General features: G+C 40.6%; 1 protein-coding gene across 2 annotated transcripts; it reads right to left on the minus strand.

Annotated features, from left to right (window-relative positions):
* Positions 1 to 895: 895 nt before the first annotated feature.
* LOC122825261 (prospero homeobox protein 1-like) lies at positions 896 to 36,020 on the minus strand. Of its 2 annotated transcripts, none has more exons than XM_044106527.1 (5): positions 34,212 to 36,020; positions 29,978 to 32,011; positions 26,374 to 26,481; positions 20,422 to 20,616; positions 896 to 5,727 (listed from the first exon to the last, which is right to left on the minus strand). In XM_044106527.1, exons 2-5 carry the CDS (start codon positions 31,943 to 31,945, stop codon positions 5,542 to 5,544), a joined length of 2,457 nt encoding a protein of 818 aa, XP_043962462.1. In that variant the 5' UTR covers positions 31,946 to 32,011; positions 34,212 to 36,020; the 3' UTR covers positions 896 to 5,541. The 2 variants fall into 2 exon arrangements, with proteins under 2 accessions (XP_043962462.1, XP_043962461.1); XM_044106526.1 differs by having other exon boundaries at positions 34,467 to 36,019.
* Between the last annotated feature and the right edge of the window lie 36,069 nt (positions 36,021 to 72,089).

Raw genomic sequence — 72,089 nt, forward strand, 5'->3', positions numbered from 1 at the left:
GGGCAGACAGTGTACAAAGTGTATGCTAAGTTGAAGCTCATTATGAGCATTATGCTGCTATGACAACATAAAAAAATTAAGCACTTATTTATGTTTATGTTTGTCCTGTCTGTCTCTGTGTTGCTCTGCGATAGACTGGCGTCCTGTTCAGGGTGTACCCCGCCTCTTGCCCGGAACGTTAGCTGGAGATAGACACCAGCAGCCCTCCTGACTCCTCTAAAGGACAAGGGTGTTCAGAAAATGGATGGATGAATATATATTATATAACTGATACGATTGTTTAAGAATGTTAAAAACCATAGCAACATAAGCATAAAATGTGGGTTCTTTTACTTTGTGAAACAAAATTGAAAACAAGTAACTCTGATAAAATAATAGGTTTAAGCAGCTCACTGAAGACAAACAGGCTCATATTGTAACACTGAGTTTCTGTGTGCTCCGTCTGGGAACAGTATGACAGTGTCTGGTTGCACTTACTTTTTGTCTTTTTTTTTTTTTTGCTGTAAATATTTGATACTGTCATTAAACTAATTAGGTAGATTATTATGAATGATTTTTAAAAAAAAAATCATTATTATGACAGATTTTTTTTAAATCAGTCATAATAATTAGGATAAAGGTTACAGATCATTAAACACAACACTTGTATGTTGAAAGTGAATGTATTAAAATTAAATTATTTCTAAGTGATCTGGATATATGATTAAAGCATATTCCCCCCACCCCCCAACCAGAAATTAGATTTAGACCTTTTAAATATTAAGTTAGAGAACTCCTGGTGTAAAATATTGTTTTATAATTGAAATGAAGAATTATTTTTCAGTGTCAGTCTCTATAATCTTGCAGATGCTTTCAAAAATAATAAACGAGCCACATGCCGTTGTTATTTTCCACTCTCATTTTTTATTTTTATTTATCTTTTTCTGCATTTAGCACAAGCTTGCATATATACTGCACATACATTCAGTTCATAGAGGGTGAAGGCACAAAAGGCAATTTGACTACTGGTTCTTTGTTGGGCTGGGCCAAAACAACACAGGGCGAAAAATAATAAAATATCGCAAGAGAAGGAAAAAGTCTTTAAACTAGTTTCAAGCTTTCTGACTCCACCCTCTACCCAGTCAAACCCTTTATCTACCCAGTTCCATTAAGCTGCCTGATCTTCATTCAGCATTTCTGTCAATTACATAAAAAAATTTTGAAATTCACTTTTAAATAAAAAAGGCTGAAATCTTTTAAATTGATTCAGCTTGTTTCACTGCAGTGCAGCTTTCGCTGGATGGAAGGAAATCAAAAATGAACAACATGAAATAAATTAGGATAAATTAAACCAATAAATTACACAAAATTTGCAGACACAAATAGACACCAGTAACAGGAGAAAGAAGTACAGCAGCCACGTTATGAGTTTTATTTTACAACCTGTGTCAGTATTCAGGCTGCAGAAAAACATGGCTGTTCCAGTTGGAATCACTGCACTAATAATGTCATAGAAAAACCATGAACAAAACACTATTTACATAAACATATTGCTAAGTTATACAAAGGCCGTGTTTATCAATGTAAGTCCACGTCATTATTATTTACAATAAAAGAGGAGCAGTGTAATAATAATAATAATAATAATAATAATAATAATAATAATAATAATAATAATAATAATAATAATAATGATTTAAAGAAAGGATTTACCACCAAAAGCCTTAAATCAAAATCCTCTTTCAAACAGGTCAGAAAACAGATCAGAAGAAATTACCACAACACACACACACACACACACACACACACACGCCCACGCCCACGCCCACACACCAAAACACATGTTGCCAATAGTTAATGAGAATCATTTACATGTCAGGATGGTACTCCCAGGGGTGGGGGAGGGCACACAGTGTTGAGAATTGTGTCACTCAGTGGTTCACAGGTTCTCATAATCGGTCTTTTCTTTCACACAGACACAAACACTTGTATAAAGTATAGGTCGCAAACAAACGTACGGATGAGCACACAGAAAATCCACATATATTTACCAAAAAAAATGAAAAAAATGGCCCTATATGAATTTTGCCTCCAGCCTCTTTAATCAAAGCATATATGTACAAATTTCCCTTCCATAGCAAATCTGACTGTAAGGTCCTGTCTATTTCCTGGATTCGGTCTAAGTCAGTGTTGGCGACCACCTGTGTCATGATGGCCCCACCGCTCGGTAAAAGAAACCACAATGCTGGTGCAACTTCAAGAGTACTGCCGATGGGAGATGGGAGATGGACTCCCGCTAAAGGCCTGGCAGGGGTGTGCGTGGGTGGGGGACTCAAAGGGGCTGGCTGTTTTTGTATTTTTTTTTTGAGATTTATCCCCCCCTCTGCCCCTCCCTCAACTTTGTCTTTTAATCACTCATTCCTCTCTAGCACTCTTACCGATCATATAAAACATCTGTACAAGTATTTTGTTTCATCCTGACATATTGACATTTGCCACAATAGTTCATATTCTTGAAATGTGCCTAAAATTTCTAAACACATTTCTTTCTCAACAAGATATTCATTCAACTTGTAGCAAGAAAAATAAAGACACATACAAAATAAAACTGGCCAAAAAAGGTGTAAAAACCTACCCCTATTCCTCCTAGTTGAGAAATTTCCAAGAATTAAATTTAATAACATTGCCACCTAAATACCCTCAATAGTTGCTTTATTAAACCTTTTTATAAAGCAGCTCTTTTTTTAAAATCTTTTCTTTCTTTTCTTTCATAAATTACCAGAAAATGCTAGAACTGAACTTCAATATTTTTTTCTATCATAAATATCAAATGACAATTGAAAATGAAAACTTGACAAAAATATTTTTGTTTCACAATCGTTAGGCATAGAAACAATATTACATCAGGGTGGAGTTTCAGAAAGGGCAGGGCGGGGAGCGATAATAATCTGCGCATCAGATAAAAGTCTTTCCTTTCTCCCTTTTGTTTGTGACGCTTTAGAGCCCTTGGCTGGTGCTTTGAGACTCAGGCATCCTTCAGTGCGAAAAGTGTCCGGGTCGTTTTCTCAGGGCTCCCAATCTTAAGAAGAAACACTGTCCAGGGAGGAGAAGGAGAGGGGGACATAATGAAGGGAGTAGCTCTAAGTCTTTTGCTGCTGCCTTTTGTCAGGTGCTTTGTCTCGCTTAGACAAGTCAGCAGGTCAAGCAACCTGGTCCTTTTGATCTTTTGTGAAACACAAAGACATCCTATAAGATAATGACTCCAAGGTGAGATCAACAGCTAGCTTGCACGCACTCTCAAGTCAAATTTTTCCTTCACTTTTATTAAGCCTGAGAGAGGGTGGATGAAAGCACACCGTCACACACTCATGAATAACTCTAAAAATATGTGCAATTAAGGAGGGGGAAAAAAAATCTGGGTTATATTATCACAGGTAAAATTCTGTGGACCGCCATTTAGCAATCTGTGGCACTGTGGTTTTCAAGCAAATTACACTTTGGGTCTGAAAACGAAGACGCTTTGAGACAGCGGGGCAGAGCGGAGAGCTCCAGGTGTGCATTGTACAACTCTCCGCTCCTTTGTCCCTGATCTTTGTAGTGCTGAGAACTTCTCCATCTACCCTCAGGGTGAATGCTCACCTCCGACCTTGAACTGTTGCTTTGTAGGAAAAAGCTAGATCACTCACAGGAAGATGAACATGGAAGAAAGATGCCACTGCCGCATGTGTCCATGTGTCAGAAATAATGAATGGGTTGGTTTTCGCCTGTTGGATAATTTGTACCCCTGGCAGTTTTTGGTTTAAAGTAAGTATCATTCAACCAAAACGTTTTTTACGGCAGACAGAGTCTCACTCAAAAGAGAACAGAATGATTTAAAAGAAGCACCTAATTAAAATAAACAGGAAGAGGCAACTTTATTTGTATTACATCACACAAACCCTTGTTATAATTGCTGACCAGTTTTCATAGGATTCCATTGGTATGTGATAATATATCTTTGGTGGTGATCAACTCTGTGTCTCTAGGAGAGGAAGGCCTTTTAGTTATCACCCTAATTTTTAGATTTCTTCACAGGTTCTCAATGGAATTCATGTTTTGCCTAAATCTAATTGGTTAACATCACTTCCAGTCATAAGAAACATGTAGGTAAAAGATTATTTGAAACCAGGAATATGGATAATTTTGACTGTATACACCACTAAACAGTTGGTCAAATTGTTATAGTTGATTTGTGTGTGGACATGTGTGTGTGTTGCTTCAAGCTAAGTTTATCTACAATATTCTGAAATGTTCAAGTATCATCTGCAAATAAAGCAACTTTAGCATGTCATTTTCACTTCGCATAGGATTATTAGAGCAGAAGCCTAAATAGTAATCAGGCTGTCTTCATCTTCTAAGAGCTGGATATAAATAGTATACAGATAAAGATGAGCAGTTGTACACCTTCAGGTGGAGCACCATCTAAAACGCTGCGGATTTAACGAGGAGTATGAAGAAAAAACCACAAATATATTGTGTTCAATTTGTATTTCTGTACTCTTTTTATGTGAAGTGTTATGGCAACATTTTTTTAGACACAGTGTTACTAATTAGGGGCATTTTTTTACTCCGATCAAACAGAAACCCTGACATTATTGCTTTTATAAAGAAACTTGAGCAAAGGAAAGGATGGAGGGAAATATGGTGGAGAAAGTATTTAGGAATCTAAATGCGCTTGGAGTAATATTAATAATAATTTATTTTTCTTCTGCAACGGCATCAAGGGACAAACAAATCTTGAAGTGCCAATCTTCAGCAAGCAAAAAATGACAAATAATCATAAACAACAATAAGAATATTAATCAAAAATAATGTACACCCAATAAACACAATGCCCTGCTTTTAAGGGAAAATACACTTCAAAAGGTGGTAGACTTCAGTAGCCTCTTAAAACCAGTCCAAGTTCTGCAGACCAGTGCTGACCAGTAACACGAGTCCAGTTTTAGTCCAGTCAATAACCATAGTAGGCCTCAATTTTGTGTGCATGTGTGTCTTCTTCGTGACATCTTATAAAGCAGAGTCTATTGGGCAGCCAAGCAGGAAACGGTTCGTCAGGATGCCCCTAGAACTGGAGGGATACAGTTTTACAGTTTTTTAGTAAACCCTGCCTGTGTTTGTAGTGGTGTAAATGCAAAGTCCCTCTGCACACTCAGGTAGTATTGTTCATAAAACAGGCCATACAGGTGAGGGCTCACACAGTCCAAAAACACCCAGTAATAAAAGTCTCTTCACTTCAGAATGTTAGAAAAACAAAACATATAATAACCATAATAATATATGAACAACAACACAATAGCTAGATCATTTAGGAAATGCCACAGAGGCTTTAGTTTGGGAATGCTACTCCATAACTTTTATACATTCAAAAATAATAATAAAAGAACAAAAAAATCAAACGTTTAGTTAAAAATAATAATAAAAAAAAAAAACTAAGGGGAAATTTTTGAAAAATTCAATTAAATCAAAAACGACAAACAAAATAAGCGCAAAGAGATGATCAGAGATGGAGGTGTAGGAGGAATTTTACTCATGTAGAAGCTCCTGAAGGCAATTTGGGGACTTGAAGATCTCAGGGACCTCGCTGTCCAGTTTGCAGATGACCTTGTAGATGGCCTTCTTCCAGGATGGGTCCACGTCTTTGCCGGCCACAATGGCATTAAAGAACTCCCGCAATGTAATCTCAGCCACTTCCAGGAAGCGATCAGGGACCTTAGTGGAAAAAAAGAAGAAGGGAACATTTGCATATAGTTTTTGGGGAGATTTTTTCAAGTTGCCTGCAGCATCTATCAGGTTTTCTTCTGGCTTGCCCAGCATTTAGCTCGATCCATCTTTCCATGAACTTCAACCAACATTTTTATCTTTGTCAACAAAAAGCATTCTCATAGTAATATGCTGCCACCACCATTTAGGACAAATAGTTCAGTTTTAGTCTAATCTGACTAGAGCACCTTCTTTAGAAAGTTTACATGTTGTGGAAGGTTTAAATGGGATTGGAAAACATACTTTTCATTAAGGCCAAGTGATGTTTCTGGTTGTAATACAACAGAATGTGAAAACATTAAAGAGTTGTAAATACTTTTGCATGCCACTGTGAATTGAATATCTTCTAGGGTAGTGTATCTTGATATCTTCACTGTGGATGTAAAACCATAAATCTCCTCTGTGTACTTCCTTAAAATGCGATTGAGGTGGCAGCCTGAGAAAAAAGTAACTTCTTGTGTATACTCAGGTTCATCACGCTTCTCACTCCCCCCCCCCCCTACTCTGCAGCAACATGGCACATGTGACATGTTTATGGCTCTCGCTGCAAATCTGTGACCAACTGAGAGAGCGGAGTCGACTTGAAGAGCGACAGAGAGGTGCTGGCGAAAGAGGAAGTACTAAATGCTCTGGGAACGGGGAGACACGCCGCCTCTTTAGTGTCCCTGACAGCAGCGCTCACCGACACCGCGGAGATGATTAGTCTGGCAAAGATCTGTGACACCTTCCCCCAAGCCAACACTCTGTCACACATACACACACACACCCCCACGCACCCCTGCACATGCACTTATGCAGGCGTGAGCACACACACCAGCGCACACACCTTCTTGTGCCAAGGAGATGACACATCCTGTATGGTGACACGCACACTTTAGCTACCCTGGTGTATTTGGCTCTTTCCTCGACTCAGAGCTCAGGGCGATGCAGCCTTCAGGGGTCACCTGCTTGGATAGTGCTGACTGTCTCCCTGCCCGCTTCTCTTGATACACACAGACACATACTGTCCCACACACACACACACACATATAGATACAGCAGCAGCTAGTCTAAACGCCTGACAGTGCGCGCTCCTCTCCTAGTGTCCTGCAGATACTCATCAGGAGTGTCAGGACACAGCAAGGTTAGTGGACACACACGATAAATACACACATGCAGGGTTTATTCACACTCTTAGACACACATGGGACAGCCCACCCACCCCCTCTAGGGGTGATGAATGGCGTGTGGTGTGTATGTTATTCTGTGGAAGTGAAAAGGTGAGTCATGAATAAGGAGCTTGGATGCTATAACCCAGTTCCCCAAATATTGAATCCCCCTGTCCAGAGGAGTGGAAGAGGATATAATTCATTGTTTGGGCTGTTTGTAGCTTCCGAAATACTGGCACAATAACCCTGGCACGAGGGCAAGGTAATGCGTGTGCCACGGCATGTTTGTGCAATTGCCTGCGCACGCTGTTCCCCATAGACTCCGCTGACTGGCCAAAGAAGCGCAGCACCCTGGCCGCTGGATGCAGGCAGTGCTGCATTACTAAGAATATTCCTGCATGGAATTTCTCCTGACGTTTTGACTATAAAAGGACAGCAAAACGCTGACTGCAAGGAGAAAGCAATGTCAAGGAGAAAAGGGTATTGGTATTTCAGATCCTCTTGACTGCGAGAGGGGGAGGGAGGGAGCGATGGTGAGGGAAGGAGGGGCTGAGAAGAGTCTAAGGAGAGAGTGTGGAACAACAGAACAGAGGGAGTTATTCCTGTCCCACAAGCCTTTGTTTTGCCACTACATGTGAGGCGCATATGAGTGAACTGCCCCCTGACCACCAGTGAGCCCTAACTGCTTGCACCCCCCATCCTTTTGCCAGACTCTCCCCTTGTCTCCATCCTTCTCTGTAGGGTCAGCTGTTGGGCCTTTGTTCCACAGGCATTGTGGGGGATTATCCAGTGTGGCTGTTCATTTGCTCTGCTGTCCGGTAAATGGGGCCAATCGCGTGGCTCACAATCCTTCATACATATTTCATAGGGCTTTTTAACAACTTCTCAGCAGAGCCCAAAATTAAAACACAGATGCATGAGGAGGGGAGGCGATAAAGGACGGAGAGTTTTTTGTGGGGTTTGCAGCAGCACTTGGAAAAGGCAAACAAGGTGACTGAGGCCTAGTCCTCTAAAAAAAAAAAATTATAATAATAAAAAAAATTCTGGTGGATTTACAGCCTCATATGTGGATATAAACTGCATCTTAGATGACAAAACTCCAAAAAGACAAAAAAACAAAACAAAACAGAATATAATATGACTTTTTATGACTTTCTAATACTGAGCTGACACTGTTTGAAGTAAGCTTCAAATCAGGAAATTATATTAGAGAAAATAAAGGGTCAAATTAGACAAAAGTGGCACTGCTTCATTTTCAAAGCTGTTAACTTCGGTGTAAATATCAACTGTCGCCAATTGCAGCATTTTCTGATGACAAATACAACATAGTTTTTTCAAAACCAGGAAGGAGCGTTAAAAAACTATCTAGTGAGGTGTGGACTGGTCATCCAGATGTTATTAAATTCATGTGCATAAAGGCCGACTACCACAACAACTTTCTTTTCAGAAAGCTTCCAATGTGAGCTCAAATAGTGACTTGAACCAAAAAAAAATGTCAGACAAGACAAAAAAAAGCTATATTTGGTTTTGGAAGAAACTTAAATTGTTAGTCAAGTCAATTAAAAACAAAAACAACAACAACAATAAAAAACCCAGCAAACATTGACCAATGAAACACTATAAAAAACAGAGGAAAGTTCAAATAAAACTCTCAGTGAGGAAACCCCATATGCATCATAAAAAAACAAACCCAGCACTGCTTTAGCCATGCTCAGGATCTTCTGCTATTGGATTTGAACTGCTACTGTCAATGTAGTTGCCACACACTGGTTCATTATTTTTTTTACAACCTTTTTGATTAAAATAAAAAAATTGTAGAATTGTAAAAAAAAAAAATTGTAAAAAAAAAAATTGTAAAATTTTCTTTTTTAAATAAAAAGTTTAAGAAATATATGGCGCAGTGTTTGGCCTTGTTGTCCATTTTTGCATGAAGATCAAGTACTCCCTCTATAGCTATTATTAGACATCCACTTTTCCAGATATGTTCAGTGTCTGATGAAGTAGATATATGGATAATGTTCAAGATAACTTGATAGTATTCTGGTTTTGTTATGAAAAACACAGCAATATAAAAAAATAACTTGCCATGTAATGCTTGAGAAATTACAAGATTCATATTTTCTTGATGGCGAGAGCTAACACAAAAACCATTTGAAAGATTCCAGGCAACTTGTAGCAATTAGCTGAAACTGATTGTCTCCCCCTCTGTGCTGCAAGAATGACTTCATTTTTCATTAAGTGTAAAATTGACAATGAATACAGGAAAAATTTATTTTCAGTCCCTGAGGACTGGTGCCCAGCAGGTTTTAAATCTTCTTCTGGTTTAGTTAATTGAGGTCTTTGAATTAGCTGTACTGAAACACACCTAGCATCCATCTGAAACCTCAAGGATTGGAATGAACCATTGCTGTTTGAGACCATCATATGGACTTCTGTCCCTCTGTCCTGCTTCTAAAATAAAAGCAGTAATTTTTATATGAAAGTAGCCAGATCATGTCCAGAACATAGAACTATATGTTGAAAATTACCAGATGAATATAGACTCAATATTTATGTAAAAAAATACAAAAGACACAAGTGACAGGATGTTCAAAAAAAACAGCTCTCTTGAAAGCTGATATTTATGCAGCTATTACCTTGTGTAACTTTATATGAAAAAAGAAGACAAGGACGAAAGGCTGATGAAAAAATCCACAAAGGTGATAAATCTGTGCCTTCCTAACCCCTCACATTGTCCTCTGTGTTGGATAAATACCAATCAAGAGGGACAGACCAAAGGAAGACATAAAAAAGAAAAGAGAGTCTGATAGCAACGAGGCAGTTAATCACTCCTTTACACTGTCTCCCCGTCGCCCCAACAACTCTCCCCCATTCTCTCCATCTTTCCCTCTTGTGACAGGTTGCTTTGAGACAGAGGGATAAGCTCTTTTTCAGAGAGAGGGAATCGGATTTCCTGCTTTTTGATGAGATAATAAAATATGACGGAGGACAAAGGGAGCCTGTGGATGGCTTGCTGGGAGCCATTCACTCCAGGAGCAGCAGCTCCTGTCTTAAGACTGCTTAGACAAACGTTTAAAAAGGTAGCCAGAGGCCCCAAAGCCTTCAAATTCAGGCTACTGTTACACACCAAGTGTGGAGATATATGTGTGTGTGTATCTGTTTCGTTAAAGCCTGAGAAATCTCTTCTCTCTGGGTGACTCAGGGTTGGCTGTTTGTTTGACCAGCGTGTTTCTCCCCTTTGCTTTTGGGAACTGTCAGGAGATGTATTGCACCTTCTATTTGCACAGTGTTAGCCAAACAAGACAAGACCCTGGAAGATAAGGCCGTGTGTATGTGGGCGTGCACAAGAGAGGGTGTTTGCTAGCAAGCTGTTGCCTTGAAGGATGAAATGCAGGGACACAACATAAGCCCCATGCTACAGCCAGGTTAATTCCTAACTCCAACCAAGCCTGGGAATATCAGCACTTCCCATGTTTTCCATACCCTGTGTTTAAATCTGTGTGGCAGGAACATTTTTGAATGATGGTATCCAAGGTTGCCGTGTTGCAAGAAGATGCAATCGTTCATAAAAGAAGCATAGTTGAACATCTTTGCATCTTTTTTGAGTCAAGCCAGAGTTTTCCAAACTTCCAACGCACTCTGGTACGTACAGGCTCATGTACCTCACGTATCTGCTCAAATCAATAATCTACAAAGGCCTTGATAAGCCCTTGGCCCACACTGTCACTTTATGCAAACACAACCCATGTCCCCTCTCTTGCTACCCCTCACCATGCTTGTCCCCTGGCCCCTTAGCACTGATAACACTGTGCCATGGCTGAAATGTCAAACAGCCACAAAAGCAAAGCAAGTGGCAAGTAGGAACGGTTCCTGAAATTAATTCACTCTTAAAATATTGATTTACATTCTTCATCTTCACATAATACTTCTGTATTATGGCAATACAGAAGTATTGCCATAATACAATTCAGCTCCTCAGGTCTATTTCTTGTGAGGTCTGTGCTTCAGAGACTGTTGGGACGGGAAAAGGGCCTCAAAGCTGAGCAAACATCAGCCACCCTCACTCCACTGATAGCCTTGAGAATGTAGAGCCTTGAGGGGCTGCCGTTGTGTATATATGTGTATGTGGATTTGTATCTAGTGGAAAGCTTGGTGTGTTTTTTTGTGCAGAAGCATTAGCGTCACATGGTAGTCTTCTCAAGGTGCACCTCCAAGAGAGAGTCAAGGACAGGACAGGGTCAAAGACACTGAAGTTGTTCTCCTTTGTGCCTGGACTTCCATCCTTAGACACATAGTAGTTGAACATGTATTTGGTATCTCTTTGACATCCATTTTCTTTTCTGCTTCACCCTGAATTTGGCAAAACTAAGTCAGAAATTTAATGTAATCCTTTGAGAATTTCCATACTACAAAGCTAAAATTAGCACATAAATTGTACTGTTGCCCATTCTTCTTTATAATATATCAAACTCAGTTGGATTGGGCAGACATTGCCTGTGGACCTCAATTTTTAAGTCTTGAAAAGTTCTGGACTTTGACTGGGCCAATTCTTTTTCTTCCACTTCCCAATTACAAGTCCTTTGGTTTGATGTAACACCTAAAATCCCAATAAAACAAACTGAAAATGTGGTTTTATCATGTGAAAAAGTTTATGTGTACATACATTTGGACAGGAACTACATCAAAATCTCCAAATCTACAGTTTTCTTATGAATCTATGATTTCAGAAAAAAACTGAAATCATAGATTCAAACCTTGCTTGGAGATTTAGAAATTCACTGCCTGATATTTTACGGTGTCCCCAGCTGAGAGGAAACAATCTAAATGATGGAGGGGACACGGGGGTCACTGAGTGCTGGGCCTCTGAGGTCAGGAAGTCAACCGAGCTTTGAGAGACTGAGAGCGCAGGAGGCAGCAGGGAAAGAAAGAAGCGAGGGAGTCTGGAAGATAGGAGCAGGACATCTGGAGAGGAGGAGAACAGGGGGAGGGAGGAAGAGGAGGAAAGAGGGTGGGTGGGTTTGGGAACAACAAAAGATGGAAGATAAGGAGCTGGACTGCAGGAAAGAGGTTGGAAGATGGCTGGATTGATGGATGGATAGAAGGAGGGAGAGAGAATGTGAGGGTGAGTGAAAGATGGAAGTGGCAGGGGAAGAAAGGAGAAATAATAAACTGCAGATTGGATTGAAGGAAAGGGAGTTTGGCATCAGCAGGGGGAGGAAAAAGGGAGTATGAAGGGGCCATGGGGGGAGGGAGGTGTCTTGACACATCTGCAGCTCTGATGCACGCCCTGGTCATTTTTGGCATGCGTCCCTTTGCCACGCTTCATTAGTCTGACACACACACGGACGGAGACCAAAATGGTCCAGAAATAATGACATAATCAGCAGCTGTGCCACAGAGAGCAGGCTGCCCCTCACAAGGTGACCAGGGACAGAAGGAGGAGGGGAAGACGAACAGAGGAAGAGGAGGAGGTGGGCTGAAATCTAGCAATAGCAAAGTGCCGTGAGATAAGGTGTGCGTGAGCAGGTGTGGAAAAGGAGTGAAAACATCATCTGAGTCTTAATGTTTACGTGTCTCTTTGCTACTCATTTTGCCCCAGGTGCTACACACACCACTCTGGTCATTGGTGAGAATCAACAGTTCACAATGAGGAAAGGATTTGTCAGAATTCCTAATCAGGGGGTTTAATAGCAATGAGACGAGAAGCGGATGATCTTTTTTTAATTTCTCAAAAAAAATAACAGAAATGAAACAAGAAAAACATCTTGGAAATTTACTGTGGAGGTTCATTTAAGATTGATTGGTTAATTGTTGATCCATTTTATTCTATTTCCAACTTTATATAGATTTGTCCCAAAAGATAAATAAGGCTGTTTTTGTGATTACTTTCATCCATTGAGATTTGGAGGTACAGCATATTATAGGACTTTTTTATTAGTTTGATAAGTCAACTAATATTTTAGGTGCTTTTGTTCTAACGTTTATTATTATCACTTTTTTGCAGTAATGGTGCATTGGGTGTCAAGGCTTCAAACGTGTCAAATTTCCCTTTGACAAATCTGGGAATGCTCTCGTTCAGGATTGACCAGATTTTGATTTTGATTTTGAACAAGACATGTTAAAATGGAGTTCAGATTCCTTAAAAAATATCAAAAAACTTCTTCAATTTAATCTTAAATAAGAACAATATCAATAACAGAAAAGTCATTCAATGCAATAGATATCTTTCATTCCTTTTTTTTTTGCTTTCAAATCCTCAGGCATCCCTTACTGAATGGGGCTCATTGAAGATGTTTCATCCTTCAGCTCATCATTTTTGTAATATCTACAAACATTAATGTTTGTTGCTTAGCTATATCTTACATACAAAACTCCAGACTTCCAAATTTTCCAAAACTGTGTAGAAACACAGGTTACAGGTATTGTTTAAATCCTCTAACTACTTGCAACCTGTGCAAACATGCTTTCATTGTTAATGCATGTTCTGCTTAACTTAGAGCTAAATGAGAGGGAAATAAAAGAGAGTGAGATCGTAGTCAAGAGGAGGCAGAAGAAGGTGAGAGGAGAGGTGTTTTTGCTTGCTGTGGAAATAAACCCACTGGCAAGGCGTACTGTATTTGTTCGTATTTTTGGCAGCTCTGAACCTAAATCTATACCGCCAGCTTTATTTTTTTTATCTTTCCACTTCTTTTGTCTACCTTTTTGTCTTCAATCGCTCTTCAAAGAGAACCCTAAAGCTGTTCGGTGGAGGAGCCACACCTGTGTAAGAGTGCGTGTTTGTAGGTACTTATGTATCTTTCAAGATGTTTGAATCTGCGTCTTTTGCTTTTGCATCAGAGTGAAACGCCTGTGACCTTTTCACCTCAAACTCCCTGAGGTCAAATGCTGGTCAAAGACACACACCACACACATGAACACACACGCCAACACGCGCACACACACACACGCCCGCACATGCATGCACACGCACATATGTTATGGTCTATGTGGTGTGAAAATCACAAAAAAAAAGCCTAGGAATGAAGGAGTGGAACAGCAGGAGGAGGAGGAGGAGAAAACAGACATTAGTTTCTCTGGGTGGAGAACAAATGGAGCCCCGAGAGGGACGTGAAGAGGAGGAACGAGGGGAAAGAAGGGGGAAGGAGAGGTGAAGCACACAATGCTATGGGGCAAGGCGGTTGGACAGACAGCATCTGCTCTCAGCTCTCTCTGGCTCTGGGAAAGGCTGGAGAGACAAGGAGAGCAAAAGGAAGGCGGGAGGAAAAGTGGGAAGACAGGAAGGGAAGACACAGGACAGAGGAAGTGACAGTGTAAAATCTTGCTTTTTCTTTCTTGTTTTTTTTTTCAGGGATTGTCCAGGGTGCCTACAAAATCAGGAATTTGATTTCACTATTTTTAAGCACTAGACATCTTTTCTTTCCCATCTTTTTCTACTTTTGTCCTTCCTTTTCCCATCCTTCTTTGTTCCTTGTCATACCTGACTTCCATCTTTTTTTCCTTCCTTGTGTCCACCTCCATTTCTTTCTTGTCCTGCCTTTATTTCTTTTTCTTGAACAACCTCCCCTCTGTCCTTCCCTTTCCCCTCTTCTTTTATTCATTTCATTCTCGTACATAAAACGACCATAAATGACAGAAAACTCTGTGAACCTGAATTGAGGAAAGTTTAGCAATTTTACATGAAAAATGTTAAGAAACCCTACAAATGTCCAGAGAAAGTACACTTCAAAATACAGCAATGACAGACGGAAGGATGCACAAAAGACAACGGGAGACAAAAAGAGTGACACGTCTTTGCAGCAATAGAAAGAACAGCTGATAAGAGAGGACACATGATCCCAGTGCGCAGAAGAAGGCTTCTCACCACTTTTCACGGTGCCTCCCTTTCGCATAGAGATCATATGGACTTCCTCTTTAAATGCCAAGATGTGTGTGTGTCTGGTGTGGGAGGAGCAGCAGCTGACAGAGAAAACTTGGCCTGGTCTGTCTTATGGAAATCTGAGAGTTTCCCAGAGACATCATAAAGAGACCTCACCTCTCTTCTGTGTCTCTAACCCATTACCGGGTCACACACATTCCAGTTTTATGAAAGGCAATGTGTCTGTTGTCATTGAGTTGGGGTGGGGGTGTTCAAAGACAAGGACGGCAAAGAAAAGGACACTAAGTGAGAATTTTCACTTGAGTCCTTACATGAAAGCAGCGCTTGCTCAAAGTCAAGGCTTTGGGAGGCCGGGCGTGTTGTCGGAGGACTTTGATGACAACTGACGGAGTGAATGTGAAGCGAAGAAGAAAGAGAAGAAGAGAGAGGATCAGGGGAGAAAGAGGGGGTCGCTGAGAAAAGAGGAAAGTGGAGCCGGGGTCTAGGTAATTAACAGCAAGCTCTTTAATTACTGCTGGTGTTCATTGTGCCAGAAGGAATGTGACAATTATGCCATTAAAACTTCCTAATGGAGGGGAGAAAAGTGAGGGAGGCAACAACAGAAGACATGCAAAGAAAAAGGAGGATGAAAGGAGGAAGGGAACAGAAGGAAGAGAGGAGGGATATGAAAAGGGGGGGACAGGGGAAACAATCGCGACTAAAGAGAAGCTGGGAGGGAGATGGGGAGCGTATTAGGCCAGCACAGTGACAGAGCAGATTAGCATCAAACAAGAAAGGCCACGGACGTGTGTGTGTGTTTGCGATCAGAGAAACAGAGGACATATTCATTCCAAAGACGCCACCAAGGTGGATGGAACTTTGATGATGCAGAGTCTGGCAAAGGGAAAACTCTGCGTGTGTGTGTGTGTGTTTGCTTGCTGAATCTGCGTAGGCTCCTGTTTCAAGTGGTGGTGCAGGCAGGTAGGGGAGGAAGAAGAGCAGCAGGAGGAGGAGGTGGAGGAGGAGAAAGGGGAGAGATCCACGGAAAAGGGCCTCGAAGGCATCCTGATACACATGCAGTACATTTCCATCTCCACATTACCTCTATGACTCACACACACACACACACACACCCATAAGACGGGAAACATAACAAGTGTGTCCGCGCACATGTGTAGCACACGCAAAGACTCTGCTCCCCACACAAACATCAAAAAAGCACACACACAACCCACGCACTCGCAAACACACACGCAAACAACACCCCCCACACACACACGCACACACCAAAAAGCCAAACACTTACACAAAGAGTCTTAGCGCTCACCAAGGCGGTCGGTTCATCAGGGGGGTTAGAAATTTGCATGGCTGGGCAAATTTTCCTTGTGCTAAACTCTAATCAGCTCCTGTATCTCTCAGACACCTGCCCGGCGTGCAAAAAAAAAAAAAAACCTTAATATGCAAAACACCTTCCCACCCTCCTCCACTGAGGCAGCTCCTCGGCCAACAGAAGACTTATTCACCTGGCCTCACTAACTCTTTCCCACCGTGCCTGTCTTCTTGCAAATTTTTACATTTATGTATGCAAATCAGCTGTTCCCCTTAAGCCTGTTTCAACAGTAACTTCCTGGTGCCCAGCGAAGAATGAGAGACTTGTTTGAAGGTATCGCAGGAAAATTAGTAAGGGGGAACAAGATGTCTCCTCTATTTGAGCGGATGTGTTGCAAACTTGATCCCTACAGGTGGAAACATCCACATTTTCTATGGCCGGCAACAAAGGTGATTTCATTTTAAGGAGAAATTGAAATGCAATCATTAGTTCCTCTGGGATCAACATTTTTAAACTTAATTTCGCATTTTCATGTTAAAGCTCATGTGCAGGTTTGTATGGCTGCAATGTGCGAATGCAAAAAATATAATGTCATAACAGTTTGTGTCTTGATTCTCATTGAAATGTTTTCAATTGTTTTAAAAGTCGTCTTGAAAGATATTAAACCGCAACTGGCCAAAAATATAAATATACAATAAGATGTTTGGATAATTAATGATCATTAATTCATTGGTTCAGTTTGTAACTTAGTGCAATTCACTTTCAGAAAGTCAACTAATCCATCCATTGCCTTTACATTCATTTCACTCTCTATATTTATTAGTAGCTACTTATAATAAAGATGTATGTTTTATTATAGAAGCCTAATCTCACACTGAAAAACTTTTTGTGGCAATCTCAAAATTAACTTTGTGTTTCTTTTTGCCTTCCTTGCTTTCATCCTCCCCAGACATGGTGGCAAAATAGCTTTCGGCCAGCATCCAGCTTTGTTCCAGTTGTTTTAAACTTTTAAATGATTTTTCTGACTGTAGATGTGTCAGTTTCTTGACTTAAAAACCTCAACACACACATCTGCCTTAAATGAAAGGACTTTCTCATTTGTGTCTAAAAGAAATGGGAGTGTCACATAATATTTATGACCCAGTAAAAGTTGTGGGTGTCACAAATTAACGCAGATTATTTTTCGAAAAGCTATTTTTAATATGTTTTGCCAGGGTAATAAATGTGGAAGCTGTTGCATTCTGATGTTGGTTGTTGTAGGAAGAAAAGACTAAAACTTGTTTCCCTGTTGATGTGAAACTATTTTAACAGCCAGGTTGAAACATCAACAATTAAACAAGTAAACTTGATGTTTGTGAGCCATTGGAGTCTCATAATGCTTTGAGAATAATTTGAAAGTGAATCCTATAAACACTGGATATCCGATTATAGATATCTGAGCTAAAACAGTCCTTATTTTGAAAAAATAATTTTTTGAAAATGTGTCTTTTTGTCCCAGCCAATCAAAGCTCTTGAATGTCGGGCTTACTTAGCTATTTTTATCAACCTCAACCACTTTTTAACTGCGTCCTTTTCCTTTTTTTTGTTTTTCATTTTTCAACCACAGTTTCACATCATTTAGAGGGAAAACATATTTCTCTATGTCTATTCATAAAATTTTTTATAGGAACAGGCTGTGACAAAAATGAGCTTAGAATGGGACAAGAATGGGGCAAGTGTGACAATCAGTTATGTCACACTTGAACTAAGTCCTTGTGATGGGTTTTTATTTTGTTAAAAACTTCAAAAAAGCAGATATCTGTCCTGTTTTCTATGTCACATGAAATAGTATGAAATATTTTATATTTTAGTGGTTTAATTTTAGTCAAACTCAGAGGTTAGAGACTCTAACTTACTGTCTGTTTAATTTATTTCCCTATCTCACTGATTTCTGCACTTATTAGGGCCCTGCCTAAAGAGAAGAAATCTTGCTTTGCCCTGATGTGCTTCCAGTTGATTGAGACCTCATATATACAAGTGCTTCTGTCTGCCAGAGTCTTTCAAAGCCTCTCTTAAGAGGTTTGAAGATGGATGTGGGGGAGAGTGCGTGTGTGCGTGTGTGTGTGAGTGTGAGTGTGAGTGTTTGGGTGCACGCAGAGCAGCCCCAGTGGACAAATAATGATGGAGAGAGACAGAAGGAAACACAGGGAAAGAAAGCGAAGCCCTTTAAATGTGAGAGCTTGCAAAACTCCCACTGCTCGCAAGGGCACTTCGCTCCTGCACGTCATCTCTTTTCCCTCTTCTCTCCTTCCATTCCCCCCATCGGTTTCCCCCCTTTCCCCTTCTCCCTTCATCGGTCTCTCTTTTGTCTCCGAGCTCTCACCCTCCGTCCCCTATCTATCCATCTCCCTTGTCCCCCACTCCCCCTCTTTCTTTCCCCTTCCTCTAGCTAAAACAGTAGGACGCTTAACCTTGATAACAGTGAGATTTTTTCCCCCCTCAAAGTGACACACACACTCTCACACACACACGCACACACACACCGGAGAAGTGCTTTGCCAGCATGCCAGGCCGGTCCAAGGGACGGCTGTACCCTTCGAGGTGAACAGGACACCGGGAAATGCAGCAACAACAAAACACTCACACACACACACGCAGGCAGCTCACTCCAGGTCTTTCTTAACACCGAGTCCTTTAAAGCTCTTTTGTAAGCTGACATTGAGAGGTACGCTGTCCATCTTTAAACATCTCGCATGCACAAAGAGATGTCGGCAAAAGGAGAAGTGAGGGAAAAAAATGGAACATATTAAAGGTGAAGCTACCTGCCAGGAATTTATGACAATCAACGGAAAGCAGTGGATGGTCACACTGATGCTTGTAGGCAAATGAGGACAGGGAAGTACGAGGTAGTTTTTCAAAATATTAAAACATCCCCACACAGAGAGGTAGTGTAAGCAAATAACCGTCGAGAGGAAACTGCTGAAGAAGAAAAGGTGAAATAAGCAAGGTGTTTGTGCATTCCTTCCTCATCAGAAGAAACTTCCTCAAACAGATTTAAACTAGACTGAAAACAAATGTGAAATTTTATTGGCTAGAATATTTTTAGCCAATGGCGCTTAAATATTTCTCTGCCTTTCCAGATTATGGTGCGTACATACAAAGTATTTATTACCCCGAAATTTTACCATAACTTGTCACATTACAGTCACAAATTTTGAGATATGGTATTGGGCTTCAAAGTGACAGACTATCAAAGAAAAACTATTTTAAAAAAATCTGAAAAGTGTAGTTTATATTTTCTCTCGCTGACTGAATACTAATTGTTTTTGTGAATTATTCTTTCCAAAGTAGCTAAAGTTCAGTCTGTTTAGATGGTGAGTGTCTGTTAACAGCAAATTTCAAGCCACAGATTTTCCTCCTGCTGGAAGGCAAACCTCCGCGGTCTTAAGTCTTATTGCTCTTTTTAGGTTTTCTTTTAGCCCCTTCCATCTCTATTAAATCTGACCAGACTCCCTGAGAAGCATCCCTGTGACTACCATGATTCACAGTAGGGACTGTGTATGGGGGATGTGTGCAGTATTAGTCCGTTGTCCTAGATAGCAATATGCATTCAGGACAGTGATTTTAATCTCAGTCTCATTCTTCCTCATTTTTATTGTGTCCTCTACACATGGGACTTAGCCTTACAGCTTTTTTTCTTGCCACTTTTTCACAAAGATTAGTTTTGTAGAATGCACAGGTAACATTTGTTCTGTCAGCAGATTCTTCCACCTGAGCTGTCTAAATTCGAAGCTCACCCAAAGTTACCTCTTTGTGCCTCTTCATTGTTTCTCTGATTATTGTTCTTCTTTCCCACCCTGCCAGTTTAAGTGATGGTTATATATCAAGGCAAGTCTGTTGTGCTCCTTGATCGTCATGATGATGTTTGTTCACAACTATTCTCTGGCAATCCTCACAGAGAAGCAGAATTTATACTGAGATTAAATCATGTGGATTTTTGTTTAAGATAAGGTGACTTCGGTAGGCAATTATTTGAACTGGTCTGAGGATACATGCACAATACACTTTGTGTTGCTGCCAGATAAAACTCAGCTAAACTGTGTGTGTAATATGACAAAAACTTAGGGGTTTGAATAATTCTTTATCAGACTTGAACTCAGCATAAAAAGCAAAACTCCCACTGTACAGATCCAGAATCATCGAGGATACAGTGAGAATGTATCAGAATACACATTGGATTAGGTGTCCGATGAAATTTCAGTTTTCCCTCTCAGCTCCTCCTTTTACAGAGCCTTTCGCTGCAGTCTATGTCGAGTCACTGAAACATTTACCTCAAAGTCGTTGGCCTTGTTGTAGTGCATGTTGAGGGCTCGGAAGAGCTCGCAGTCCCGGCTGACGCTCAGCTCCTCGGCTCCAGTGACACCGTCGTTGATGGCCTGCCGGGCAAATTTCTCCATCTGGATGTAGTAGAACTCCCTGAAGTTGCTGAACCACTTGATCAGCTGGGAGGTGATGCAGCGGTTAAACTGGAAGAAAAGACAGAGGAGGAATGGAGAGGTCAGCAGAAGACAAGGCCAATGTGTCAGTGTGCTTCTTACAAACAGCTTTTTAACATGAATCTGAATGAATCCTGCTTTATGTCAGGTAGCTGAGGCGTGAGGTAAGGTGGGAGGAAGCTGGGAGAGATAAAAGAGAAGCGGAAGAGAAAACAGGTTGCAGAGTGAGGGACGATGATAGAGATATTAAGTAAGACAGCAAAGCGAGGAGGTTGGCGAGGGAAGAAAAGAATAAACGCCAGAGAGAGAGTGTGTGTGTATGGTTCGTCTTCCCCGCTGGGAGCAGACCTCTCCCCCTATCATAACCCTGTGAGTGGAGGGAGAGGTGGAAGAGAGGGGGTGAGACCGCAAACACATAATTGACCAGAAAAACGATTAAGTCATCATCTGAAGCGCTCTGGCCCGCAGGGGGGCTCAAACATGTACTTAACCCCGCTCACCAATTACACCCTGTTCCTCCTCCCCTCACCGCACCTCCCGTGCAGGGAGAAACGGAAACGAAGAAAAAAAAAAGAGCAAAAATAAGAAGACAGAGGCGATAAGCGCTGCCGAGGAGGCAATGGCTATTTGATCTAGTGCTGCTCGGGTGAATTCAATAGGGTGAGGTAAACCTATTAGGAGCCTCAGCTGGTCCTGACTCCTTTTCATTATGACCTCAAAGGGAAAACAACTCTGTCTAAAAATCTAGACAGCTAGTAATAATATTATGTGCTTTGGGTTCTTGTTTCACCTTTCAAACACGCTTAAATTAAGTTAAATTTCTACCTTGCAGAAATCATTCATACTCCCCTCTGGTCTTTCTGCAGCAGAAAGAAAGGGAGACAAAATGCTGCTAAATGCTGAGCACACTGCTCGCTGGGGGGGCAGAGTGGTTTTGACATGGAGATTAGACTCTGACTATTGTTCGACAACACAGACATAAACACTAGTCATGATCTGAGACGGCAGTACAGCACAGTCAAACTCATAAAGACGGTAGGGAAAGTTGATAAATAAGAGATACGTTTCTCCGATGGTGGTCTTTTCTTGAATGATCTGTAAATGAGATAATGGTGGACTGGAGAAGAATAAGTCTGTTTGTTTGGCTGGAGTTTGGGTGGGTTGGTGTGCATGGGGAGGAAGTGTTGGGATGGTGGCTGTGCTAAAGTGCAGGGTGAGCATAAAGAGGAAAAAGAGAGGGCGTGGCTGGGATGGGTGCAGGTCAGCACCACTGGACAATAGGGCGTCGCTCGTGGTGGTAACGGCAGCGGAGTTTGTAAGGGATGAGGGGAGGATAAGGGGGTCGGAACGTGAGCAGTCAGCAAGCCAGGGTCATGACATCTGAGCATCAAACAAACAAACTACTGACACTTACAAATACGTTGGCAGTGCAGAGCTATTCTTAAACACATGGCTCTCACTGTGGCAGACAGTCGGAGTGTGACAGCAGAGCAGAGACGCTGAAACACCTTTTGTGTTGTGTGCAACATTGACCATAGCTGAATTTGAAACTCTTTATCCATGAAAGTGTGCTTACGTACAGATCTGAGCATTGCACAGTGAGATTATGTGACTGTGAAAGTTCCTATTGCTCATGTTGGGAGACCTTTAGTGTCACTGCAGCAGAGTGACCCAATGCATTTGTCACTTTGGACAAAAATTACTTTATGATGCTGACAGCTTGAGAGAAGAAATATTGCAGCCGGTGCAACTGTAAGTGCTGGCAAATATGCTAAACTGCACTGCAGCCATACTAACTGCACATCTCACTCAGGGATTAAATTTTGGCAGGTTCCCCTTACAGCTTCCAGCGGTATTGGTTCATTAAGTTGCTGTAGGGGGCACAGAGACCCCCCCCCGATACCAGCTAAGGACGGGTGTGTTCGCTGTAAAAGGAGGGAATCGGTTCAAAGGAGCACATCACTGTAGCTCCTTAATCAGAGCTGGCAGGGGTCAGGCAGCACAGACATGAGGCACAGTGAGGAAAGTGTGTGCGCTGAATCTGATACAATGTGTTTAAACATACAAGAGTGTGTGTGGGTGCGCGCTATGGCTATGAGGTAGAGCAGAGAGAGACAGTGAAAGCGTGTTTCTCACACTCACACTCAAGAGCCTGTGAAAGGTCAGTGCTTAGTGCTAACAGCATAAGATAGTAAGTGGCATGCACACACACTCACATGCATATGTTTTGCAGATGCTGAAGTCTAAAATAGGCACACAAAAAAACCTGAGGTACCTCATGTCTAAACTGAAGTCGCCTGCAGAAAGTGCTCAGGTGTACACACATCTCATTATCGGGTTTGGTAAAACTGGTGAGGTGTTTTCCTTTTTGCTGTGATTTTTGGCTGAAAGGTGTTTGAATAAAAAGCAAACGCTTTCTCAACAGTGGAGCAGAAAACACACAGATGACCTCAGAGTGCTCGGCTACATTCAAAACGACCGGAGAGGAGGATAGAAAGACACAGAAGCCTGCCCGGGCCTCCCTCTCTGTCTCTCTCTCAGTCATATAAGCCCCCTCACAGCCATCAGGGCTTTCCAACATTTCCTGTTTTTGCAGGAGTGAATTGTGGGAGATAATCTGGGGCTGTCTATTGGCTGACTGCACACAAAACGCAGCCCTGGAAAGCGGGCTTTTGTTACTGCCACTGCTGCTGTGACTCAAAATCCAGCCACTGGCTTTTCTTTCCAGGCCTCACCCCGCCGAGGTGCACATACCGTGCCACAACATCAGCGAAAAAAAAGAAAAGGGAAGGAATGACATACAGAAAATGCAAAAGCCCTCCTGACATTCACTGCACCATGGCACGTAACTGACGTAAACACAGAAGCTGAGTAGAGATGCTACTAACAAAACAGCCAATGATAGATTCCGTGAGCAGCAGATCGAACACTGCAAAGTCTAATTCTGATTTTTGATTTCTTTCTTTATCAAGTACATATGCAATAAATCGATTGATATCTTATTGATAAAATTTAATTAGTGATCAGAAGATTGAATTCAGAAAAGGGATATTTTTTTTTTACCCCAATTCCCACCATTTTTAAATGTGTTAACCAACACTTTGTGCTTTTGTCTTTTTTTAGTATAATAAAAATCAGTGATGCCTTGATGCATCAAAGGAGACAATCTTACAAATCCTTCATTTTCTATTAAATTTCCTAACTGCTCCTTTATCAGAGAACCTGAAACAAATTTTTACTCTGCCACGTCATAAAGTCCTGACAAAACAAACATTGTTTGGCATAAAAAACCCCCCCCAAAAAACATAAATATGTTTTCTAAAAACATGCCAACAAAGCAATGTTAGATGACTTATTAAACTAACTAAATCATTTTTCTTCCTCCCCTCCAGGGGGTCTTTTGTGGGCTCTAGTGTCCCTTATGTGAATGTAGGCTGACAGGAAAGGGGGAAGAAGAGGGTGGAAGACATGCGGTAAATGTCGACGGGTCCAGGAATCGAACCCGCGACGGCGACTCAAGGCCTCCAAACATGGGTCGCGCTATCCCCTAAGCCACCGCAGCACACCCCAACTAAATCATTTTGAACTGATCTTTGATCTATTGGCCCTTACTCTAAAACCCTGTCTATCTAAATAAAGATATGTCATAAATCCACTTGGATTATAAAAGCTGTCATTCATGACACCAACAAGGGTATTAAGTAAAATCTGTCAAAACATTTCAGAAACACTTAGAGGGAAAAAACCAGTGTCTTAAAATGAACTTATTTGAGATGAACATCAGCTCCGGGGCCTCCCAGGTCCAGGTCTGATTAGACAAGACCCGATTAACCTTAAAAGACTGTTTTGAAGACAAGCTCTTGCTGAGAGGCTGTGCTGGCTGAATTTAATTAGATAGTCCCATTCCCATACACTAATTTAAAACCAGAGTCTATTGTCATTTACAGAGAACAAAAACAAACTATGTGGCACTTAATCCCTTAATTATCTTGACCTTATTTAGATTTCTATTAATGACGAGGCCACCTTCATGGGAACGCCTAATGAGTTAGGCAAAGCAGAAATTTAATCTTACTTCTTATTCCAAAAAATTCAAGTATCAGTTTGATGGTATTATGTTGATAATTAAAAGAGGGGGCATTAGCACTGAAAGTTGCTTTCAATAAAAGCAACATTTTGGTTGCCTCTTATTTTCAAAGCTATCCCATAAAATCCTCTGTAAAGAATGATGTCAGCTCAGAGTCATGGTTCTTGGTGATGGCATATATGAGGGGGCAGCTGGTAGGAAAGGAAGCCTTTATCTTCTGATTTGAATAAGATGGCCTGGATCTGTCACAGTATTTACCCCGATCATAGTCCAGGAGCACACGCACGCACGCACGCACGCACACGCCTGCACACACACAATCAACACCACAAACTATACACATGATACAAGAGCTATTGTGTTGTTTTTCTTGTTTTTCTGTGCAGCTTACATATCATGCTTTGTTTTCCAAATTTTCCGTCATTAAACTCCCAGCGGGGCTAATGTGCATCCTTGCCATGTCTCTAAACCAGCTCTTTGCTCTACGCCCCCCCTTTTTATCAAACCATCCTCCATACACCTGCTCTGAGAGCCACCATCTCCAGCTCCGTTCACCTCTCTGCCCCCTCTGTCCCTCCATTACTCATCCTTCGCGTCACCTCTGGAGAACTCAGTACCTCTCCTTTTCCGTTGTGCAGACCTATTCAACTTCCTCTTTTATCATCTTTTGCATGAACACATAAGGTAGCGAGTGAAAATCCACCTTTATCAAGACAGACAAGTATACATTGTTTGTTGTAACTGAGACTGGAACATCACAATTAATTTCCAACCAGCTTCCCTTTTTTGACTCAGGTGCAAAAAATAATATAAGGAAGAAGTTGAGCAAAGACGAAGCAACAGCTACAGTATATGTGAATGTGTGCTTCCATTTACGCAGTGCGTTGCAAAAGTTTTCATATCCCTTTACATTTTTCATCCTTTTTTCAAGTCACTGTCACACACCTCTATGCTTTTTATTTAGATTTTATGTGATCAACCAACCAAATAGCACTTAACTATAAATTGTTTTATTCCTCTTTACTTTGATACCACCTAAAAAATCAAGCGTTCAGTTCGTCTCAATAGAAACAGTGTGGCATAACCGGAATCCCAAACCTAAATTAGAGGTGAACCAAGACAGGAAAATTGTATGTTGTGAATGCTGAGAAGACAGGCAAAAAGCAATGTAGGAAGAAGTCATGCAAACATGAGGAAGAAGTTACTCTGCTCAGATGAGAGTAAAAATGTTATTTATGGGGTCAACTAACACAACACCCTAAAAACATCATCAACACAGTGAAACATGGTTGTGGTGGCATCATGATGTGGGAATGCTTAATTAGTAGGGACAGGGAAGCTGTCAGTGTAATCCAGGAATAAAACTTGTGAAATTCTAAACATAAAACTTGAACTACCGTGGAAAGGCTTAGAACAAATAATAATTATGTTAGAATGGCCCAGTCAAAGTTCAGACCTCAAGCTAAACAAGAACTGGTTCAGACTAACTGACATTGAGATATTTTGCAGAGATGAATGGTTAAAATATTGAGTCTTTAAATGTGCAAACAACATTGTGTGCGTCTATCACTGCAATAAGGTTATAAGATATCAAAAGGCACAGTTTATGAACTACCCCAAAGCTAAATAAAACAAATAGATATAGGACCACAGAAGCAGTTAGAACAAAAAGAAAAGGTTAAAAGTTATCCGAGACTCACCTTGACGTCAGAGAAAAACATCTTCAGCATGTTAGAGCTTGGGTAGCGGGTGTAGAAAAACATGAGTTTGGCCTTCTTCAGGTGATTAGGGGAGAGGCCCTCCTGGATCTGAAAACATCTGCTGTTAAGGATATTAACAACTGTTAGGAGGCCAAGAACCTCTGGTATATCAAGCAAACATAGGTACATTACAAATACTGTTTATATATGCTAATGACTCAGTGTAAGTTTGAAATGTACATTTGGATGAAGGGTAACCAAATTTTCTCATGAGCGTGAATGCAGAGCTGCTGGAAGGGGTGAGCTGAAGACAGTGCACTGAAGCAAAACCATTTGCTTGGAATTAGCATCGTCTGTATCAGGTGTGAGACCGTCACGGTAAATAAAGCAGTACAGCCTGTGCTTTTACATAAGGAGGCTCATTTCACTGTCAAAGCAACCAAGCGCCTTTGCCTACACCCTGCGTCAAACTCCTCCCAAAAAAAGGAGGAAGAAAAAAGGAGACATTTGCATATCACAGACAAAGACAGCAGTTAACGCCAGTGGCGGGCAAGAAGGCCTAATGGCTTGGCGATAACACATGCCAAGCCTGAACATGACTGTCTGCTGCTGGCCACATCAGCTACAAAATAAGGTCTAAGAGATCCCAAACACTGTTCCAGGCAGTATGAAAAACCTTCTCACACTCACATATTCAAATAGAGGCCTTGTCTTCTTAATGGATCCCCTGGATTGAACAGCGGAAAGGATGGAGATAGGCTGTTGGGGGCACCTTGAGGGATAGCTTGATTCCAGCCTTCAATTACATTCCCCCTCCTCCTCTCTCTGCTCCACCCCTGGCCCCCAAGCCTCTCAGTTGCTGCCAAACCCTTGGAGGAGCAAAAGAAAAGAAGGAGGAGAAGAAGAGAAGCACTGAGGCTTTGGACTCGGCCAGCGATGGGAAGAGTGGAACACATCTGCGCCACTGAACGGCCCAAGCCATTTCCATGGTGAATTAACGGCCGTATAATACATCTGATAATTTCAGTCTGGAGGATAAGACTATGAAAAGGGAATGGGGGTGGGGGTGGGGCTGGGTGCGTGTTCAAACCTCAAACTGGTTTAATAAGTCAAATCAAGGTGGGGGGTGACTTAAAAAGACACAGAATGACCAACACAAACTTTTTATGTTTACACTTGAGTGACTTTCTGATGTACAGAGTGGGCTGTCACCATTAAAGTCAGTCAAGTGTCCAGATGTAGCTGTAGCTGTAGCTGTAGAGTGGGAAGAAGGCATCAGCTGCTAGATTGGATTGCCCTTGGCCTTTGGGCTACAGAGCAGAGCCAACAAATCCTGAACCACGCTGGGCTCTGGCTCCTTAAAGACCCTGTCTACTTTGTCTGATTCAAGGGAGTGGGGGACAGAAAGTAGCGAGGGTCTTATGGGGGAAACCCTGGCAGGCTGGGGTTACTCAGTCAGGCCCGGCCAAAAGAGCAGCACTTCACTTTCCACACCACACCATCTGCTCCGACCAGGGAGGATACAATAAATTCTCAGACAGAGGAAGAAAGAAAGAGAAATATAACTTGTTCTTGTGCTTATATTCAGACTAATTTTTTTATGCTTTTTCAATTAGGATTAGACACACTTCCCTTTATCGGGCACTGAAATTTAACTTTCACAGCCTTCAGCTCAATATCATCTCCTTTCAGCTACCAATTAAAAAGCCTCATACTTTCTGATTAGACATTTTCATTCCCAATTCACTCACAGCTTGCAAATGTAATTGTGATTGGACTTCAGGGTGGTGTGCGAGGCCATTATTTTGTCATGATGGTAAGCTCATACCAGCTGGCCCACTGTTCGCCTGCCACATCTGACAAGATATCATCATTCTCACATCACTTCCCTAAAGCCCAAAGTCATGAGGGGGGGGGGGGGGGGAATAGCTGCCACACTTCCTAATTCCAGGTGTATGGACAAGAACATTTGGAGTCGAACTCAGAACAAATGTGATAAGTGATAGCAGCCATCTGCTCCAAAATGCTGGTGAACTTGAACGGACCTCGCTAAATGTCTGACAAGCTGTCATTTTTTGTCTCACTAAAAAATACCAAACTTTTCAGTGAAATATTCATTAGGCGAATCAAAAACAAAACCTGAGAAAATGTGGACATCTTCTCCCTGTCCCTTCCATTTAGGGTAACACATCTGTTACTGCCCTGAATTTATAAATGCTACCATGAAAGCCACAGCATCTGGCATATGCGCTTATTGTTTGATTATTTTCTACTTTCTCTTAGTCAATACATGTCTCTCCCCCTTTTTTTCCTTTTCATCCCTCCATCGGGAGCCCGTAGAAGCAAAGGATTATGGATCTCTGGAAAGCGTTCACCCTTGGGTCAGAAGACAAGACAAGGCGAGGTAATGAAAGATAAACAGCTCGCTGCAAACACCTGTTAACGTCCGCTTCAAAGAAAAGACGGAGAGGTGGGAGGGGGGAATTTGCAGGGAGTGAAAACAAAAAAAGAAGTATTTGGCTGCCAAGCAACAGCCGAAGGGCCCCCCGGGCTGTTGACAGATCTTTATGAAATGAAAAAAAAGAGAAAAGAAACGACAATGATTGTGGGCTTTTACAACAGCGATGGATGATAAGAGGAACAAGAGAAAACACAAGCAATCATAAATATACATCTTTACCCCAAGTCCTCAGGCAAACCTTTTGTGACACACACACACGCACGCCCGCACGCACATATGGATACCATACACACACACACACACAAAAAGACTAAACATTCAGGTGCGCATAAAGGGAAAAACGAGATGTTCACTTAACAAATATATATCCAACAAGGAAGAAGCTGTAGGATTAATTTCTTAAGCCTACTATGGATGTTAATGACTGGAAGACAAAGCTCTTTTTGGGCAGCCAGTGTGAGACAAATCAAACTTTCATAAGGGTTAGGGGTGTTGAATGCTAAGGTACTAAGGAGAAATAAGGGTAACAGAGAAGGGACTGAACATTACAGTTTAAGCTATTAGCCCTGTGTCTACAGGGGATTCAATTTGAGCCTCCCACAGGGGGAAAGCCTCTTTATCCACAGGGCAACATCAGGGCAAACTAGGGTTAAACTACATGCTATGCTATACAACACCCTCGTGTTCCACGTTTTAGGATGTTGTCGCCCTCCTTTAATGTAATCTTTTAATAAAAAACAAATGGGGTAATCACATCTCCTTGCAATAAAATTACATACCAAAAGAAAGCTTTTAAAGCACTTAGGATTAAAGATGGAAGAAAATGCTGTTTTGGTGCTGCGAGAAGAGGTACGGGTATAAAAATAAATACAACAATGGAGAAGAGAACAGTAGTGGGAGGGAAATGTGATTCATCAACAATTTCTCAGTTTCTTAGGCTAGTTTCAAACAGAATCAAAAGGATTTGATTTTTAACTCTTGGTGTATTAGACATGGTTTCTTGTAGGTCCGTAAGAGCTGCTATCACTTGAGAGAAAATTTTCCTCTCTTACATAGCTAAAAATGAGTTCAAAATGAAAAACGCAATGTGTAACAATTCTAAAAATCTACTGCCCACCTTGATTTTCTTTTAAAAAAGGATACATTGCTGCCTGAGTAAGGAGAGATGTCAGCCATGTCCTGGAGATCACTGCACTCTGACTTGATTAGGGACAAGGACAGGCTTTCGGCTGTGCTGCCAGGGTGTGCTGGTGAACAAGAGCGATGGTGGTGCCCCAGGTGGTGACCTGATGCCATCTTTGTTCTCAAACTGGTGGTCTCTCTGGGCAGGTCCATGGAGTCTGGTGATGTACGGTCCTTGCCTGGGTAAGCTGTGGGTGGGCCAATGGGAGTCTGGAAGGGGTAACCCATGAGTGGCAGTGGAAAGGGATGTCGAAAGGAGGGAGGGCTGAAGCCCATGGAGGCAGAGAGAGATGATGGATGGAGAGCTGGATGGTGGCTACCACCATGTGCACCCACAGCTGAAGACTGGTGGTGATGCTCGCTGGGTGTCTTACGTACTACTAAAGGCAGTGCCTCAGTTTGGTCATTGGTAGGACCTGGTATGCCAGGCATGCTAGCAAAGGAATCCAGTGGATTAGGAATGATGACATCACCAAAACATTGCAGCCTCTGGTTGGTGGTGTGAAAATTTGGGTTGTCTCCATTAACAGCAGCAGGAAATCTTTCAGGGGGTATAGAAAGAGGTGGAAAGGCCTGCTGAGGAGTAGGGCGAGGAGGTTTAGCAAACACCTTTACCACTGTGTCCACCACCTGGGTCATGGCTGAGTTGAGCTCTTGCTTCAGTGTTTCTGCTAGCTGTTTACCTTCAGCATGCATGGAGGAACCTGGACCTCCCTGTCCTTTGTTTCGGCTGAGGCCATCTCTTCTTGGCTTCTCAGTGTCGGCCAATAAGGCCTGCTCCTGAAGCAGTGCCCGCGCCCTGTCAAGGAAATGGCCTGGATCCAAATCAGCCATCTCATTGTCAGAGCGCAAGTCATCTCCACCCCGGTCATCTCCACCGGTGTCGGACCTGCCTGGGCTGTCCTCTGACATGTTTCCTATGTCATTGTGAAGGTCAGTGTGCTCTGAGTCATCGGTGGAGTCATAGATCTGAAAGAACTTCTCCTGGAGCTGCCGTAGTTGCTTTTGCATGTCCTCCAGCTGCAGCTTGAGCTGCCGCCGCTCCTCCTGCTTCTGTTCCTTTCTCTGACACACCAGCTGGGTGAAGCTTTGCTGCTGCTGCTGAGGCAGTCGCTGTTTGCGCTTATTCTCACGGCTGCTACTGCACACTTCACCTCCCCGTGGACTGCTTGGGGCTTGCTGTTGGGACTGACGAGGAGGACAATCTAGTTCTAGATCCCGCTCTCCATCCATCTCATGGTCACGCTCATGACGGGAAGCAGCAGGCACCACCACGCTTGGCGAGTGGCTCATACCACGTATAATGTTCTCTACACGGGCCCGCTTGGCACGCAGGTGTTCATCATTGAGACGTTCAATGTCAAAGGTGGCCAGGCCAGGAGGACGACCAAACGGTGACAAGCACTCCTGAGGGGTGCTGTCCTGGGAGGAGTTACTGCATGCATCTTCCTGCGGGGCATCAGAGCTAGCATTTGAGAGCCCTGATCCAGGGAAGCCTGATTCGATTCTATCTCCTCTTTCCCCTCTCTCAGGTCCGCCTCCATTTTTTGCAATGTTATTCTTGAGAAGCTGAGAGATAATGGTAGTGCCAGGGAAGGGCATCATGGCATCCTCATATGAGTTGGCCCTCTTCAGTAGCTTTCGGAGTACATTTGATTTGGACTCACTGTCGCCTGCTGACACAACGCCAGGCCCACCATGTGGCTGTACTACAGAGCACTCCATGGAGTCGTTGTCTGATCCGTGGTGAGAATGGGAGCTCAGAGAGTTCATGGCACTGAAAATGGCTGCTTTGGCGCGGGCGATGTTATCGGTAGTAGCTGCTGCTGTGGAGGAGGCTGTGCTACCCACTGTCCTCTTGACACCAATGTCCACACGTCGTCGCTTGGTCTGTCTGTTCAGGAGGGAGTCGCTGTCATGGTCCGGCATCACGGGCTGCTGCTATTGGGCCATATCCCACAAACCCAGTCCTCTAGGGTCAAAGCCTCTGAGTATCTATACAGGGGAAGAAAATAAATGGGCATGACACACTAAAGTGAAATCTCCCAAAGGCCTTATTTTTTTGGTAAAGGTAGCAATTTGTCATTAAGCACACACACACACAATCTAGAAAACTAAACTAGTTGAAATGAACAACTACATTTACAAATTTTAGCAATAAGATGCTCAAACCTTAAAAAACCTTGATTACATTAAGATAAGCATGATGTGGTCAGATTTAGGCCTTGGCTCGACATTCCAGGGCAAAGTCCTACATTTTATCCTCTTCCCTGTTACACGTTGCGCGACACTGAACCAGTTCCCACGGAATACAAAGCTGCATAAAATTATGATAATTACTTAAGTACTTGTCCTCATTTCCATGATTGTGGAGTGTAGCTCACATACAAGGCAGAAGCTCACATATTCAAATAATAAGAAAATAGGGTTGGGATATATTTTTTTTAATGGTAGAGGAAAAATGTATTTTACACAAAAAAGACACTACTTGACTCTGCTTAGTAAATGAGCTTCATCAGCTTCAAGAAATTATTTTAAACTGTGCCTATAAATTGTGCAGTTTTCAAAAACAAGTCCTGTGTTCACTCTGATCAATATGGCCATCATATCTTACTCAATAGGGAGAATGACACAAAAAAGAAGCACAAAATAGACCTATTGATTTTGGTGCCAGCGTGAGCTCACTTCTGTGTTTTTTGTTTGTCTTTTCATCTGGCAAGGGCAGTTAATTCTGCTCAAATGAATAGGTCACACGGGTCAACTCTGGCAAAGAGCAACTTAAAGCGCTCTTACAAAAACCCTAATGCCCTTCTGAAAGCAAAACGTTTTGTCAGTACAGGTCTGCGCAAATAATGCTATGTAAGCAGCGGTTGCAGAGTCTTAGAGACACATCAGATGTTTCTCGTCTCAATTTTAAAGAATTTATGGGAGGATATTTAATGTGCATGGAAGTGTAAAAGCAAAATGTAAAAAATAAACATGTATTTTTTTCTCACACTTTAACATCACTAAAACAACAGACGTTTACATTTATTTTTCTTTTAACTTTTGCAAAAAATAATAAATAAAAAGAATCGTTCTCTACACCAAATTTCAAACGAGGTTTTTTTCACATTTTAGGCTGATTATGATTAAAATCTTTAGAAAAGCGTGAAAGACTTGTGAAGTTAAAGAAACCGAGCTACATCTACATCAGTTATTATTTTTTATATGATGTAGTTAAATTTTTTATGGTTTTTGGAGAACATTTCCTAAAGCGCTAGTGACATTTACGCAAACATTAGAAAATAACCCACGTTTTGACACTTTTACAAGATAAATTTAAATGTAATGGAACTAATCCACTAATTTACACTTCACACACCCTCTACTCTGACAACAATGCAACATACTTATTTTCTTAAAAAAAGAAAAATAAAATTTAACCCACCCCCCATAAAAGAATAGAAAACCAAATTTTCTAAAAATCTCTCCATTAGCAAGTATTTTAAATGAAACAATTTGACAAACTGGCAAGACTTATGTCTTGAAAGCCATTAACAGCAGCTCAAAGAAGAAGCAATACACATAGGATTAAAACTTGACTGGATTGCTTTGGGAACTTAACAAAGAGCTTGAAATAGTCACCAGCACCTGTCTTTTTCTTATGTCGAAGCACCTGTCCCACATTGCCCTCTCCCTTTCCATCTACATAATACAGAGATGGCAAATACAAAGGATTTTGGGGGAGGTATTTTAAAAACTTTTTCCTCATTAAAAATGTTTCATTTCTGGCAAAAATGTGCAAAGGAACCACCATAATTGTAAAAATAACGTTTGCCTGAGTCAAACTGAAGTGACAATAAAACAGGATCTGTATAAATAAAACTGAGATATAGGGATGTCTTTGCTCGTTCAAACACAGGAGTTGCGCACACTGTTTCCAAACTGGTTGGTCATCTTCAGAACAAACCTCAAAGAAGATAGAAAATAAACGCAAAGCCAAAAAGAAGGCGCTAAACGCTCTCCAATCGTCTGCGCAAAGTTCTTTCAACAAATGAAAAAAGGGGACAGAATACCACATACCCCACGGGACAAAGAGATCAATCAACAAACAGACATGTCAAGTAGTCTAAATCAAAATTTCCGCCTTAAATAAACACGTTTGAACCACGGAGTGCTAAATAAATAAATAAATCACACTTCTGAAACTTACTTCGCAGAGTTGCAAATCAACTCGATCTCTGCTTTGATGAGGAAGGCTGGGCTAAGGTTCGCAAATCATCCTCACCAAAAAACACTGGCTGCTCACGCAACTCTCAGCACACACCGAGCTGAGAGAACCAAGTGCAGCCCTTATTATCGCACCCATTCAGTTCGCTGGTGATTGGCAGAATAAGTGATGCTAGATAAGAGTTCAATATCTGAACAAGAAAAGTGAGGGAGCTTATCCGAGGACAAGGTTACTTACCTGGTCCAAGATGAAGATTAAGGGGGGACAACCTGAACTCCTGCGGCAGCGAAAGAGAGAAAAACGCCGCGGACTGCTGTGCGGAGGAGCTGGAACAAAATATAGGAAAGGAAGAGCTGGAATAAAGTGAGCGGCGCGAACTAAAAGAGGCAAAAAATATAAAAAGAAAACGGGAAAAACTGGCTCTTGCGCGTCCGTCTCTCCTTCTATCCTCAGCTGTGGTCGAAAGAGTGAGAGACCTTGAAAGAAGACAGGAGAGAGAGGGAGAGAGAGAGAGTGAGAAAAGCTGTGCGTGTGTGCGTCTCTGAGGCGCGCTGGATGCAGAGCGGAGGACTGGATGCTGCTGGAGCGCTCCTCCGCCACTAAGATTCACTTTAAGACACGGTTGAAGGAAACAGGAAGACGTGCGCGTCACGAGCGCCGTGATGTAACTGTCGCAGCCTACCAATAAGAAGCGTCCGCGAGGGCCGGGGGAACAACAAGCTGAACTTGACCAGAGGAACGGGACTTGATCGTGCAGCCAAAGTGAGGGAGTGGGAGGAATAAAAGAAAGGAAATACAACTTATTGCTTATCTGTTTCTTCAGAAATCCGAGTAAGCATCGGTGCGCTCAAAAATTTTATATTTTTTCCGCAGCAGTAAGAGTCTTTTGGGTAATAATCATCTTTTTAATTGCAAAGGTTCTAAAAAGTGAAAATTGCCTAAGCTGATTAATATCAACAAATGTGTTTTTTAAAGAAAAGAACCATAAACGTCAGTATTGAAATAGCATGCAATATTAAAACACAACTTTATATTTTCCCAAAAAGTTATAAAAATTACGACTACCTAAATTTTTATTCTATTTTTATTGAAATGTTTTATCTTTCATTTGAGTTCATTTTTTGTTTTGTTTTTTTTGCACCAAAATCCAAAATTAAAGTATTCTTCCCTTTCTTGAATTCTCTCTTTGTTTGCTGCTGTTGATGCTTATTTCTAATACATTTTCAATATTTCACAAATGTAATCTGGCTGAAGCGCGTTAGCCTGGCATGCCGAGACCTTTTATGCTCAGAGTTTTCCTTTTGGTTGCAACAAAAAAAGGCGACAGTCCGATTAATGAAGTAGCAGGGCAGCACAGGGGATTTGCTTTGGAATTCTGATTAGCCCAGAGAAATCTATATAAGAGAAGATCTAATAGTCCCTCTGTAAAAAAGAAAAGAAAAGAAAAAAAGAAACAGCTTGGCTAAGTAATAAATATATTTCTGAAACGTTTAACTGTCAATGTGATCCACAGCCGCGAGCCGAAATATCCCAGTGAGTAAACCCATCAAAAGTGCTTCATTAGTAAACTTGAAAATATTGCTCGACTGGATGCAAATTATTATTATTTTTTTTTCTGTTTGATGAATTGCTGGATGTTCCTCATCTTCGCACCTGTAACTCCCGAAGCCTCCGGACGGTGACATTCGATCTTTCTCATGGTGGAAAAAAAATTAAAAAAAGACGCTTCAGATTTATGACTTGATGACGGCTGTTGCTTTTTGGTCTTCCTTCATTCTTTTAAACTCGATGCCCAAATTTACAGTGCGGCTTGTGCTCTTCGGAAAACAAACGTTTGAGCCCTTGGTACCGACAACAGGTGATTTCGCCTAACTGTTGCGCGGTGTTTGCCGACTTTAATGTGCAAGAAATTATTTTTTTATAAAATGTTTATTTTGCAAAGGACTCTTTTTTTTCGGTGTGGCCAGAACCATTTATTTTGAGAAACTTTTATTTCTACATTTAAAAACATATTGAGAAAATTATTATAAGCATTATTACTGATTTTTATTATTATTATTATTAAAAATGTCGTCAAAATTATTAAGAAATAGTAACAGAAATGTTTTCCTTTTCTCGCACTGTTTCTTTTAAGTTATCAATCCCTTTGCTTTTTATTTCCACCTTTTCTTTCACTCTTTTAAAATCATTTGCACAAACAGGATCCTAAAGTACTTAACGAAAAATCTTATTTTCCATATACCCCTCTGTCAGGTGCCAAAAAGGAAAAGGCGAGTCTCTTTTCCATGTCGTAAGCAAGTGGGATTATTTTTTTTCTTTCTTTCTTTTTTAGGACGAACAAAATGCAACGAAGTCAGCAAAAGTTTAGTGTCTGGAGTGGCTTTTCCAAAGCAGGTGTCCCGGTCCCCTTAGTCCCCTAAACTGCTCCGTGGCTCGATTTGGCCCTCCGGCTCCCCTGGGTGCCGTCGATACGCACACAGGCTGGAAAAACAGGGCCGGGACATTAAAGAAAAGCTTGTTTGCAAAAGGAAAGACTCGGGCGAGGTGAAGAGGAAACGTGATGGTTTTAACACTGGCTGGCAGCTCTTATCGCGGCCCGTTCCAGGTGGATCAACCCGCCGCATTTATTCCAAACTCACCCCCCCTCATCTCCACGTTTTTTTGGGGACGAGCGCAACACACCTCGATGGCCGAGACTGATAATGCGCAGCGGCATTCCGCGCTGATGGGTAAATTTACAGGGATATTTATTGGAGCATCGTCCAAGCAAATGAGGAAGGCCGTGCACACAGTATTTTCCCCAGAGGTGCTGTAAACTTACTGTAAATCAAATTTAGAGTAGTAATGAACAGGCCTGCGGCGTAAAGAGTATGTATATGCGCCATATAATTTGTATCAGTGACGTGTCAGATGATGATGATGATTATTATTATTACTATTATAATTATACAATACATTATTTTTATTATGAGTAGTAGCAGTATTGGCAGTATGGCTGTCTGCCCAGGGCAGCCTTATCTAGAGAAGGCAATGATAAAAAAGGAAATACCCCCACCCCCGAAAAAAAAAAAAAAAAAAACATAAAATAAAATGAAACCCATTTGGTGTGGACAGTGTAAACACAATTAAAACATTGTTGCCTGATTAGCAGCATCATGTCGTTAGGTGCTGCATTCAATTATTATTATTTTGAATAGTTAGACTTGTCAGACCAGAACAATGTTATTCAGTCAATAACAGAAATGTTTTAAAAAATAATCTGAGATTTCAAACTGATTCTGTACTTGTGACAATACAAAAAGAAGCATTTATAGTGGTTTTGGCACTAAAACCATTTTAGATTGACACACTTAAAAACTTTTCATTATCACAAACCTTTTTCTCAATTTGATCAAATATTCTATCTATCTATCTATCTATCTATCTATCTATCTATCTATCTATCTATCTATCTATCTATCTATCTATCTATCTATCTATCTATCTATCTATCTATCTATCTATCTATCTATCTATCTATCTATCTATCTATCTATCTATCTATCTATCTATCTATCTATCTATCTATCTATCTATCTATCTATCTATCTATCTATCTATCTATCTATCTATCTATCTATCTATCTATCTATCTATCTATCTATCTATCTATCTATCTATCTATCTATCTGGGTTTGGCATAATAATAACAATTACTATTCTGATTATTAGTTTTTATGGTTTTGTTTTCTGTTGGCACTCTCCCAGCCGTTCGAAGGCAGGAAATCAGCAAAGTGTAAGCAAACTTAGTGAACATTATTTGGAGGAGGAAGCAATCTCTTATAAAAATGACCTTAATCAGATAATGACTTGATGAGCTCCATACACAGTTCCATTCCTTTTCAGAGAGACAGTTTTCAGAGAAATGATGGCAAGATAAAACACACAGAGAGAAACACACACAAACATACACACCGACACGCAGCCACACACACACACACACATACACGCACACACGTACAGTGATGGTAGTGCTAAAAGCTGTTTTGTTCCGGTGAGGTCTCCGGGTCCCTGAATAAAAAGGTTTAGGAGACAGGACCGAGAGGAGGAGGAGAGGATTTGAGTGTAATAAGTGAGTAGGAGTCTGAAGTCCTTGTTGGACCTCATGTCCGAGACTTAATGTATTCAGCTTTCGTTATCCATGACAACGATGAGGATGCTGGAGGAAGAGAGATGGCCACTTGTTTTCTCTTTTTTCTTCTTTGGGTTGTTTGGATGTTTTTTTTTTTTTTTTTGGTGGGGAGGTTAAAAAAGGAGCCTGCATGACCGGAACATAAAATAAGAACCAACTATTTTGTCTTGTTGCTGCAGTGAAATAACACCAATTTACATATATGTCATTATTACCTTCAAAGCAGAGATGATTGGCAGATTGTGAATCCCTACAACTCACATCTCTCTTTTGAGGCTACAAGTAGTAGTGATTTTGGTTTATGTTTGTGTCGGCGTGTGCGTGTGTGTGTGTGTGTGTGTGTGTGTGTATGTGACAGAAAGAAAGAAGAGAAGGGGGGGGGTGTCGTCCTCTGTGGCCTCTTTAATGGCTGTCCACTGAATGAACACACTCTACAAATTCAAATATGCTTTATTTGCATGAATGCCTATTGGCCATTGCTGCAGAATATAATACATGCCCTAAACACAACCTCACAATGAAATATGAGAGCACGTCCACCCCAAAAAAACAAACAAACAAAAACAAAACCAAAGCATGAACACAACTCTTTAATGACACTTGTATTGTCTTGTCCAAGAGACAACAAGATTAGGAACCTTTTGATTTCAACATTTTAGATAAAAACCTCGAAGTTGAAAAAAAAATCAGGTATTATATTCTGTGAGGAAGTAATGGACAATCAAAGTCACATTGTGCAATGTGGATGATGAAAATTCAGCAGTTCCATTAGAAGCAAATATCTATGGTTGCTACCAAACATCCTACACTAATTTAAAATTTAACTAAGAAATCAATATAACAGCTTGAATAAGTTTTCAAATCGGGATAGGCAGGAATTATGCATAATCCTTTTTGGGGCGGGGACACTGTGAGGTTGATCATGGGATTGCAGTTGCTTCGTTGAGTTGGGGTTGTATTTAGGGGTAGGGGATTAGGAGTAGAAGTGAGTAATCAACTTTAAGAACAACTGGCACACTATTGTGGACAAAAACATGAAGTGTATAAATGAGTAACTGACTTACTAAATAAATAAAAATAAATACATAGATTAATTAATTAAATGTTACGGATTTACAGCTTCTTTAAGTGTGTCCTCTATTTCTCTAGATTCATGATAAAAATATTTTATGTATAGGTTGAAGCAACACATTCTCACTCCCTACTCATTGTATATTGACCATGTGTCACATCGCAATTTTTATGGTGTCCACCAATGTCACTAAATTACACTTGCATGAGTGAATTTGACTTTTCTGTGTTTCAGGTTGGATATACAATTGTCGATGAAGGCTGAATTCAAATTTGAAATGCAGGATTTAACCAAGTATCCCTTAGTTTAGGTTAAGATGCAGTGAAAGATGCATGTGTAAACAATTTTTTAGTACTTCTGATGATTTTCCTATAGTTAAAATAACTGCACACACCTCCATTTCTGATCATAATCATTTAGGGTAAATTTGAGATTGTTTGAGATTGTTGTCATTCTTGCTAATGATAATTGTTGGAAAATTAGCAAAATCACAAACTATCTTGTACATAAGATTGTACATTCAAAAGTCCAAGCTAACAAATCAGACACACCATTGGCAGCTCAGCTTGACTTGTTTGACATTAGCATTACCTATATAGCTGAATTTGCTAAAGCTTAATATGAAATTGAATTCTTTCTGTAGTACAGCAACTTTTTCCACTACAAGTCTTATAACGTTTCCTATCTTTTACCAAGTTCATCTGATTATAACAAAACCTACACAGAGATTTTAGCCTTGCTGTTCTCTGCTGGAGAAAAAATCTGTTTTTTAAAAACATAAATAATTTTAGCAGCTAGCACTGAATATTTAAAAAAATTATTTTTGATGGCACGATAGATCATGATTAACGGAAAAATGATAACATTTTAACTGTGGTCAGTGTTTACCATGAAACAATAATTTCTTTTAATCATTAGGCTACAGTATATGCTTTCTAGTGTAATAACTGAGCTACATCATCATAGGAAGGCTTGACATAGTTACTATAACATACTGCACCCTTTTTGTCTAGATAAATATTTTTTTTGTGGAATATTTTTAGAAATCATAAAAACAGAGATTATTTATAAAAGATGTCCAGTTGGAAATAATAAACAATCATAACCTTTATCTGTATCTATTTATCAATCTAAAGCAATTTTAACAAATAAAGGAAACATGTGGTTGGGGCACCAGAACTCTTTGCAGCCCAGGGCTCCACGTCCCCCTCAATCTGGCCCTGTACATATGCCTTACAAATAACTGAGAAAGTGCTTAAATCTCTGCTTGTGATGGAAGTTACACCAAAGTCAACTAGAACGTAGGGTGTGCAAAAGTAAACTGACACACTCTCAGACACACGCCAACACACACACATGCAGCGCCTTGGAGGTGCTCGGGCGGACAGACATGCTGGGAAATCGCCTGGAACTGTATTAAGCCCGACGTCCTTAAAACAAACAATGGCACCATGAAATAAGGGCTTATGTGCTCAAAGTCAAAGAGCCCCCTCAGCAACACTCCCTGTTTATCTCTTCCTCTGTCTGACACACACACACCCCCACACACCCACGCACACCCACACACACACACACACACACACGCACGCCTACAAGTGCACACACACCATTTCTTGGGGGGGTTACACTCTCGCAGTTCCACTGGGGAGAAGGAGGGGTCCAACTTTGCTCCTATGAACTCTCACCTGTCAACACTGAGGAGAGGACTTTACTTGGTAAACACAAAAGGACTTTAGCTGTTTATGTTTTAGCCACTGCAAGGCCACAGTAACACAGCTACAACTCTGTGTGATGCTGCTGCTTCTCTCGAGAGCCTTTTGAGGCCAGGTTAAACCCTCTCAAAAGTACCTGCAATAATCTCTGTTTGAGGCTCCTGCCCAGGGTGTCATTTTATCAGTGGCGCCACCAAACGGGGGCTAAGAGCCAGTGCTTATTACTATGCAGTTTCAATATTTATTTTACAAGGAAGTTCCTCAAGATTAAACTCCCTTTTTATTCAAGGAGGACCTGACCTAACCATTACCATAAACAACATTATTTCTTCCTTTCTACCAACATTTGTTTATAACCTTTATTCACCCTGGACTTCCAGGCATATTATTTTAATGCATACATTTATGCATATGACATTTCCATACTGCAATATTTAGTTAAATCCTCCACTAAAGTACCCCTTTTTGAATGGGATCAAGCATTTAAGTAAAGCGTTTGGGGTGTTGTATCCATTTTTAGACAATACATTTTTGGAGCTGCTAAAGAAAGGTTGTAAGGAAAGTTTAATAGTTTTTAATTTTGATTTTGGTGAATCATCCCCTCAAAATTAAAAACAGTCCCCACCTGGTCGCCTTTATAAAACTCTCTTGAGTCAAAATCTACAGTAATCGATAAAATATTTTCAGAAAGTGTATTATGTCATCCATCAGTTTGATCAAATCACAAAATGTTTATGTTTGGTGCTCTCTTTTCTCTTTATAAGCTCTCCACTACAGAAGTCATTCTCCTGCCTGAGTATGGTGATGAATAAAAAAAAAAAAAAGAGCTGAAGAGAGAAAAAAAGAGGCAAGTGGTGCGGCAGATAAGCGGCGGTCTGTTTTCACTCCTCTGATCAGTGTAATTATATTTGTTGGCGTGGAGGTAAGTGGCCCTCCCCGGGGGGCGCATTGTACTCCGCTCACTCCATGTCATAAAATAAAATTACAAGGAAAGGAGAAGATATCCTTACAATAACATAGGCGAGCCGTAAAATCAAAGAGTGGCTAAATTAAATCTAAAAGGGAGAGAGAGGGGGGAAAAAACCCTCCTGGAAAAACACATCAAGGGCTGTGATGGACAAGGGCAGGAGGCTTCAAATAAAACACAGGTTAATGAGTTTATAATAGCTTATATGACTACATGGTTGGTTAACAGGGGCACATGCATTCACTTTAACAAAGCTTTTTCTATTTAAAATGAATTAAGCCGCGATTTAGTCCTCAAATTCTGTAAAGAGATACTTTTACACGATATTGAGTGAAATGTAAAAAACTATAGCTTTAAAGTGGCTCTCTCACCTCATACAGTACAAGTTTAGATCTCTGCAACAGTCTCATCTCGTGTTACAGCAGTGAATGTTCACACTTCTTATACCTGTTGGCACCCTCTTGTCTGGTTTATGTATCTGCATGACCTCTGACCTCTGCTATGGAGCTTTGGCCCCGCAGTACCCGACAGGACAGCCTTTCTCTGGTGACATCTCTCTGACCTTTCGCACCAAAGGAGGTCTGCCACCTCGGGGGAGGTCGGGACGAGGGTAAGAGTTATAATTGGTCTGTGAATACGAACGCAGACAGACAGAAAACACAGACATTCAGATTGAGGAGTGTGTTGCTTGATAATTGAATAGAACTCATTTGTCAAAGTGAAAGCTATTTGTTATGTCTCCAGTGTATGAGGCTGACAAGAAATTACTGAATTATCAAAATGTTGTGCATGCGACTCTGATACGTTTATTTAATTGATATTGATCAGATGACAAATAAGAGTTTGAATTAAAACAAAACATTTTCATGCCGATTTATTGCTTGCACTGTACAATTTTACTGACATATGGTATATATATTTTAATGTTTGAATTAAAACACAAACCCTAATGTAATCAAGACAGTAACTCTTCATGACTTATTTAGTAATTTACTATCCTTTATTTCTACTTAAAATATATTTTTTATAAGAAAGTCTTGAATTCATTCTGAATGACCTCAGTGATTAAAAATAAACAATGCTTTTAACCACAAGATCAATATTAACAAGCCATCATTTTTTATTCCCTCTGGCATCATTGGATGATAGCACATTTAGCCCCAGCCACGTTTATTGGCACTCTTTGTAGAGATATGTTGGACTCTTTTCTACAGTATCATAGCGTAAGACTCAAAATTCACACTTAACTTTAGGATTTTTATTTGAGAAAGGCAGGGATCTCACCTTAAAAAAATATTACAAATGTTGTTTTCTATATAAAATGTTGTGAAATCACATCTGACAATTAATGGTGGCTGTGTTCTTGCTTAAGAGCAGCAGACTTAAATTAAATTATGTGAATAGACAAATAACACATAGTTTAGAAAAAGTTTCCTCCTACAATTTTTCAAAGGCCAGTGAATGAGATAATGCAACGGCATCTAATCCTTAGAGTAAAACCAAAAACCGTGCCAAGACTTCATGCCGGTACAAGTTGCTGCTTCATGCTCTTTTCTGCTGACATTTGTTTTGGTTTCACACTTAATGGTTGTGATGCATTTGTTCCAGAAGCATGCGGTAATGCTTTCAACACAAAAAACAGTCGTAATGGCTCATGCAGTATTTTGAAGTGTGTGTCCAGCAAAAATCTGGGCCACACACATAATAATACATACATAATAACAGAAACATAATGATTGTAGTCCCACGACTGTGCCTTACCATAAGGATTTGGATACTTGATGTATGTGTGCCGCTTGTAATTAATCAGAGTAGCTCCACTATCTATCCTCTGTTGGGGCCATGCATGAACAAGTTCCAGCCACAGGTTAGATGTCAGCAGCTCATAAAGTGCTCACGTGCTCAAGTACACACATATGCAGAAATGCGTCAGACAAGTATGCACAGTGCATGCATGCAAGCTTAGGTTAATGTACATGAACACGCAGGCACACACACACACACAGAGACGCACACACTCCCGGCACTTTCAAAGACTTCCCTCTGGACAGAGGCGTCTGCCAGCGTTGCTATAAATCAAGCTGAGGATGGTGCTGAGGGCAAGGCGCACCTTGTGCACGTCGCCCCCAATCCTGGGCTGAATAAACCATAACATCCTGCCTCTCGTGCTGCCCGACGGCCTCTCAGTATGACCTTTGAGGAGACCCCCCCCATCACCACCACTACCTCTATAGTGGATGCCCCAAACTGACCTCCTCCTTTCCATTCCATCCCCATCATTTGCCCATCCCCTCTTCATTGCAACTTACTATAAGAGTAACTTATTAAGCTGTTGGAATTTCAATTTCATTCCCCTGTTGGAGTGGGAAACATTTGTCCGCAGTGAATACTCTCCCCTCCCCTACTTTGTTTTTTGTCACTAAAATGACTTCCTGCTTTGAAGAGGGGAATGAAACAGAGGAATAAAAAATGCGACGAGAAGCAGTGCAAAACAGCAGGAAGCAAGTGGTTACCAGGAGGATGCCAACGCCCTCATCCTGTCGTGTGCCTGTTTGGCACAGGTGTTCAGAGCCAATCAGCTCTCTCTGTTCCTTTTACCTCAGGGCGTGCCGAATTTGGCTGAGGAGGTGCACCTTTCCTTCATGACCCTTTCCAGAGGAGGTGTAATATTTCTGGAAAGAAGGAGAGGGCTGCACAAGCCATCCGACACATAAAAGAGAACAAAGGATGGGTGAAATTTTGAGTCATCTGCTGATTGTTTCCCCTGATTTTTAGTGCTGCAGAGGGAGAAGCTGAGCAAATAATTCACATAGCATTCGATTCTTGCCTTCCCATTGAAAGATCTTAATATAGAAAAAAATGTCTGGAAGAAAAAGTCTCTGCTATCCATTGTTTGCAATATAAATGTTAACTTTTTTCCTGTACAATTACATATACAAATCTTTAGAAGTACTTAGTCTTGCTCCGCTGATATGCAACATGATTTCTGACTAAAGAAATATATGATTTGAATTTTGAATGCAGCAGATTGTTTGTTTAAGTTCAAAACACATGCAGATAAATGCATGAGTGAATGCAAAAAGGTATTTGCATGTCAATACATTCACACAAAAGGTTGGAATCTCTTCCCGACACTTGACTTGAGACAGGATAGTTAGACATGTTTCTTATATGTGGCAATATTGTCAACATTTAAACATTTTACCAGCCACAAAATACATTTTTTTTACTGAATTTGTGTGTGAAAGTCCTGCAAAAGTTGCTTGAATTGAATTGAAAGTGATAAATGATTGTTAGCATCTATTAAAAATAAAATCTGAAAATGCTTCTTTTACTCTGATGGTTGGACATTAGTGAAACCATTAGCCTTCAAACGTATCCCTGTTGGTCACCAGTTTGTGGTTGGTGTCGTGAACCTAAAAGGTTCGTTGGAGAACATTGAGAACAAACAATACCATGAAGACCAAGTGTCATATCGGACAGGTCAGGAACAGCGCTATGGAGAGGTCTCAAGCAAGGTTTGGTTATGATCGAATCATCCAAGCAGTAGACATCTTACTGAGCACTTACTAAGCATATTCACAATTATGTACTCTTTGCAAATATGCAAAGAGTACACACCCAAACAAAGAACAAAAGCCTTAATCAGTGAGCAACTGAAAGGCCAATACTAACACTGCAGGAGTTGCAGGGATCCACAGAGTCCATTATTCCTGCTTCTCCCCCAACTAATTAAACTGCAACAAATCGTCTGTGATGCTAAGGTGGGAAAATGCAGCGCAGTCCTGCAAACAGTTTGTAACCGTGAGGCACAGTGAGGCAGTCTCCCTATCCTCAGTGACAAACATGGGATTCTCGTTCAAATTCTTATGCACTGAACAAGCATAAAAGCAATAGAAAACTTGTTAATGCACCAAATAACAGGTTAGTTATTTTTAGTTATCTGTTGTACCCCCTTTGCAATGCTGTCTTAACAACTGCCCAAATGGCCTATTTCAAAAACAGCCACTGGTTGTGTACTCAATATGGACTAGGACATAGGACATCAGTGGAAGAAAGGGATTTGGGTTCATTAAAAAAATGTAATTTTTTGGCTTACAATCAAAACTATGTCTGACACAGCGCATCTTTTTGAACACACTATTTCCACCGTGAAACGTATTGATGGAAGCATCATGCTGTGGGGCTGCTTATCTTGAGCAGAAACAAGGCAGCTGGTCAGGATGGGTGAAGTTAAAACCTGGGTGATCATAGAATAAAAGCCGTAAGAGAATGAAACATCCTTGAGAAGTTGGTCAAAGTATTGTTGAGGGACCCTAAACACTGATGCACACCACATGTTTTCTTTACCAAGTTATAAAACTGAATTATATTCCTTCTCTCCACAATGCTGTACTTCCTTTAGTAAATGTACCATCCAGAATCCAAATACAATCTTTGTATTTGGATACTCCATAAAATTTTGCAATTTATAACTTGTCTGGTTAAAGAGAAACACACAGAGAAAAGTAAAATGGATGCCTGTGAAATAATAAGTTCCAATCACCAATACACATAATTTGTATGACTGGTGCAACGTAACTTCATACCTCAACCATGGCCTAACCTCACTATAAAAGTGCTTCATTGTCACACAGGCAGGTAGCGATCCAGTTTTAGACCAGAGCAAAGTCCAGTAATAGAAAGCTGTCTCTTTTGTTCCATTGATATAAATAGATATAAGAACAATGTTTCTTGCTGGTCCCTGTTAATACTTGGAGGTGGAATACATCTGTCGTGATCTGTGAACATATTATCTTGAAAAGAATTATAAGAAGACTAGCAAGCGTCATGCTTTATAAAATATTTGAAACTTTTACTTTATGAGGTAGGTTACGTAATGAACCACAGATTTGTATATAAATACTTTGATTTGTGACTTTGATGTATTGGTAATACTGACTTCCTTATAAATCAGCTTTATAAATTCACACATTTATCAACTTCCCTGCTCTATGGGTTCAAAATTACATTTATTTCTCTATGTTTTGGAACATTGGAAATACAAGTACAGTTTGCTTAACTCTGTCTTGTTTCTATGGTGAAATCATCCTGTTTTACTTCCTTAAAACATTAAGCTTTATAATCTACATTCAGGCTATTTAGTTATTCTTTCTAAGTGGCAGAGAGATGATTGAATTAGCCAGCTTCCCCTGCTGCATACACACACAGAGACACACACACACACACACTGGTGTTTTCAGTGTCTTTTGCTAAGCCAGCGGACAAGTGCTGCCCGGGGCTGTTCCTGATCCTTCTGGCCTCTTCCTTACAAAAATCTCCTCTTCCTGTTCGGAAGTTTATTTTGATCAGCCTGACTGTCACCGAAGCTTCCTAAAGGAAAGTGACAACGGCTTTATTCGCCTGCTGACCTGTGAAGACAACAGAGGAAGCAAAGAAAACAGAAAATGAGTGGGTGTGTTAGTGGGCATTTGTAGCCTGACTAAGGGTTTCTTTTCTCTCCACTAAGGAGACAGCATAGTACTTGTGTAATCAGGACAGCCTTTTCTGCATGTGTATCATGACCCAGTCTTTATCTGACCTTGCCAACATCATCCTTATTTCCTGTCTTTAGCCCATTTTTGGAGTTCCTGTGAGCAAACCGAGCTCTGAACAACAGAGGTAACAACATATGTAAGTAAGATTATTGAGCCTTGAAATGAGATTGTTTTTTGGACAGTCTTTTCAAGTTAATTGGCTGTATTTAATTCATTAAATGGAGAACAAGCAGGTTTTAACCAAAAATGCTCCCACACATTCACAGTTCAACTTAAAGAGACTTTTCTTATTTTTCACATTGTACATTTAAAGGTTACCTGAATACGTAATAAACAGTATATATTTTTGGTGAAAGTATTTTGCAATGTTCTAACATGTTTATGTCCACGTTCAAAATCAAAAAACATGTTTTCTTAGACTATCTCCGTATTTAGCTGCTGTTGTCCTATCCTACAGACTAGTCGCCCAATGGACCTTACCAAGCTCCGCCCACAACTGGCCCACGTGACCGCAAGTCTCACAAGCAAAGCCTCGTAGCGCATTGTTTCTATGTAAACATGACTCCATTAGTGCATAATTTCTACCTGATTTTCACAATATATCAGCTACTACAATGGACAGAGGAAATAACAAGTTCATGTCATCATCTGGGAGGAGGTTACTGGTTTCTCAGTCACAAGCTGGTTGCAAACCTGAGGCCAGCAGGTGTCAGTCGGTCAGTTATGGTAGATCTGAAATTTGGTTTGATGACCTCAATATGAGAAGCTACAGACTGATAGGAGGAACCAAAGAGCTCTGTTACGGTAAAGAAGCCATTTGTTTGTTAAAATTTTATTAAATCTATTTGTTCTTTTTGATGTTTGTTATGAATGACGTATAATCACAAACAAACAGGGTAATTGGTGCAACGTTTAGAAACTACAGCGGCTGTAATGAGCCACAGCAAATGTAAACAAAGGTAAAATAACCCGAACAGGTGATCAACTCAAAACCATTCGTACCTTTTTAGTCTGTCTCTCTTTGTGGTTTAAGCACACTTGTTACCGTATCAATCGCCTGCGCCCCGCAAGACGAGCAAAGATTACGTTAAAAACATAACATCCAGTCCGTTACGATATCAAGTTTCCAGGCTTGATATTTATTTCTGTATTATTAATCAGCGCTTCCCTGAACACAGCGATGGTTGATTGACTAGCTGTACTTTGTGCTAGAGTGGCTAACACGAGTAACAATTTAGTCCAAAGCCTTTTCTGCTAAAATAAAATCTTTAGTGTGTGTCAGATACAGTACACGTTGCATATTGATCTGTTTAGCTAACGTTAGACTGTGTAGCAGACAGGCTTCAAGGTGTAGAAGTTGTATCAGAACTGCTATTGTGCTGTACTTCGCTAACGAGAAGCTCGTGTTTGTGAGACTGCCACCCACGTGACCACGTAGAATGAGCATCAGCCAATGAAAAGCGGCCCCTCTGGTAAGGTCCATTCTGGTCCAAATATGACTTTTCCACATTATGATGCTCCCACCACTAAGCTTCACAGTGGGGTTGAAGTTGAGCAGTGGCTGTTTATCTCAAAAAATTATGTTTGGGGCTTGAGCCAAAAAGTTCTACTCGAACCAGAATATTTTGTTTCTCCTCATCTGGCAATTTCTAAGATGTTTCTCTGCAAAACTGAAGGAGGTTGCCATATCTGTTGTATCATGAAGGTGTAGATTTGACTGATCTTATAGATGGTTCTCCATTCTTCTTCTGGGAACACTGAAGCTCTGTGAAATTACTAATACTGACATGTATAAAAGCTAATTCAGATTCTAAAGTTGTTACACTATAGTCTGCATAATGTCCAAAATCCTGTCATTTCTAATAGTATCTGAGTAAAATACTTGTTTTTCTCCATATCTACTTTGGGAATTGGTCAGTATCATTCTAGGGAGGCTCAAGGAGGAGAGGAATGAAGAACAGAGTGGAGGAGGAGGAGGGTGAAACTCCCATCGCCATGTTAATCTCCTCATTTTCATTTCTCCTACCATGTGTGGGATTAGAATGATTTTATTTAAAGTGTCAGCTTGAGCTACTGGATTGAGAAATCTGGATTTCATGGGGATTATTGTTACAGTGAAAATGTGCACCCACCCACACTCAGAGAGATTTACCTTCTCTGTCACTCACTAATGAACTGCTTGACCAACGAAAGGTATTTATTTTGAAAGTCAATGTAAGAGACAGTCATTTTGGTACGCTAATAAGAAACATAGAACTGCTGTCCATTCATCTTACAGAAAAAAAAACAAACATTATAGACTCTTTTGGAATCTTGATTTGTATCCCATGTTATACCACTTTCCTTTTCTTCTCCCTCTCATTATCAGAATACAATTGTTCGTTAACCTTGGGAGAGCGGAGTGAGACAAGGACTTACAAAAGCTTCACCCTTCTGTCAGATTTAACCTCTAATCTACATTAGTATAAGGCTTTCACCACTCTGGAAAAAAAAAAAAAGAATAAAAAACCGGCATCACCTTTTCATCCTCGGGACAAGCCTTTTTATTCCACCTCTTCTCATTACATTAAAGGATGAGGGAAGCTGCACGGAGCGCTGAGCGGTATTTAAAGACACCATCGCTGTCATTGTTTTCATTTCTCTTTATTTAAAGGATGCCCTCCTCCCATCGCCGCAACCTCCCACTGTTTAATTTCTCTTTAGCTGAAGACTTTCTCCCTTCATCTCACTGATTGATTTCTGTCTCAAATGACATCGCAAAGTTGATCCCTGCAAGGTTCCTGCATCAATGGTGTCTGACGGAGATAGCAGTGTTAGCTGTAGATGACATAAAAATAATCACTTAAAATTCCATATTATATTCCATAGAAACATATTTATATATGTTCATCTTTACGGATATATAAAACTGATTACATATCTACATGAATATGTGATGTACAAAATTAAGTTCAGTATAACTACACAGCCAGGCAAACGTAAAAATGGAGATGATGAACAAGTAGCTGCTATATGTTTACTCAAAGTGGAATGCATCTTCTTTTCCAGGAAGAATTAAGTCTTATTTACAATTTCAACAAATATCTGTTTAATTCTCAGGTGTCAAGAGCAAGACCTTTTGATGGTGTTTCCAGATGTTTTTTTTCCACTGTTTAGTTATTTTGTAGAAACTTTGGGTGTAAGAGACAGGGAGGAAGTCAACATTTCAGAAACCATACAAATAACAAGCCAGAACTTTAAACATAGGACAGTCTCAGTCTGGATGACAAAAATGTCCCTTCATTTTCCATATATAATCAGTTTGCCTTAATGTCAATCAAATAAATGTATCCAGAGCTAATGAATCGGGTACACCTTGTCCTGGCTTTTGGGACATCATCCTTTTATATTAGGACGTAGGTTGTTTATGCAAAGAGTATAAAAATGTATAAAAAACATTTCTAAAGCCATAAGGAAGTGACTGACATGATGGCAAAAGCTTTACTCGAAACCAAACAACTTAGAATGGCATTATTATGATAAACAAGTAAATGTGCCACAAAGGAGCAGGCCTTTGGGCAAGGTTGGAGTTGTGACACATTGTCTAGCCAATAAGAAATATTTTTACCGTTGGCCAATCAGAATCAGACTTATTCTTCTGGAGATTTGACAGCAACCACACACATTAACATGTTGCATGGAGGTTATCCTGAAGCACCAGCAGAGATACGCATGCAGCCATTTCCAGAGCCAGGTCTTGGGAAGTAGGTTAAGTAGGCCTGGATCACCTCGCAACGCTCCCTCTGGGGGTGGGAGGGATGGGTGCCGGAGGTGGATAACAGAGTGGGAGGGTGCAGGAACCGATGGAGAAATGTTCCAGGGGACATCTGTCACACTGAGAAACTTGTTAGCTGCTCCCCCCTGCTTACTGTGCGACCCACAAATTCTCTTGCATGAATGATCAAGAACTATAAAAGTTATAGAGGGGGACATTGCCCCTGTACGCAGCTAGGGAAACCCCATACTAATTGTGGACATGTAAAACAATATTAGGAAAGCCGATAATACACAGTCTTATTCACTGCCAGATATTTATTTCTGTGCTGTGCTGTTGATCAAATGAATCATTCCAGCTCTTTCTCATCACAAATTATTGTTGCTGTTTAGTGAGCAGACAAGCAAAAGCAGCCTGCATTTTGCTAAAGTGCATGCATGAGAACATTCCTCTCCCTCTCGCAGGTGTTTAAGCTGTACAGTAAACAAAAAATGCTTCGGCACACATAAAGACACACACAAACACAAAAGCCTCATTTGCGTCGCTGTGTGTCTGCTAACCCATCCTTTTTAATCTGGGATTATGCTATTCCCATTGGGACGGCAAAGGAGGAAACAATGCTTTATTTCATGGGAGGAAATGTGCAATAATGATGTTAACACCTCAATCTGCCTTATTTAAGCACTGCATACGATTTCCCTGGCTCACTCCTGTGCACACAGACACATAGGAAGACACAGTTTTGGTATCCTCCCGTCCGCTCCATTTATGCAAAACTTGCCAGACACAAATCTAAGCCACTTAGAAACTAAATCCAATACATTTTTTAAATTAAATTCTATTCTATTTTATTCAATGTAAAATTAAAGAAGAAAAAATTATGCACGTTTGTGTGATTCAGTTGATGACTTTGGGACTCCTTATGAATAGATAACGTAGTTGCTCATACAGGGTGTAATCTGTATCCAAAATCATCCATTAATACACTATCATATCACTTATTCACCATTGTATTACACTTCTACAAGCTGTTTATGGTTTTAACGCTTTGAATGCACAGACTCTCTAACGTTGTCTTCATGGGCAGAGCTTTGGAAATCCCCCTTCGTGTGTTTAAATTAAAGAAAAATAAAAAGTACATCATGTCTAAGCAAAGTCATATTTTTTAAATCTATTGTATAAGTAACTTCACTGTTAAGCTAAGTGTGAGCCTGTAGTGGATCATACTCTGAGATTCTGTGTTTCTGATTCTGTAACGGTGAGCTGTTCTGTGAATAAGACTTCTGATGATGGCTGTATTTTTTTTAATTTTATGGCGAGGCCCCAGGTGCTGCCAGCATCACACATGAACACGCATGGCGCTGCCGTGTGCTGGCACAGACGCAACGGCCATGAGAGAAGGGCCAAGATGTGTAAATGCATTCAAGTGTGCATGCATGAAGACTGGTCCATCAGAGGCTAGGCCAGAATTTCTGTGGAAATTAGAGTAACAAAATTGTAGTCCATTTTGTAATATGAGAAATACAAATGCTATTTCTTTTGTAAACTATGTATTTTCCTATACACAATTTTCACATTTCAACAACAAACTTCAATGTGTTTTTTTGTAACTGTATAAGCTAGGACATCTAATAGAGATGTAAAATTGCAAAACAGAAAAAAAATTAATGCAAACTTCTTAAAATTAAATATCCACGTGTTTGCTTACTAGTGATCGCAAACAAACCTATGAAGCCTTCAGAAACAGCTGGACTTACATTACTCTCTGGTGGATTGGTTTTTATTTAGAAGCAACACAGAAAATGGTTCTTATTATGATTGCAAACCAGATTTTTATCTGTCAGGATTTCTGATCCTTTTCTTCCACTTTTGTACAAGTTTTCCTTCCATAAAAAGATAAAAATTAGAACAGCATAAAATATTGTAAAGTGACAAAATCCCTCAAAGTTCAAGAGATATGAATACTTTTACACTAAAGTTTCTCTTTCGATCAATTATTTTATTTCATCAGCAAGATCTACAGACGGCAAATTATCTATTTCAAAAATGCGGTGACCGGGATGCAAAATTAATGCAGGGGCTTCTTAAGGACCCATAAAACATCTTTCCATCATTTACTTGTTACCATGTACATTAAAGGCTTTTAATTTGCGGACCCTTTCATTACAGGAACTGAACTGTTTTAATCGCATATGAACATAGATGTAAGCATGTGCATGTGTGCATATTGGATGTATGTATGCCGCCATGTTTGTATGCGTGTGTGTGTGCATGTATCTGTGTGTGTACCAGCTGCGCGATCAGTAATCACTTAGCAGTGAGCTAATGCACCCTTCTTAACCCAGGGGCCTCATAAGACTGAATCTGGCCCAACCCTCTCACTGCTATTGACAAATCCATTACCCAAACAAGGACATCAAATGTCAGTGAGCACACACAGTTGTACACACTTTCTGTGAAGTGGGTTGATTAATGCCAAAATATGTCTGTAACAGCAGATTTCAAAAGTACTCACCAGTCAAACATTTCCACGTCTTGTCAGTTTATAGTATCAAACTATAACATATTTTATTAACATTTTGTGTGATAGGCTAAGAAAGGTGGTGCATAATTAAGGTGGGAGAAACACATTAGTGAATACAACAAAGATTGATAAAACAAAATAGAACCTTTTGGCTAATATTCAAAACTGAGTTTGGTTTAAAAAAAACTAACCGTGCACCCTGAACACACCATTTCCACTGTGAAGCATTGTGGTGGCATTTCCAGCAGAAACAGGGAATCTAACAAAAGTTCATAGAAAGATGGATTATGTAAAATGCACTGCAGTCTTGTAAGAAAACCTGCTGAAAGTTGCAAAAGACCTGGACTTAGATGTAGCTCAGACTGTATGTTTAGCAAAAACACTAAATGTACAGCCAGAGCTACAATGGAAGGGTTAGGATCAAAGCATATTCATATGTAAAAATGGCCTAGTCAAAGTCCATACCTAAACTTTGCGGTTGGGGCAACATGTTAAAAGTTCAAGAAGTATAAGTTTTGCAATAAAGCAGAACATATTTTGTAGAGAAACAAACTTTGTTCTACATTTTCCTTCTTAAGTCTGTTTTTTTTCAAAGAAGCAGGTTGTGTGTATCTTTTTAAATCTTAAAGCTGTTTTAAAAGGAGTAAGTAATTCTAACAGATTTTTTAAGAATAATTATTGTAAGATGAAAGAGAAATGTTCCACTTTTTTCCTCCAAACTAAGCAAGCAGCCCTTTAAAGTAAAAGAAAGCCTCTCCAAAGGGATCCTGGGCTTTTTGTCAAGGGCTCTGTGACCAAACCGCCATTCTACAAAGCCGTACATAAATAGCAGCTAAACTGTGCTGAAAACAGCTCTTCAGAAGTGTCACAAAGACTCAGTCGGCTCCCCACGGGTCTGATGGTAAGCAGTGGCGTTTACATATCAGTGGTCCTTGTGGCGTGTACAGTGATCTGGCAGGTTGGCGGAGCTTTGATGCTCCGTCACCTCGCAGGTCGGGTGCGTCGATCCCCAGGGCGCCGCTGCTTTTTGGGCTTGCCCGCCTGGGTGACAAGGGCCCCCCTCCTCCACCACCACCCTCTTGGAAGCCTCCCTCGTGCCTGTACCCAGCAGATGGCCTCAAAGAGGAACTAGAGACAACGGGGCCAAGATCCAGCTCTCGAACAGAGGAGCAGAGAAGCAAATGGCCTGTTAATATTTCATACAAACACTCTCACTCATCTCCAAGCGAGAAAACGGACATGACTGAGAGCGCAGCATGAATGAGAGTGTGAAGGGGGCAAGTGTGTGCATGTGTCTGGGACTAATCAAAGACTTTTTGATGAAATATGAATAGTTTTCCCACTCAGAGGTATTTCACAGCTAGACCCCTTAGCAATCACACTTTTTTTGGTGACAGGCTTCGAGCATGTCTTTAATGGAGAGAGTGACAAAAAAAGGATGACAAACACATGAAAACATTTTTTTTCCTTTGACACACAGTCACCTCCCCAATTACTCTCAGCTCCAGATCCTTCCTTAAACCTCCTCCTGGATCTCGTGAGTATAACCTGCAAGCTAATAGCCCCTAACCTCTTTTGCAGATCAGTGGAGGTTATGCTATTTGCTGGTCAGTAATTGCCCTCTTCATCAGTATCCTGTCTGCACAGGCAGCAACGTGGCCAGCCCTAGGGTCCTCCTGAAGTCATTAATGCATGATTAGGGCCGATGGGGAGTGGCAGTTAGGAGGTTAAAAAGCCCCTGACAGTCCTCATCATGGACGAGGAAATCCTGAGACCGATGAAGGGTTTGCGCAGATGGGCGAGCGCAAGCGGCTGCCAAGGCTCTAACTTGTTATTCCTATTCACCTCCAAAAAAATTGAAGCCACACAAACAAATAGCGCTGACATGAGCATGCATGTAAACAGATGCAACGCTGCATACATAAAACCCAAACAGGAAGTAAATTTTTTTTGCTTCAAATTCTCCTTTTCCTTTCTTTTATGGCAAGAAATTAACTGTGCAATAAAATCTGCAAATCAGGGAGAGCTCAGGGAGAGCTTAATACAAGTAAATGAACAAACATTGCTGTTAAACTTGATGACAGATATTGGACTTGAAATGACGAGTGGCCTTGGGAATAGAAAGCTGACAAGTTAAACTTGACACAAGCAATCTAAACTACAACAAAAAGTGAGCACCTAAGTGGTCAATCATGTCGGCGCTTTAGGATTCCTTTAAGTTGTCATCTTTAATACATGAGACAATTTCCAGCCCCGAGTGTGCAACAAAGTCATTAGACTCAGTGGAAAGATGAAATATAAATCAAGCGTCCCTCTCTGCCCCCTCCCCAGTGAACAGGTGGCTGAGTTGAATGAGAGGGTGCGCTAACTTGGCTGTCACCGTGTTTTCCAACAGAACCGCTGCCTTCTAAAGCCAAACCACCGTGAATTATACATCTATGACAATAATTCTCTCAGAGGAAAGAGAGAAAGTGAGAAGTGAGGGGTGAGGGGGAGAAGGGGTGGTGGTGGTCTGAGAGCAAGAGATTAATGGATAGATCGGTTGTTTTTGACACAGCAATCCTTGGCTTCACTTCTCGTCCAGTGCTTATTGGCTTTTCAGAGCACATTTATTTATTTCGTTAACAAGAGAGAGTGGCCATGTCGCTGTCACTTTTTTGGCTTGCTCAGTGCCACAGCAGGCCTGTCATCTCCAACACTGCACCACGCACCTTTGAACCCTGCCATGGACTACAGAGCAAGAATATTAATAGTGCAACAAAGACGACAATAAAAATAAAAAGCATGGTTCTGTCAGACGCCAAGTGTCAATGACACTTTAGTGTCCAGCAGGCTCACCTGTTGTGGCAATTAATTGCCATTTTAAAGAAACTTATTTTTTTCAGGTAGATTCGTAAAGAGATATCTATTGTCTTTAACCCTTAATACGTTGAAAACTAGCTGATCGGGGATAGGCAGCTTTGTTACCTAATGTAGTCTACCATGTTAACTAGAGTGCATTTAAAAAGTAATCATGCCCTTTGAATTTTTCCATATTTTGTAATGTTATCGCAGCAAATTTAAAAGTATCTTAGTGAAAGTTTAGGTGATTAGACAGACACAAGGTAGAGCATGAATCTCAAGTTGAGGATAAATGATAAATCTTTAAAACTTATTTTGTTCAATCTAATCTGCAAACGTACACATTATATAAGCCTAAATGAAATCTACGGCAACCAAATGCAACCAAAAGTCATTTAATTTGTTAGTTCCTCCTGTGTGTAAATTAATGTATAATAGGCTACATTTGTGGTAGCAAACAAAAACTTTAAACATCCCACCTCCAAAATTACTCAAAAATATGAAAATGGAAAGGACACAAATCACATATGCGGGAATGAAAACCTGCAAGGACACTCAAATAACACAGTGGAATGATCGCTTGATCTGTCAAATATGGAAGAGTGTCAAGAAAAAAGTGATCAAAAGTCCAATTTGTCTTTTGCCACAAATCATGTACAAGACACAACACACATGTGGAAGAAGATTTTCTGGTCAAATGAGATCTAAATTGAAGCTGATGTCAAAGTTGATATGCAGATGAATGGAGAAAATATGGAGCAAACTTGGAAGAAGGAAGTATGGGATGGAGATTCATCATTCATCACAACTCTAAACATCCAACCAGAGCTGTGATGAAATTGTCTAGGTTAGAGCATAAAATGGCCCATTTAAAGTTCAGACCTAGAATATTAGCTAAGTTGGACATTGGGGGTCATTACTTGACGAAAAAAAGAAAACGAAATGTGGAATGTGTGGGTTCTGTAGGTTAGCAGTTTCGTCAAAATTGATTGCAGCATTTTGGAAAAGGAAATTGCATATGCCACTTTGGTAATCTTCAATAAGGCTTCTTTAAATCTGAAGTAACAAAGATCAGGACGTTAAAGTCAACACTTCAATGGCTGTCGACTGTGTGTTTCTTAGATTTCAAAGTAAAACACAGAGACAATGTTGAGGTTAGATAAAACTCTGATTAAGAACAATCCCAAATGAATGGTTAATCAAACGACTAATCTGAAGTTCTTGGCCAGAGAGAACTTCCTCAAAGGACCAGCAGCGGTTTAACCAGTAAACTTATTCTAGTCAATTTCAACACAGCGTAGCATGTTCCAGCAAAATCTGTCCAGGAGGTTGTGACCTCCACATCCCCTGACTGTGGAATAAAGAGGACCTGAGGTCAGGATGACAGGAGAAGTCTTCTAAGGAGTTCATGTTACCACATGTCATAATAACAAGAAGCTACTGTTCCCCCGCCAGGCTCCTTCCCCTTTTGTCTTGGAGGGGCTCTGGACAGGGGCAGACAGGACATGCAGGCAAAGCTGAAACTGAATATTATCATCGGGGGGAATCTTGTTTCATGTTACTGAGCACCCAGCCAGTAGAACAGCTAATGGGACCTTCGTCCAAAAGGAGAGATTCATTTTTAGAAAAATCAGAGACAAACTCTTACAAATCAACCTCTTTTAGTGTCTGCTTCTTATCTGAACTGTGTTTGCTGTTGAATTTTACGCGCATTTTACCTCCTGTATATACAAGCCAAAGCTTTGACTGCTTAACTCCCCCAGCTCACCTCTCCATGGCGATTGAGAGGTCAATATCTCACTTTACCACCAGCTACACTTTCCTCTGTCACTCATGACTCCCATCCCATTCAAATGGCAAGTTAGTCCAACAAAGGAGACCGCGGGGGACCTGCCTGAGCCTTCCGTTTACAGACACACACACACAAATACACAGAACATGGACAGTGTGCGCTGCGGCGCTGCTTGGAGCCTGACGGGTGCTTTGTGCTCATCCATCAGCCAACCCCTGAGTCCTGAAGATACCTTCAGTCAACACGGCCAGTTTCCTGAAAGGAGGGATTCACACAGCTCTGAAATATTGATGCCAAAAGGGCACCTGGAGAACGGCGACCTTTTGACCTTTTCTTAGACGAGGATAGAAGGGGTGTGAGGTGTGGTTGGATAGAAAAGGGAGCTTCTCATGGAATTTGCTTTGCTAATGATATGCAGGCGTAAGATTCGCTGGCATTGATGTGCATAACTTTAGCAAAAAGTCCAACAGAAAAGTCTTAAAAAGAGGACAGATAGTGTGGGGTTAGTCTTTGACTCTTTAGGATAGAGAAACAGAGGGATGTGAGAGAAAGATAGATGAGGAGAAAGAGGAGAGAAAAAGGAAAGGCTCGGAAGTTTGACATTCCTGTGGGCGATGTGTGTCTCATCAGTTAACGCGTTTGGATTCTTTTAACGGGAGTCGATACCCCCTTCCGCTTCCCAAGCACTTACTGCGAGCTGAACCAGGGTTAATGCCATTGAACGGGGACAATGGGACCTCTTAAAAGGCAGCTTTTAACTGGCTCCGTGCTCATAGATATCAATAAAGCTGATAGTTTTCCATGTAAGGAGATCAAACACACAGAGTTTGGAGGGGGCAGTGGGGCTCTCCGTAAAGATGCAAACAAATAAATCAAATGACCAGGGGGAGTTTGAGTTAAAGGCATTTATGTGTTGTTGTTTTGCTGTTGTAGGACACTTTTATTTCACGCTTGTCCCCCTTTTTCTTTCTGTCTTCTCTCATTCTCTTTGCTCAGACACACATGCTCCCGCGTACGCTCTTCAAGTATAAAGCGCACAATTCAAAGGCAAACGGGTGCCTGTATCACTGCTTCAGACAAAAGGGCCGGCTCTTCGGAGATAGAGGGGACATCTGAAGCAGGAAGAGAGAGACAGGGAAGAATGAAAGAGAAAGAACGAGGCGGGTGAGAAGGGGTTGGTGAGCAGAGGGGGGGAGAAAGAGAAGGAGAGAGTGAGAGAAACAAGGGAAGAAGAGAAGGAGGGGTTGCGATTGCACGCTTTCAACTGCCTTTTGTGGGCCTCTCTGCAGATGTCACCAGCTGTTCCCCCGCACGGAGGGTTCCAGAGCGTGGAACATCGCCTCCGGCCCCGTCCTCGGCCACCTTTCAAGTGTCAATCAGACGGGAGGGGTTGGAGGGGTGACTGAGGGGTGGAGGACCGGTTGAGGGATGCACGAGAAAGAGGGGGAACTATGGCGTTGCGGAGACGGAGGGGGCCAACATGCCGAGCTTCGGTCACTGTCCTGAGAACAGTGCCAGTGATTTGCCATTGATTTAGCCCCCGCCTCACCAACAACCCGCTCAATAATAGAGAGGATGGAGCCAGCCGTGTGCGGCGTGCAGACAAAAAAGGCCCGTGGGCAAGGTTAGCTGGAGATCACACGGCTGCAAGGCTACTGCTTCCACAGGGCTACTGTTAGCCACAGTGTTAGTGATTAGCGATAGCTGATGGCCCCCAACCCCTCCTACTCATCAGCACTCCTTGGTTCAACAAACGCTCTACCGTGAGGGTGACCTACGATTAGCTAGATGAGTATGTTTTAGGGGGAAGGAGGGGTCTCGGTGGTGGGAGAAAGAAAAGTTGTCTCTGTGAGTGAACACACAAATATAAAAGCTCCTGACATATGGTGTGATTGACACCGAGGCAAACATCATCTAACAAGGACGAGAAGGTGTGCTTAACACCGCTTAACCTTGGAGCGTCTAGTCAGTTAGCGTAACTCCAAGGCACTTTTATCGACAGCATCAATTTCTACTGTATTCGTCTGTGTGCATAAGCTTTCTGATCCAGCCGGGGGTGATGGCACCGAGACCTGCAGCACAGAGTCTTTTAATCACCCTGACAGGGTCAGTCGTAGAAAACCCACAGACAGGAACCCAAACAATTCGTTCCCCTGTTTACACTGGCAGAAAAGTCAAAAAAAAATGGAGCACCTGACACACCAACTTGATATAATTGAAAGCCTGAAAAAACACCCGATTGCCTTTTCTTTATTGACAACCTAAAGAGTGAGAGTAAAACACTTTCAGTGTATCTTATCAGCGAGCATAAGTAGACCTATTATGCACACTATTGCTGCTGCCCCCATGATAACCTCTATGACGAGGCTGTAAAACAAAGGCCTTTGAAGACGAGAGGAACCGGTGGATTTCATGTGATTTATGTCCTCTGAAAACATGGTGGCTGAGCAGAGGTTCCAGACCATGGTTGACCTGAGGGCTTCCTGTCACCTCTTCACTTGTCAAAGTGTATGTACATTTCTGAAGGATAAGTATGAGCAGGCAAGCAACTGGTACATAGAGTGTTTTACAAGAACAAGGAGAAAAAGTTGTTTAACTGGGGCACCAGAATTAAAAACATGATTCACAGTTTTTAGAATCAAACGTGAAATGCTAAGATTTGTTGCATTGTTTGTTTTTAGAGACTCCAGACTGGCTGACCCAGCAAGCTACACAGTGAATGAGGGGAAGTTGTTTATATATAGAAGCTGCTTTTGGAGTAATTTTTATAACTTCTTGCAGCTTTTTTTTGTTTGTTTTTTTGTGGCTTTACCATCACATGGGAAAGTACAGTCAGGCATGTTAAAGAAAATGGCAAATGTAAAAACACGCTTTACATCTTTTCACACTTTATCATGTTAGAGCTACAAATATTCGAAATAGTTGTGTTCAGCCCCTTAAGTTGGAAATCACCTAAGCAGCAATAGACTTAAACTGTGTGTAATTTGATCTCAGTATAAGTGCATCAGTACTGTAAAGGCATTAAAGGTTTGTAAAAGAACATTAATAAACAAACAGCAACATGTTGAGCAACAAACACTGTAGATAATAGAAAGATTTCATGCAGCACAGTTCAATCGATCGCTGTTAAAGAAGAGAGCATGACACAACAAAAAATGAGAAATGAGAGCAGTGAGGGGAGCATAAAACACATGAACAAGGCAGACAAAATTATAGCTAAACTTCATGGCTAACACGATATATTGTGGAAGACTGAAACTGCACCCTCTTGGTCATAGCATTATGGTGCTAGAAAGCTACTCTTGATTGGTGCAAAGTCCAGAACAAAATTTAATTGAGAATTTGTAGCAAAGTTTGAAACAATATTTTTTTAGAAGTTGTTTTACATATGTTTTCTAGCAGATGGTTTACAATTTTACTGGAATTGAAAACCACATTCTGACATGATTCAAATCTCTTGTGGTCAGTGTAAGGAAACCTCTTATTTTCACATTTTGTGAAGAAGAACTGACCCCTCATCAAGCAAAAATATCAAACTGAGGCCTAATAGTTTGTTTTTAAGACATGTAGCAAACTACAACTTCAATTAAGGGAGCAGAAGTTTTGCCAAAGAGGATCTCATTTAGCATAAATCAGTTTAGTAATAAATCAGAAAAGCGTGAACATCACCTTTACCCTGATGTGCATATACTCTGCAGTCTCCCCACTTAAAAAAGCATAAAGAAAACCATAAATCAAGTAAATGGCCTCAGCTATGCTGCCGCACGCCACCCACCTTTCTCCCCTCCTCATCCCATCCCCTACCCTCCTCCTGCCAGACCGTAACCCCTTTCATCCTCCTCGACCTTCCACCCATCAGAGTTCATCAAACGCGTCAGAAATCAAGAGTAACTTCCTCAATATTTCCTCATCATCCACCCTCCATCTCCTGGATTTGAAGCCACCAATGACCAAACCCAGCACCCGCCTCCAGTCTGAGGTCCCGAGGTCACTTCGAGTTCTTGTGTCTGATGGGATGATTGTCTTTGTCAAGCTCCACCGACTGCAGGAGTCCGCTTTCTTGCTCGCAAAGGTGGCCCCGTGGTCACTGAGTGCTGTGTTTTTCTGATCCCGTCCTGCAGCATTGAAAAATAGCAGGAAACGTATATCTGTCATTGTCCATTCAGAAGATCACCTGTAAGGAAACGAAGCGGCCAGCAAGTGCTGACACAATCATCCCTGCGCTTAGCAACACATCCTGGTTCCGGCCCAGACGCGAGGGACTGTACAGTACGTCTAAGCTGCTCCACTTCCTGCTCCACCAGAGGTTGTGGAGTGGGGAGGAGGGGATGGGGGCTTGTTGGGCCACAAAAGTGATGGACAGCAGGTAATCACAGCCTGAAGAGGAAAATTTTGAAGAGAAAAAATAAACAAATGACTAAAAATAGTTTGATGCAGTAATGTAATAAAAAAAATTGTCAGTGCTGAACTTTGTAAAGAAATTTTTTTTTAACTATGTGCAGAAACTTTGTTTTACATCTATACAAACTCAAAAGACACTAAAGAGTCAGTTTATACACATACACACTTAAACTGAAAATGGACTCATAAGATAGGGGCTTTCTCTTATTTGCTACCTTGGCAGAACACAGTTCAGCTCATAAACCTCTTAGGTCACACATGTTTTCTACTTTGATGGTTTTTCTTAATCCTGACTCAGCAAATGAATGCTATTTGATCCTCTCTGTTGTTGTGATGTCGTGTTCCTCCCATTACAAAGAGCACCAGGAAACGGTGGCCCCTGGAGAGATGAGAAAGAGACCCTGTTTATCCTGAGCCAAAACGAAGCTCGTGACTGTGACCCAGCCTTGCACCTGGCCCCCGTTTGACATGCCAAGTATGCACCCTTTGAGGACCTTACCCAAACGCATACGTACGCAGATTTAATTCAACATCCTAAGATGAGCCCAAGCATTAACTCATAAAATGTAATATCAGGAAGAAAAGTCATCCCCTTTATAAGAATTTTCCACTGACTTCTCAAGCAAAGTTAGATAATTTCAATCTAATGAACATATTACTGTTTCATCCATAATTAAATTTTTAAGTTTAAAGAACTATATAATTTAATTTAAACACTTCAGGTAATCTCCACAACAATAAAGTTGTTAATAATTGGAGCAAGAGGTCATATTGTACTTTGCCAGTTAATTTAGACATCATTGAAACTTTTTATTTACATTTTCTCATTCAATACCACCTGACTTTTCTATAAAAATACTTCACATAACTGAAGCAGGCGGTCAGCACAAGGCCATTGCTGTCTCTCTGTATATTGCAAACATACATGCTGGAGTTCATATGTACTGCACATGCCCACACACCTTCCACAATTTGTTTAAAATATTTCATGAAGATGTGTGACTTACTGTACTTAGCTTCTCTAATTGTGCCTGAAAGTAGGCAAAGAATGCTCTTCTTTTCTGCATTAAGAAGACCGAAGACATACAAGAATAAAAGTACAACCAGACAGCTCTCCTCCTTGGAGATCACTTCCATTAAAGCGGTCAGACTTTTAAAAATTAAGGCAAACAAGGGGGAATTTTACAACAGAGTATTGGAGATATTTGTAGAGAAGGACAGGTGCATGGGCTTTATATACAAAGAAAGGTGAGCTCATATACAATTTTCAACTTTAGCTATAAAACCAGACATGAAAATATTATTTCATTTTTCTTGCTATTGTACAGATGAACAGAATGGAATAGTTTAAAGCATCTATATGCTTTAAGAGAGCTAATTTTTTAATTAAGGTCAAGTTTTAAATATAAGCTTCTGTTATGGTTTTTATGCAGGTGTACGTTCTACGCCAGAGGAACCAGTGCCTCACCAGTCATGCCACTTCCATAAACCATTAATGGAACTACATTGAATAACATTATGATCTGAACCATCAACAAGACATATCAAAACAAACACACTGATGCTAACAACTCCCTAAATGTTCTAAGTCAGGTATGTTTTAAATTTTAAAAAAATCCAGTTGTGAACAACCTATGACGATTACTGATTGAGGTCAGTTAAAAAAAACAATAATAAAGTAGACAATGTAGCCTAATAAGTATTAAATGCTCTTTACAACAATCAACAGAAAGAGTGAACATGTTGATCATTGTGCCAAAGTTGGGATATTCCTAATTTTATATTCTGGACAAAATATATTTGCAGCCACGTGTCCTAATTATGATTATGATTATTGTTATTATTGCCACTATTATTATTATTATTAATTTATTTTAGTTTTTTTTTACATTTAGGGTTATGTAGTTATACATTTTTTGGAGCAAATCACAATAAACTCGTTGATGTTGCTATATACTTAACAAGAGATTATACAATCAAGGCGAGGAGAAAAAGGCCTGTGTTTTCTTTAAATACTAAAAAGTGGGCCGAACAATAACTGAGTGGGAGTGTTGAGCAGCTGCACGTGCAAAGGGAAGGGTCAGGACCAGATTCGTCATGGTCCTGCATCTCAGGATGGCGTTTGTGCTTTTGGTAATCTGACAACAATGAGTCAGCTGGTTTTTACAATGTTTATTTATGTAATCATTATCCAGACATATTGTTTCGGAGTAATCTCAGCCACATGAAGCTAAGAAAAGAGCTATTTAAATTGCAGGGTGATATTTTTATTGATATTTTATTTATAATAAGTGGTATTATAAACAACACAAGAATAACTATGGAAACATTTTCACATTATGCACCATAAATAAATTGGAATATTTTGATTCTAAGTCTTTGCAATATAGAAATGTCATTAATAAAGAAAACCTTCTTCATGGATTTTGAGATTCTTTTGGACAAATTCAAAATGTACTCTTTCAAAATGACTAGGATGATCTTATTTTGCAGAAATCTGGGGGAAAAAAGCAGTATTAGCCCAACATAGGATTTATGTTTTTGAGACTTTTTAGTCTCAAAAGTTGCTATTATGGGTAGAATAGAAATATCCTTCATTATCGCACAACAGACAACAATAAAAATGCCTCGTAAAGACTCTGGGAATATAAATCTGGCAAAAATTCAAATACACAAATTAGGCTTTCTACGAATTATAAAGTGTCTGTTTATATCTCTGAATGTTTTCCACAAGCAAAGCATGAGATAAGGTGGTGTTTTTTTTTAATGTATGCTCTCACCACGGAAACATACAGTACATTACACGCTTACTAAAAATACACTAACAGAAACCACCAAACATGTTGAATCAAATCCAATTTGGCAGCAGGGGTTTGTATTGTGTGGCCAGTGGGAGAGAGGGGGGAATAAAAAGATCCTCTGATGTCTACTTTTTGCGGCTGTCGGGAGTCACATTGCAGACCGGTTGAATCAAAGACTTGCTGAAAACTTTCAACAGTCTTTTTAGTCGTCTTTTGAGCTGAAAGGACCGTGAGCAGGGTGTAGCTGTATGTCTTTCATGCTCCCTTTATATTTACCTCTCCTTTTCTTTGCAGCACTTACTCCATTTCTCATCTCAACAGTATCTTAAACTCTTCTCTCACTTTTTTTCAAAGCCTCTTATTCTCACCTTTGAATTCAGGCAAAACTGGGAAGAAAGGAAAGATCTGGAAAGTCTCTTCTTTGCCTCTCTTGAGCACACAATTACAGCACCCTCTTCTGTTTCTGTGTCTCTGTGGTGCGCTGGCTGCCAGCTCTGGAGGAGCTCTATTGTCTCGTGGACCAGCACCTGTCGCTGCAAAGGACGCCCTCAGCAGGCTGCTGAACATGTGTGGAAGTTTGCTCTCTTTGCATAGGCGATTGTACATGCTCAAACTTGTGAGTTGTTCCTTGCTGTAAGAAAGTCACTGGAACTGCATGTGTGCTTAATTAATCCACCATGCATAGAAAGTTTGTGCAGCCTAACAGCTGAGTGTCAAAGGGTTTTTATCAGACCAAGTGACGCTGAGACATGTGCACTCCGCCCACACGTTCACAAGTGAAACGCATTAAATTAGATTCTCTCTTGACATACAAAACATTTCAATTCACAACATAGAGGCAAAGATAACCCTCATCACGAAGGAAAGCCGGGCGACCCATGACACAAACAAAGTCACATATCCCGGTCCTGTCGAGACGCCACTGAAATCCCAGCTGTTGCTCCTTCTCACTCACAGTTTACACGACAAGAACATGTGAAGAGGACATGCAACAGGCAGCTTCTCGAAGCCTAATATGAGCACTGTTTGCAGATTTTGTTTTTATGACTTCTGCTTCCTTGTAAACTAAATTTCAACAAAACAATGTGGAAAAAGAGAATATTTTTAATGCATTATTCACTGTATCTTACACTGTATAATGAAACAAACCAGCTTCAATGAGACTTAGTTAAACAATAAATATCAGTTTGTGTGCAAGAATATTCTGCTTCTCTGTCGTGAGGGTCATGTTCTATTGAAATCAATGTTCTTTTGGACTTTTATGTATGAAACAGAAGTAATTTTTATATAAAGACCATGGCTTAATATACTCACTTTGATGACATTTCTTATGACAACCTATAACTTCAAGTAATTTTCTAAGAATCAATCATTCTCTTCTATGAATTAATTAGGTGAAATGACTCCAACAAACAATGTCTAGCAGTTAGAGTTTGTTCATTTAACCAGCTGTCATATTTTAGATACATTTACAGTTTTATTATTAATACAAATTGTGTCATGTCAATGCTGCAAACAGTTCAAGTGAGTTTTATTGATAGGTGATTGGTGGTGAAGTGATGTGTGTGTGAAACTTAAATAGAGCTCATTTTTTATGCCTTGCTGTCTTATGACATCACTTTGCACCACATGGAACATCTTAAGTCATTAACATACATTGCTACATAAATACATACATGTTCTCCTCCCCCACTATAACCTACATCTGTATCAAGCTAATACATGTTTCAGATTATGCTGCTAATGCAAAGCCATTGTTTACCAAACAATTTTCCGACTGCCTCATATTCTCATATCCTTTCACCTCCACCCCCTTCTCCCTTCCTGCCCCCCATCTCCGTGTGGACCTCCTGATTGTGCATTTGCAGCCCCCAAGTCCTTCATCCAGCCATTATCTCATCTTATCTCGTTCTAAGTCCCTTTTGCCCCTGCGCAGAGAATGGACTCGTATTGTTGCTCAGGAGGAGTTAAGACGCTCTCGGCTGTACTGAAATGCTCCCAGCAGATGTTTCACCACTGGAGCACTCTTGATCGCCTTGGCTGTCTTCATTTGAGGGGTGGAGGAGGGGAGAAAAATAAGGATAGACAGAGGGGAGCAGGAATGGATGGGGGGGAGAAGATTTTAAATATTAGAAGGCCAACAGCTGGTTGTGTCTCCCTCCCTGGGTGCATTAACCTCTTTGGCGGACTTGCAGCAGAGCCAGCGCAAGGAGCCTCTCAGCATCTGGAGCTTAAGTAGGGCAAAAACATCACTGCCTCCACAGTGAGGGGACAGCAAATCCTGAGAAGTGCCTGTAAGATTAGACAGCAGGTCATGCCACCACAAATGTAGCAGCACACACAGAAGTCTGACACATGCCTTACAAAGGAGGCTTTTTGCTTGAAACCAAAAAGGTTACACAGAGCTAGATAATTTTTTTCATCTCATCTCATCTTCTTCATATATTTTTCTTTTAATTTCACATAACTTTTGTCAGTTTCCTATTTTTTCCGAGGAAATGCATCCCCACACAGCACAATGCTTGCACCATCTTGTTTCAAAGTGATGCCACTTTTATTCATTGTGGTATGCAGTTTTTCTTGGTAATCAGTATTAACATTGTGATTTACTATTACAAGAATCGAAGTTGTATGTGTAAGTTTTATGTGAATCTAATTTTGCTGTGAAGGCCTTGTGATGTGAAAGGTTAGAGCCTTCATCGTCTTGATTTTGGTCTTTAAAAACATATGAGATCAGGACTCTGGCAGAGCTTATCAAATAAATAGGAATAAAATAAAATGTTGGCTGTTTTGAGACCGTTTTGGCCATTTTCTTCGGATACAGGTGAAATGCTTTCTGGTATTGCCTTAAGACAGAATTAGAGTTTCTTGGTGCGTTACTACATTTTTTTTGGACGCAGGTATTAGCTACGTCCACTGTGACAATTACTGACCACTTTTTAAATCACTGGATCTCTTTTATTATTCTATCTTTTGGCTTAAGCTAATGAGAACCCCAAACTCAATTTCTCAGAAAATAATCTTTAATGCTGAAATGTTAACTAAAATATATAATAATATGTAGTGTGCAGCTTATGCATTTAATAATTAAATGGGACTCCTTTTATGCCAATGTAGAATGGCAAGGAGCCAATCAGCCTGTGGCTCTTCTGAGGTGTTAAGGAAAAACACAGGTTATAGGAAAGAAATAACCACATTTTATTATCTAGTGAGTCATATTTTTTTCTTTCTTTCTCCTATTTCTATTCAATATTACACATATGAGCCCTCTGTTTAAAGACAAACAAAAAGGAAGACAAAAATCAACCTGAAGCAGTTATTGCAAACTGTCTGAGATGGATGTGAAGGCACACAGACTGGTACACAAACACATGGAGGTCAGTCACCATTCAGCAGCCGCCACTTTGATGATCCAGAGCGCACCTTTTCTTGAGTAAACAGGTTAATTGTCTACGCTTCTCTCAACCCTTCGGCAGCTGCTTCTCCTTAAGCCGCTGCCATTCCCGTCATCGTTACCATCATCATCATCTTTATAATCATCCTGCTTACACACAAGGCAACAAAGGTGGACACACAATGAGCCTCGGTGGCTTTGAGGAACATATCAAGGCTTAGTGAGAGAAAAGACACAGGGTTTGCTGACTTTTTATGAATAGGTAGGCCTTTGCCTTGCTCAGGGCTTGGTCCCTTTCTTCATCTTTGCTCAGTATTGGGTGTTGTGTGCTGAGGGGAAAGGTGTGCGAGTGTGGGTGGGTGCGAGCTTGACAATAGGAGCAGGTGCTCCCGAGTTTGGCTTCATTCAGTTTGTTAGCTCAGACAACACACGACGCTCAAGGAGATGGGTTTCTCTATGACACTTGCGCACTCATCTGTTATGTGTCATCAGGGTGTCTTCCTATTTAAATGAATGCGTATCATGTTGCTCATGTCTGGAAAGGACAGCGCTTTCAGAGCTTTGCCGCTGATGACAAGCATTCAATTGCTGTGCTGAAACAAAATGAACATGGAGCACTCTCAATTAAACTGAATTACAATTATAATTACTCTGAAAAATGGTTGCTTTAATAACTAATGTCTTCAAAGGTATGCACATTATTTGATAGAGTATTTATATTAACTGGACTTTTTCACAGAACACAAAGTAGAGCATTACTATGAAGTGGAATGAATATGGGACATTGTTTTCATTGTTTTTAGTCTGCTAGTGAAATCTAAAAAGTGGATTCAGTGATGGTTCTTGCATGAATGGAGCCTTGGGCCAGTGACTCCATCTGCACCCCAAACCCACTAGTCAGCCTCAAGCTGTTTCACTCACACTTCTCCATTCAAGTCAAAGCAGAATATCCACAAACTAATAGCAAAAAAGCTTCTTTTTAAAAAAAAAAAAAAAAAAGTAAATATGGTTCCACTCTTCTAATGATGCTGTGGATGTCTGCACAGCGTCATTAAGCAATCCGATTCCCAGACTGTTATTTTTGTGGATGTCCATTCTTTGGTTGTCTTGCATTTTTGTTCAAATATGTAAGTTTTCAGAAGATGGATCAATAGTTACCTTATATAAATTTCAATGTTTGACATATCATTTTAATCCTGCTTTACACAGCTACAGAACATAATCCCTTCCCTATCTTCTGTTTCTCTTTGTGATGTTTGTTCACTCATGCTCTCTAACAAGCCACAGAGTCTTTCGCAAAAGCTGTTTTAAAACTGAGATTAAATTAGACACACCTGGGTCATATTTAACAATTAAGTGACTTCTGAAGGAAAGTCACATAATTGGATTTTATTATGCAACAGACGTTTTAAGACTTTTCTATGAAAAATCATATTTAATTTTTTTTTAGATGTGATCCTGAAATGTGGAAATGCATGGACAGCAATTTTCTTCATTTGTTTGTTCTGATTTTGTTTTCCTGTCTTTGTAGTTGTACTTGCCTTATTCACCTTCTTTCTCCAAAAGCAAGAAGTATCGAGTCATCTTCTGGCAGCTGAAGGAGATAATGTCTGAAACAGTGGAAACAAACACTTCCAGTGCCAAGTCTTACATGGCAGCACAGCTAGGAATTAATTGAAATAGGACACAAGTAAGAGACAGCGAGAGAGAGAGAGAGAGAGAGAGCGGGTTAAATGAGGTGGCAAGGAAGACATACAAGACAATAAATGGATCTTTTAAAGTATCATTGTCATAACTGTGTGTGTTTGTGAATGTCTGTCATTCTCTGCTCACAGACAGATGAGACAAACAGCACAATCCAGACACAAATCCTTCGTAAGGGTCCTTTTCCTGCCCTCCCTCGCTCACCCTTTTCTCTTTGCCATCAGTAAATCCGGGTTTCACTACAACTTAAGCACTTAGCTGTAATCCCCATGAAGAGGCGATAGCCCTGCGCAAGTCACTTTTCGACCATTAAAGGCATACAATAGGGGCGTGTTAGGGACTCACTTAAATGGATTGAGCACAAAGCCTGTGCTTGATAAGTTTTTAGCTGGTAAGAATCCTCCGTTTACACCCCTCCTTTTGTATATTCTCTTAGATGTACTTGTCTCAACAGTCTAAGCCGATTTTATCCCCTTTTTTTTCTGCATTTGTTTAATTCCTACAAAAATGGAAAGGCTTTAGGATGTGGCCCATTTCTTTCTTTTTCCGTCTCCTTTTTTTTTGTTGTTGAAACAAATGTCACAGTGAAAGATACACAATGGGGGGGATATCTCCGTCCACTTCCTACAAGCTAAACACAAGGGAGGGTGGCCTCTTCTTGATATTTCCAAAGCTGTCCCCTTCAAATAAAGCCAATGTTTCTAATCTCCTAACATGGAGCATCAGTCATGGTGATTGGGGAATGTTTTGATATGTTGCTCTGCTTCGGATGAAGGGGAAGTGGACTCCAGATTTGAGAGAAAACACTAATTCCCACCATCCTCTGGGAGTGAGAAGGAACTTGTTTCTATATTGTTTATCGAAGCAAGAACACTGAACCACGAGGAGCCAAGAAAAGAGACCAGGGACAAGGCTGCATTGTTACTCATTATTTTTATTTTGGAGACAATGCACTCTTGTATGTTATATAGGAAATCAATTAAGGATGGAGACTATGGGAAACAGGGTTCAATCATCACTCTGAGGGAGACTTAAGAGATACAAGTTTTAGAAGTGCTGGTGATTTTGCAAATCCAAGGACGTGGTACAACTTTGTCGAGGTCATAACATACAATAAGTTCTCCATTTATGAAGGTCTCTGCCTCAGACTAGTTGGAAAATCCAATCTGTGCTCTAGAATAGTATGTGAT

This window comes from Gambusia affinis, linkage group LG22 (assembly GCF_019740435.1).
Source record: "Gambusia affinis linkage group LG22, SWU_Gaff_1.0, whole genome shotgun sequence".
In the NCBI taxonomy this organism is placed as follows: Eukaryota; Metazoa; Chordata; class Actinopteri; order Cyprinodontiformes; family Poeciliidae; genus Gambusia; species Gambusia affinis.

Coding starts and splice junctions, on each gene's coding strand:
- LOC122825261 (XM_044106527.1), bottom strand. CDS start 31,945: ATGCCGGACCATGACAGCGACTCCCTCCTGAACAGACAGACCAAGCGA. Junction 26,482..29,977: donor CTCCTTACTCAGGCAGCAAT/GTATCCTTTTTT, acceptor AGATGTTTTCAG/ATCCAGGAGGGCCTCTCCCC. Junction 20,617..26,373: donor TGTTTTTCTCTGACGTCAAG/GTGAGTCTCGGA, acceptor CTTTTCTTCCAG/TTTAACCGCTGCATCACCTC.